The sequence below is a fragment of the Mauremys reevesii genome, linkage group 23, assembly GCF_016161935.1.
Source record: "Mauremys reevesii isolate NIE-2019 linkage group 23, ASM1616193v1, whole genome shotgun sequence".
In the NCBI taxonomy this organism is placed as follows: domain Eukaryota; kingdom Metazoa; phylum Chordata; order Testudines; family Geoemydidae; genus Mauremys; species Mauremys reevesii.
This window is the reverse complement of record NC_052645.1, coordinates 16269916-16330863: the sequence shown is the minus strand read 5'-3', so window position 1 is coordinate 16330863 and position 60948 is coordinate 16269916. Positions and strand designations below refer to the sequence as shown.

Below are 60948 nucleotides of genomic sequence, written 5' to 3'. Positions count from 1 at the left end.
ATGTTAAACAAGCTAGTGGCAGAGCCAGGACTAGAACTAGGCCTGATCCGGTCCTCCGACTACCTCGTGGACCGCTGGACATCGGTGGTGTTTCACTCTCAGGGATGAGCCTCGCCAGAATCTTCACCTTCAATTCCAGTCTCATCACCGCCGCCGGCTTATCATTTAGCCTATTAACATGCTAAGAACCGATTACTTTGCGAACATCTGTCCTGACAGCGTATGACTGACAGCGTAATCATCAATCCGCTTCCCCACCACCCCCAATCTTGTCTTCTGCAGAGACCCTTTTTAAAATAGGCTTGTTGCAAAACCCCCATGAATTCTGATGCTCTAAAGAAAGGTGAGACACAGGCAGTGGAATAACCATTAATCCTCTGCACACAAAACCATGGGTCTAGTGGCAGTTACCGTCTCTGCTCAGTGACACGCCTGCCGTTGCAGCCCATTCGCTCCCGAACCTTGGACAGTTTGTTGTCGGGTTGGGCCCTGCTCCTGCATGCTGCGCCATGTGGGTGGGGACCATTGAGCTCACTGGAGCTCTGTCTGTCGGTGTCCACCTGCACAATGCAGTTTCCAAGGCTGGAGGTTTAGACCGGAAGATCTTGAACGCCGGCAGGGACGTCGGCTGTAGCTTTGCTAGTGCACTCTGAGCACTCCCAGTTGTGCAGTTTAATTAGCTTCAGGCGGTTGGTATGAGAATATGCAGCGCTGGGGAGGGATGCTTGAAAGGAATCACACTAAAAACAAGTGCGCATAGGAATGCTTTCCACTAATGCTTTCGGCTGGCCTATGCCGATGACGCTGTACTTAGACAAGGGCAGTGGTAGGTGGTGCTCACATTAACTGCTGTTCAGACAAATCTGGTGCTTCTAAACAAATCTCCTCCCAACAGGCCTTTTCTCCCCCTCCCCCTCTGACGACTGGTGGAGCGTCTGCTCGATGGAAGACTTTTGCCAAGTGATATTTTTATCCAGGGTTTGAGGCACGAGTCCAAATGACAGCAGGAGATTGTTGCTCAGATAGAGACGGCACCTTGGGTTACACACCACGTCTCCAGCCACTGCCTGGAGAGCCCCAGCGCTTCCCAATGCTTCTCCAGCTCCCAGAATGCTGCTTTAAACCATTTCCCGCCTTCCCTCCGGGTGGCTGATTGGCCCTGGGATTCCCAGCCCTGCCTCCTTATTCTACTAAAACATCTAGGAGGGGCTAAGCGGGGGGTTAACCCCTTCCTGGCTGGCAATCAAATAGAACTTCTGTGGCCTGTCATCCCCTGACACCCGCCCCCCCCCGCCCCCAAGGATTCCAGCAGGGGACAACGAGTAGTACCAGCTGTAGTTTATTACAGACAAACACGCATAGGAATTTCCATGGCTACAGCAGTTCAGTCACAGATAAAACCATCAGAGGACACAGGAGTGAAACCCACACAACAGCCAGGAGGGCCCACTAGCTGCTGGTTCAATGCAAGAAATGCCACTAAGCCATCCAAGTGTGTGATGAGCTAGGAGTCCTGGTGATCATTTCAAGGGGGCTGCTGGCAGGATGGAAAATCCATCCCAGCCCAGGAGATGACAGACGGACACAAGCAAGCAAGCCACAAAAGCAGTGAAATCCAGTTCAGCCAATGATGGTGCACCCTAGGAAGCACTATGGACAAAACTGTACGGTGAAGGTCAGACATGAGTAGGGCAATAAACTCTTTCAATGCCAGCAGGATCCACGCACTACAGTGGGGAGTCCTCATTTCTCTGAGTCTCCTGGGGCCTCCCCCCAGTACAAGCAAGGAATGTACTTGCCCCGTGCTGGCAGTGAATGGGGAGAGGCAAAGCAGGAGCTGCCCAATACACTCGTTCCTGGCCCTCTGCATTTCCTTCTCTCTCTTTTTTGTCTTAAGCGTTGGAAACAAAATTAAAGTGCAAGTCACGCAGCCCTCTGGTGGCCGTGGTGCTGGCATCGCACAGTCTGTGCTTCCCCGTGTCACCTCCAGAACTGGGCACAGGCTCTTTCCCAGAGCTAGAGGCAGCTTAGAACTGGGGTCTGCTTGCCAGGCAGGTCAAAACCCCGTTACTGGGGTTTCTTTTGAGCGTGGCAAGCTCTCGCTACCATAGAGTGCTGCTTTTAAATAATCTCTCTCGCTCACCCACTCCCCGCAAGTAACACTCTCGTACACGTGTGCACACCCACACACAATCAGATACTCACGTGCATCCATGGACAATCTCTTTCTCTGACACACACACAGGTATATATCACACACACACACCATGGACAATCTCTCTTTCTCTGACAAGTATATGATATCACACACACACACACACATGCATCCATGGACAATCTCTTTCTCTGACACACACACAAGTATATATCACACACACACACCATGGACAATCTCTCTTTCTCTGACAAGTATATGATATCACACACACACACACACACACACACATGCATCCATGGACAATCTCTTTCTCTGACACACACACAAGTATATATCACACACACACACACACCATGGACAATCTCTCTTTCTCTGACAAGTATATGATATCACACACACACACACACACACACACACACACACAAACTCACACGCATCCATGGACAATCTCTCTCTTTCAAACACACACGCTCAAGACCACCCATTACAATCACTCTCCCACAGACACGCTTACACAGATGGCTATGTTCAATCACACACTCCCCTGCCCCCACGCCAATATTCCAACAAGTCCCAGACCCAGACAGATACAATTTCATAACTGTTAGCGGACTGTTCTGCTCTTCATTACAACTAGTAGTTCCTGTTGCAATGTCATCTTCTAGACTTGGGGGAAGATCGGACTTGGACTGCTTGCACTTGGCAGAACTTCCAAAGATGTCAGTCAATGCCAATCTACAGGAAGCACCTTGGGGATGTTTACATGGAAGCCCTGCATGTATCCTGACAGGCCAGTTGGAAGGGTCCCTGTCAGACGGTTTTGACCCCAACCGAACCGCCTCCTACTTTTCATAAAACTGAATATTAATAGAAATGGTTTTGTGATGTTTTGTTTCTTTAAAGATTTTTGGTTTGGATTTAAAAACCTTCCCCTGAGGTGTCTGCAACCCCAACATGGCAGCAGAGTGAATCTCAACGTGAAACTGAGCAGAGAAACAAGATTTAAAAAACGTACTAGTGCTCTCATTGTCCAAGCAGGATTCAGCGCAAGGATCAAACCAACAGGATAAGTAGTGAAGCGTATGGTTGATTGTTAATGTTATTTCAGTCGATATATAATAACCCGAGCCCTAATCTCATCCTTGGAAATGGTCAAACCGTTTTAACTGAAAATGTGCAAAAAAAAAGTCAGCCAGAGGCAGCCACCTCATGTGGGCAATTTCAGCCCAAATGAAATGGTCCAAATTTGGTAAAGTTATAAGCAATTTAAAACATTGTCTGATAATGGTATGTGCCAGGCAATCTTAACTATGGGCATTGCTACCTGTGCTACCTAGACCACCATCACAGGGAAGGAGTATTTTTTAAAATGATCTTTAACCTTTTATCGTTCCTCCAATCTGCACCTTCACATAAGAATGCTGTTGAGTGAATTCCATACACTGCTTTCCGAACAGCTCTCTGACTGTTTCCTTTCTGAACTGGCAAAAACAACAAGGAGGCCTTGTGGCACCTTGGAGACTAACACATTTATTTGGGAATAAGCTTTTGTGGGCTAGAACCCACTTCATCAAACTAACACGGCTGCCCCTCTGAAACCTTTCGGAATTGGGGATTTAATTCTTTTCCACTGTGTTAGCAGCATCTTTCTACTTCAGGAGACACCACAGGTTTTAGGAAAGTACCAGGAGAAGGATGATCAATTGCACAGTGGCCTCGGTTTGAATGAAACTTGAATTTTGCTATGGTTAACGAAAGACTCAGGCTCAAATTCTCAGCTGATGTAATTGTCGATTTCAAGAAAATGTCTGTCTCTCCCCCCACCCACCATAGGTTAGGACTGTCTTTCAACTTACACATATTCTCAGCCTGGGTCCAGAGGTCAGGAAGCCACATTTTGAAAAATAGCTTCTGATTTTATGTGGCTCAATTTTCAGATGCCTTTTTTTCCCAGGTGTCACTTATGGATTTAGGTATCTAATAGTAGCACCCAAATTTGAGCCATAACACATTGGACCAAAACACTGACTAATAGGGCTTGAGCTTTTCCTATCTAGAGTTTGACCAATCTTTGTTTTCCCAAACATTAGTGGATAAACTGAAGGTTGGGTGGGTGCAGCAACAGTGGTGGGAAATTGGCTGCATCCCTTAACCTCATTTCCAGTCCGTTTAAAATTTAAAACTGTAAATGTTTTGTAACAATAGTGTATCATTGTTCCTGCACGTAAGCTGGATTCCACTGAAGCACATTGTCAGCCTTGACTTCTTTTTTTTAATATATCAAAACTCTTGGACTGGGAATTTCCCTGTTGTTTTTTTTTAAATGAGCACCAAAAATTTAAATTGGGTTGGAATATAAGATCCACAGAAGGGGAGCCCTGTTCTCACAGATCCTGTCCAATGCAAGGTCCCCTCTCCTGTAGACTTATCTAGTCTGGCTGAGTTTTGATTAAGTTCTCCAAGCTTTGTGGTCAACATCTGGTGCAAAACTTAAGCGCGAGCACCTCTGGGTTTTTATGGGCCCTGGAAACACAGAGGAGGCATAGCAGGATCAGGATGGCTGGTGCTGGGCTTAGGCATGAGGGTTCTGAGGCAGGTGTGGAGATGAGGTGACAGCCAATGTGGCACAAGTCAGCAATGGCTGATGCTGAGATGCAGGAGCAAAGGTAGCAGAGGTAGGTTTAGGCCTTGGTTGACCCTTCCTACCTTTATGGAGGGGACATGGGGGGTGATATGGGGCTGGAGGGTCAGAGACAGTCAATAAAGTGCAACACACACAGGCAAAAGGAAACCTTTCCTTCAACCCACCCAGACAAGGCACCTGCAGCTTCAATACTAATCAACAAAGACGCTCAGCCCCTGCAGACTTGGATATCAATCCATGCATGGTGCCCTGGTCAGGGATGGCTTGGGTAGCTACCCAACCAGCGAGCACCTGCAGTCACCACCAGCAATGCTACTTGCTGTTCTTGGTTTGTTTCTCTTGCGCCATCCGCCTCTGCTTCTGCGCTATGCCGTATGGGACGTGGGCCGCGATGGTGCCACTCTCCTTCGCCCCCTCCACGTGGAACATCTGGTCGTCGAAGAAGATGTGCGGACGGATCTTCTCCAGCAGCGGCCCCTTGGGGGCCCCTGCCAGGAACAGGGCTTCGTCGGTTTCTAGTCCCCAGCTGCGGAGAGTCTTTAGGGCCCGAGCCCCAGAGCTGGCAGCGCTCCGGGCAGTGACCAGGTAGGTGCGAATCGGACACTCCAGTCTCAGACCCTTGGAGTAGAACTTCTTCTGCAGCTTCCCGAGGGATTCCAGAAATCCTTTCAGCGGCCCCTACCCAAGCAAAGAGACACTGTCATTCATAGCTACCTTCATCCCTTCCCCAACCTCCATGCTTTGGGAAAGGCCCTGTCTTGGCCAAGCATATAGGGACCAAGGCCCAGATCCTCAGAGGTCTTTAGGCACCTAACTCCCATTGAATTCCCCTGTCTTTCACAGCCATCTCCTTGGAAACCCAGTATCAGCCTCATCCCGCTCTGCTTGTGCTCAGGGCTAACGGAGTGGGAATTGCTGGAGGAGTCAGCCAATTCTCAGCGCTGCCTGCCCCAGAACTGGTTCCTGGGGCTAGCGTGTCAGGGGGGCGATTGGCCATACCTGGGCCAGTGGCTTGTTCTCGTAAGCCTTTTCGTGTTCAAAGAACATGTCGAGGCCGTGCGCCTTCACAATCTGCTCCGACTCGTCCGAGAAGAGGACGGCGTCCCCATCGAATGCCACCCGCAGCTGGTTCTCCGACACTTTCACGTCTTTGCTGGGGCTGAACATGGTGGCCGCAGCGATTCCTTTGTGTGGGAGGGAACGAGAAAGAAAAGTGACAGGCGGCACGTCTCCTCCCACTGTGCTTCCCAGGTCCTCCTACTGCAGAGCCGAGCAACAGAACTGGACACACGCAGAGCAGAGATACGCCGACACTGGTCCTTACATTGGCCACTTGCGTCTGGACCCTTACATCAGGATTTAGGAAAGCCAGAGGCACTTAGATCCTAGGTGAAGACATGAGCCTCTGGATGAAGGATCTAGTGCTCTCCTTAGGTGCCAGCCTCCCTCCTTGCCCTGCTGCTTCACAGCCCTGGGTATGATCTAGTATTTAGTTGGGATGTGGGGGGAGGGGAGGTGAAGATTGCAGAATTGACATCGGTTTCTATCATTTGTCGCTGCATAGCTTACAGGTGCTTTCAGCTCCTCGGCCGTTCCCACCAGCATGGAAGGAGTCAGTATCCATCCAGCAGCCAGCTGAGGAGAGCAGTCCACCTGCCCTTTGAGAAGCTATAGATCTCAGCAGATGCTGTTGTCTCCATGGGAACGAGAGGTCCCACCTCACCTCAGCAAGGGCAGGGCTGTGATGGAGACAGGGTGTGGGACGCCCCCACTAGCCAGCTGCCGCACAGACCCAGAGGATGGAGATCCCGGGGCTGCAGGTCCTCACGTCGCTCTGGGAGAGCGACGTGATGTGGGCTGTGCCCGCCGCCCGCTACCACCCAGGGTTTGACCGTCAGACTCACCCTCTTCAATGGCCTCACTCACTTTCTCGGCGTCAGAGGAGAGGTACAGGTTGGTGTGATAGGCCTTCAGGTAGCAAGTGGGGCTGTTCCCTCCCGTCATGCAGAACCTCTCGATGAACAGATCTGAGGACGGACGGATGCACCAAATTAGCTGGGATGGGCCAGCAAGCGCCCAGGCTGTTATCCAGCCCTATGGTGTGCGGGGAGCCCAGCAGCTGCCACTGGTGGGGGAGTGAACCAGACTCGGGATTTGCTCCCCCTCTGACACCAGGCCAGAGGAAAGAGATGGGAAGTGAGCCCAGGGCAGCCTGGCCCCCAGAAAGGTGGGGGCCCCATGGCTGCTGGCAACAGTGATGCTCATGCCAGCCCTGTCACAGATGCTGGCACAGCAGTGCTGCTAGGACACAACACCTTCTACCTAGTAGCTGTTGCCACCTGTTTCCCGACACCTGTCAGTAACCCCTTCACCGAGCCCCTGCACCACACTACACTTAGCAGTGTCCTCCTGTGAGCCACCCTCCTCCTAGACACAGGAAAGCCCCAAAGGGGGCACGTGGTATTGATTCAATATTGACCTACATAGAGACAGGGCGTCCTAGTGGCCAGGACACTAGGCTGTGACTCAGGAGGCCTGGGCTCTAATCCCAGCTCTGCCACTAGCCTGCGGAGCGACTTCGGGCAAATCACTTCACCGCCCCTTGCCTCAGTTTCCCCACCTGTAAAATGGGGATAGTGTCACTGACCTGCTTGTAAAGCACTTTGAGATCTACTGATGTAAAGTGCTAGACAAGAGCTAATTATTATTATACTGTTTCTATTCCTTCCCATCATTCCTTCCACTCCCAGGGTTATTCGCTCCAAGAACTCAGATCTAAACTAGGCATATGGCAAAATCAAGGTTGGTTTGAGTTTGGCAGAACCTCATCAGATGGCTTTTGATCCTGGAAAGTACCCAAGTGTGGTTTGATCCAGGTCTCGTTCCATCCAAGTGCCCAGAAACGGCATAAGCTCTGATTTTGGCTTAATCCCCCCAAGAAGAGATGGCCCAAAATTGGGCTGATGTTGCCAAATCCTCATTTACCAAACCAGAGCCAAGGTTGATTCAGAGCTGGATCGCATTTGATTGGTACCCTCGAAGATTGGAGAGGGTTCGTTAACAACCATCTTTAGTCTAAGCCACAGGAGACTGGGGCTTGCTGAGTGGTTTAACAGAATAGCAGGGAGGACAGAAGATAAAGCTTTGCCCTCCAGCTTCTCCACCATCACAGCCACTAACCAAAAACCCAGTGGCCACCAGCTCCCAGGTCATTTCAGTGGTTCTGGCTCAGGGTCGTTCGGTGCTTACTGTGATGATTGATGCTGTTGATCAGGCGGACCCCGACCTGGGCGTGGTTATTGGTCATGAGGACAATATCAAAGAGTTCTTCGCTGTCGGGGTAGAGCTCTCGCAACTGAGTGTTGACAGCTTCAAGGGCCTACAAGACCAAAGAAAGAGGGAAGAGTGATCTAGCCACCAGCTCAGGCACATGCTCCTTAACAAGAGAAGTGGGCGGGAGAGAACTGAAACCTGATGCCCACTGATTTACATGTGGCCTCATCTGCTTATAGTCAAAGTGTTCCCCTCTGCCCTCTACTACTATCTGTGTAGCTATGAACAGAGATACCAAAGGTTGGTTGGAACCCATCTAGGTATGTCCCTCAAGAGAGTTAGCAATTTGTTTCCCTATGATGCAGGTGTCTCCTAAGTTCTCATCTTTTAAAAATAAATTTGACAGCACTAGCTACTCCTTGCCAATATTCTTGCCAATATTCCATCCATTCATCCATTACTCCTTTGCTTTATCTCTGAAATACTGACGCTCTGGCGCTTTCAGAGAAGACCGCCCTGTCAGAAGAGTACCCATATCTCCTTCCTTCATGGCCCTCAAAAGGCAGAGGAAGAGTCTAATCAAATCTTCTACATGACACAAAACAAGGACAGCTCATGACTCCTTGGGCACATCTGAAAAGCCGGAAGTTGGGAATTTTTCAGTTCTAATCCGTGCTGTTCAGTGGAAGTCACTACCCTTAAAGCTTTCTCAGAGTATTTTCCTTTTCTCCCTCGGGTTTCTAGATTCTTTGAGTTGAATTCTGCTCTGTTACACCAGTGGGAATCCAGAGTAGCTCCATTGTAGCCACTACACCTATTCTGGATTGATACCAGAGTGATGAGAGCAGAATTCTCTAAGGTGGGTGTTTACCTTCAGTTTTATCCAGGACACCATGAGCCCAAGTCCTTGTGCCTTGCTCTGGTGGTGAGGGAGTTTGGAAAGGCAAAGGAAAGAGTGACCAGATGTCCCGATTTTATAGGGACTATCCCGATTTTTGGGTCTTTTTCTTATATAGGCTCCTATTACCCCCCACCCTCCGCCCCCGGTCCCAATTATTCACACTTGCTGTCTGGTCACCCTAGCAAAGGATCTCAGGGGGCTGGAGCAATGGTGCTCACCTTGACAAATGGGAAGGCAGCGCCGGGTAGGAAGGGTTCATTCTCATGGTCCAGCTGGTATTTCACATATGCCTCCACCCCTTGCTCTGTGTAAATCTTCTGCTCTTCCTCCATGCGGAACAGAGCCCGCGAGGAGACTGCGATTGTTATTGCATTCTCAGGCTTTGGCTGCATGACAGAGAGAGACAGAAATTGCATCACTAATACATACATTTTCCATCCTTGGTCACAGGATTATGGACCTGGTTCCAGCATGTAGGGGTATCATCAAATGCCAGGCCAGAAAGGGAGCACCAGGTCCACCCCTCTCCAAAGTCTAGGAACATCAGTTCTGGATCGTTCTCTAGATCAGAATGCAGGGACTGGGCATGTGTCTATTAAAAACAAACCCATCCCAATCTTCTCACTCCCGATTAAACTCCATCTAGCACCCTGATTAAACTCCATCTAGCACAGCCCTCTGGGCCCAAGAGTCACTCAGACAGATTGCCTCCATTTCGCTTGACTGTGTGCTGGGAATCGCACACAAATCGATATTGCTTGCTTTAAGGTTATAGGCAGGGAGCCAATGCTTGTCAGCACTTCATCCCAGAGTGCATTCTGAGCTGGGACATTTGCACTCCTTGCATTCTGGGGCTTCTCCGAGCTAAGAGGTTTCTAGGAGAAGCCTCCTCAGTCCCATGGCCCCTCTGAGCCGAGACATTTCCGTTCCCTGCACTCTTCATCAGGGGTCACTTGGCACTCACTCAACCGCTGAAAAACTCTCCATGTTTCCAGCTGAAGGAACTCTGGGGGCCATCTTGCATAGAATGTGATGGGTTTTTGCCTCCTGGTTTTATGCAGCATCTAGCGTCCTTTGACGTTAAAGGCCAGATTCAGACCTGGTGTCCATGAGTGCAATTCAGCTGAAGACCCTGAATGGCACCTGATTATACCAGGCATAATGTGGTCCTTGGGATGTGTCTATACCAAACTATGATGTTATGGCAGGGGCATCAAATGAACAGAATAGCTGCTGAGTCTCCTGTGATGCTGCAAAACTTCGACAGATAGAAGTATCCTCCCCATTCCCCTGTCATTCTGGCATTCCTGGGGCACCTGTCCCCAGCACTGTTGATGCAAGTGTAATTTTAAAACACTAAGCACTGCATTGTGGGAGGGAGTTCGGAAAACCACTTGACCCAGTGCAGTGGCAATGCTTGCAGCTTCCCATCAACACTGGGAAGAAACCATCACAGACTGTGCTGGGTCAGCCAGAACTGAAATACTATAAAGACTTTGTCCCAGGCTTCAAAACCAGCCAGTGCCGGCAATGCTTGGAAAACGCCTGAGGAAGGCTGTTGCGTCTGGATGGAGGGCAGTGAACGGGTGTTGTAAGTCCAGAGTAAGCCAAACCACCATTGATTAGCAATCGTTATTAATCTTTAAGGGCTTGAGCTACACCCCACTGAAGAAATCACGAAGAGTCTTGTCATGGACTTCCATTAGGCGTGGCTTGGGCCCTGACACGTTTATGGTGCTGGAGGTGGGATTGGCACCTTGCTGAGGGGATGAAGACACCATCTCCCCCCAGAGGCGTTTACACTCTCAGCTCTGAGTCGGAGAGAGGATATTAATCTCACGCCAGCCACGGAGGCAAAGTTGTGATGTGCTTGTGGCATCTCAAAAGCACAATGGCTCCTCTGCGGCAACTCGCTGGTTGACAAAACAATTGGAAGCGAAGCCTGAACAGTGACTCTTCTGCAGGCAGCCCAGCGATGTGCTGCCAAGAATCTAACAAAGCTGATCCCTCCTCGGCTGCAGCAAAGCCCGTGACACTGTGCACTCGCAGAGAAAGCACACATTGGCTCCTGAGCAGTATTTTTATGGCCTCTGGGAATAAGTCATCTCTGCCACTCATGATTTAGCTGCGTCCAGGAGGAGGAGGAGGAGAACTCCACCTGAGACAGGGAAAGCAGCCTGGCCTCTTTGTCTTGGTGGGGAAATTTTAAATGAGACACCCCCCAACACCTTCAGAGTTCCCTCCAGCGCAGAGAGGATCTGCAGGGGGAGAGGACCGGAACTGGCAGAGAATCTCTGAATCCTAGGTCAGACAACAGCTGAGCACGCTGTGGACTTCTCTGACCCACTCCTTGGCAACAAACCCAATACAATAAATCAGGTTGGCGCTGGGGAACAATCTAGCCTCTTGTGTTCCTTTGTCCTGAGAAAGACTGAGCCACACCCTGCTCCCAGATGCACCAGCGCAACTCCAGCAGCATCAGTGGAGTTGCAGCGGCATAGCTGAGAGCAGAATTGGGCCCACTGCGTTTCCAAGGCAGCGTCGAAAATCTGAATTTGGCATCTCTTGCACGTACAGAGGCATACGCTAAGGGATTTCGTGCTCCGGGACACAGCAGTTTAGCTGATTGCAAGGTATTACTGATGCATTATGCTGAGTGCATTGGCTTGACTGATCCCACTCTTTGTTAGATTATTTAGGAATTATTAGTTTAAGTCAATATTAGAGAGAGATGACACGGCCGGGCTACAACAATCTATTGCTTATCGTGAGGCACCAGCGAAGGGCCCGGTTCCATTGTTATCAGAGCTGATTTGAAAGGTGAGTGCGTGTGGACAGTGAACTGCGGCAGGCAGTTTCCTGTGATTTCATGTAAAGAGGTTTGGGGGGCTGAACCTGGATGAAAACCTACGGCCAGAGGTTAAGATTTGGGGGCTATCGAAGGGTGCTGGTTATTATACGGAGACAGTGAAAACTAGAAACCAGACAGTACGGAACAGTGTGTTAGATGGGCCCAACCCCAGTAAGGGAAAAATTTTCATAAGTGCCTAAGTGATTTAAGTGCCTCAGTCCCATTTTCAGATGTCATTTGGGCATTTAAGAGCCTAAGTCTCACTGAAAGCCAATGGAGTTTAGGAAGTGATGTGCTTAAGGGCCAGATTTTCAAAGCGATTCAGGTATCTAGCAATTCAGACGGGCAGCTAGCAAGATTTCCAAAGGCACCTCCCATGGGATTTAGGCACTTAGGTGCCTAAAAACCTTTTCCAAAAATGCCTAAGGGTGAGATTTTCAGTGTTACTCTCCGTTTATTTCAGCTCTGATTTCTAGGCTTCCTGTTTACGAGGGTGTCCTGACCAATATTGCTGTTATTTTGCTGTTGGTATAGGCAGGTGAGCTGGTGTCATTCCCAGCCTGCTATACAAACACAGTCCACACGCTCTGCAAAGTCCAAACTCCCCCCCTCCCGCCCCCCTGCATTTGACTTTATTAAAAACAGCAACACGAGAACAAAGATTAGCTCAATCCTTCTCGGCAGGCTCGGCTGCTCTGTAAGGCCTGGGCCTTCTCCAGCCTGCTCAGCCCTGATCCTCTCCCACCCCTAGAGAGTCACTTCCATCTCCCTCACACCCAGCTGGGATGAAGAGTCACCTGCCTCAGAGCATTAACACAACCCACCTACTCCTCTCTCTGCAGGATCAATGCCAGCGAACAGAGCGATTTCGGCAGATGCGGCCAGGCTGGTAATTATACAGCCCAGAAAACCGCCTTGCAGACAATAAACAGTGCAAGTGTCCCTAAGCAGTGTTCGTACACCAGGGCAGTGACCTGAAACCAACAGGACCCTTTCAATATAGCTAAAACAATGGGACAAATTCTCCTCTCCAGCACGCTGAGCTTCACAGATGTACCGGAGAGGATTTGGGATCAATTGTTCTGCAGGGATGTGCCTGGACTGTTGTTCCCTAAAATGACTTCTCCTAGGCTTTGCTGGCATGACTATCCAGGACCTCAGGTATTACAGTCATGGGGGACCATACAAGAACCAAAGGTAGAGGGGAGAATTCATTCTCTCCCACTAGCCCAGGGTTTTGGCCTAGTAGCACAGCACACCAAATACATAATTCACATGTAGCAAATAGTAGCAAATTTGCCATTTTAAGATCAGTTACCCAGGGGGCCTTAGTCAGTTATTAACTAGTCATGGGCCAGCTCTTAACTCTAATTTGCATTAATAACTCCAGTGTCATGGGTCATTTATGAGCTAAGATATTAATTAATAACTATTAGAGGTCCCGGGTCAGGTCGTCACTAGCCTTTGGCAGTTAATCCAGTTCAGGGGCACAGCTGTTATTACCTAAATTAGTTTTCTGGGTAAACCAAGTCGGGCTATAGGACATGTGTGTCCGTTTCCTGGTACATGGCGGACAGCAGGGAAACGCATCCTCCAGTAATAGGAAAAGAATTTCCTGCAAGATGAAACTGGGTCAGTGTTGTGAATGTCACAACGACTTAGTTTGATCAGACAAACCCAGGGGGCCCTGGAAAGCCATTCCACGTGCCAGCTGGGGCTGGCATGGTATGGCACAGAGAAATCTGCCTCTGCTGTCATACATGCATGTATCCCTGTGCTGCGCACACCTTGCCTGTATGTCTATGCGCCACTGACACCCTCGTCTTACGTAGCTGTTTACAAGACGCTCCAGGTTCTCTCCTTGCTATTTAAAGGTACAGGCCCCCCCCAGGGGTAAATTTCAGAGGTAATTAACGCAGCAAGAAATGGATCATTAAGCCAGATACCCGGTTGTATCTCACCGTACATTACTGGCGTATCCCCCTGCTGGTTTGTAGCAGTGGGCAGGCAGAGCTGTCCAGCACCACGCTTCCACCCTGTTGAATCCTGTTGACTCCTGCTAAATAATATTCTGCACCTCTAGAACACTGTCCATAGGAGGACCGTACATGCTGATGAATTGAGCGTCACAATTTATGCTGGTCAGTTAGCAGAATTCCCCTTCTGCAGGAGACGCCGACAGTTACAATAACATTTTGGTCCAGTTCAGAGCAAAGTCAGAAATGTTAAAGTTCCCACAAGACAAATGCTCCCCAAAAATCAAAATTTTGGGGGTAAAAAACTAAATGTTTCAATAAGTCACTTCAATGCAACTTTTATATTGCAATATTAAGTGGCCTATATACACATCACATTAACAGAATATTTAAATTCACATTTTAATACAAGTCCAAATGAAATCAAAGTGGCACTATTGAAATGTTTCAGCTCCCCCCGCCCCCAATCGAGAAGTGTCACAAAACCAGCCCATTCCCCAAGAAACATTTCCGTTTTGATAAAACTGCGGTTTTAATAGAAGATTGTTCCATCGATTATTTTTTTACCTGCTCTATTTACCACCCTCCAGTCCGGGGGAAGTCAGCTCTTCGCTCTACTTTATGGACGGGCAACCAAGGCTTGGCGAGTAAGATATTTGCCCACAGTCATATAGCAATCCTGGGGGAGAGGCAGGAAAAGAACCCAGGAGTCCACACTCCCACTCCTGCGCTTTAACCACTAGACTACGCTGCCTCTCCTCCTAATAAACAGTTGTATTCTTTAGCGACCGCCTAGCCACACTTTATATGCGCTGTCAGACCACACGGGACCCTTTGCAGCATCCCACCCCAGCGTGACCTTCAGTGACCTTCATCCGGTGTGGGGGCCCTTGGGGCCAGGAGACTGGATAGTTCAGAATAAACACTGTTTATCCTCAGAGCCGTGTTCAAGGTTACTCAAGGTCAGTTAATGCCGGTTCATCAAACAGTGTCTGGAAAGCAGCTCGGGGGCTTTGCTGCGCTGGATCAAACTGAATTCTGCATTTTGGAATTTAAAAAAAAAATAGGTCAGATGATCTACCCTCTTCCTTTGCCACTGGAGGATCAGCCCAAAGGCTCCATCAGCGGAGGATTAATAAAGAGCTTAACAGAAATATTATAGGCGGATAGTGAAGGGGAAGATGGTGCTGTGCTCTAGGGCTCTGTTCATGTCTGGACTCAGCATCTTAAGACGAGGACAGAAGGGCAACCAGGTAGGAAGCACTAGCCATCAGCAAACAGTGCAATGCAGAGAGATGCTAAAAGGGGATTTAAACCTTTGGGGACTGCAGCTGTATGTCTAATCCTCCTCCCAAGCCGGCATTGCGCTAGCGGTCTGGAAAGTACCTGCTTCCTTTAAGCCACTATCGCAGCTTCAGTGATTTGGGGTTTGTACAATCACATCTGTACACATTATACCAGCACTTTCTATCTCCTTGGATGCACCGGTTATGTAGTGAGCAAGCCAACAGCTCCCATCGTTCCTTACCAGTCGCCCCTACCCTCCCGCGCAGTTTTTATTTTCTTAGAAAAGCTTTAGCCATAAACAGAGAGTTACGTTAAAATAAAAACACTTCAAACACAGAAAGAAAAATAGAGAAATGATGGGTGGGGGGAATGATTAAAACTAATAATATTGTATATTTCTATAGTGCCTCTCATCCCACAGTACTTCAGATTATGTATACTCAGCCCCGCTGAAATGCAGCCAACTCTGGGTGGAGAATGATGGCCAACTGGCACTCAGTGCAGGAATTCTGGCCAGGATCCCGGAGAGGGGGCAGGGGGCACATATTCTTAAAGACAGCGTTAACGTCCTCCAAGAACAGGCAGAACGAAGGTCTCATCTGAAAGACCCAGCACTGCTTTATCCTCCTCAAAAGGATGACGGGCTGAGACAATTCTGCCAGGATTTCCAGGGAGTCTATGTATTTCAACCTTCATATTTATAAATGCAAGCGATCCCTTCCGGCAAAGCCAGCTTCAAACCTTGCACCAGATGGCACTCCTCTAATCCGGTCACCTAATCCTGTTACATGAGTGCTGCTGTGGTTACAAGTCCTAAATACCCTTCCAAGAGTTGATGGCCAAGTCCCGGAAATCCTGGATGCCACCAAAAACCCAGACCGGAGATATGACTTCCAGTTAGCAAAGCTACAGGACTTTGGGATATATATAGTGCAGGCTCCCATGCTGGTACCAAGGAACGTGCAGAGATCCCTGAACTTCACAGGAACTGAGGGGAAATCCCAGCTCGAGGGAGACACGTCCCACACAGCCAGACAGCGAACACCTTAAACATACACAAGGAGCAGGCGAGACTGAAGTTGATGAATCGAGAAGCAGGCAGATGGCATCCTGGGAAAATGGAGCATTGCAGAACAAAGCGCTGCCCTGACTGGTATCTGCAGCTATGGCTCATCTCGTGTTTGCCACTCAGTGGGCAGCTGCCATGGCCTTGGGCAGCTCCTGAGAGCCTCCAGGTGTCCAGCCTGGCATCTCGAGGACAGCTCAGGAGTGGGCAGCCTGATCTGAATGGGCACTGACAGGACAAAACCCATAAGGTCCTTCCAGCCAGGGTGTGTCTGTTCCCTAGTGCCTAATGCCCCATTGCTTGGAACAGCTAAAACAGGACTGGGCAAGACACTAGTCATTCTTCCCCTCTTCTGGGACCCGATTCCACCATCTCACTCTCAGGAAGTTTCGCTGGGCATTCACCCTACATTTTCCCTTTCCTAATTTCCCCCCATTTCTCCTGGTTCTACCCCTCATGCCAGCCTAAGTCATCCCTCGTCCTCCTCTCAAATAGTTGCAAACTTCTCTCCCCATTCGGGCCATCACCATAATAGGCGTTTCATGCTTTCCTCGCAAGTGCCTTAACCCCTTGGATCGTTTCTCTAACTCTTCTCTGAAGTCCCTCCAGTTTGTCAATAACTTTCTGATCACAAGGGGCGCAGAACTGAGCACCGGATTCCCCATGGGAATGAAAACGTGCTCTCTTTTAAACCTGTGTTAAGGTAACACAGTCATTGATTGTTACTACTGAATGAATGTGGTTTTTATTTCTACACTATGGGCCAGAGCCTCAGCTGGTGCGACTCAACACCGACGAGCGTGCGTTCCAGGGCCCAGGCTGTGTCTGAGCCACAGGCGGTCATAGCGCCCCTTAGAAGGCTTTAGCTCAAGCCGGAGCAGCTCACGCTTTTAGTTCTGGAGATTGCCGGTTCAGTCACTGGCGTGTCGGCCAAGACTGGGCTGTCACAATATCCAGGTTGCCCCACCTGAGAATCTGGACCTATATTGATGAACACAAACATGATGGAACATTAATATGACCTGAGCTTGGAGCCATGTTGGTGCCACGCTGAGGATTGCACATGCACCCTCAGGAAAACCCTCTCTCTGGGAGGTCAGTTGCAGGAGCTTAGGGGACAGCCGTCCCTGAGCCCAGCCCCAGACTGTAACAGGGACACTCCTGACCTTTGGAGCTTGTTTCTTTCCCATCTCCAGATACTTTGCACCCATCAGCCCCTGCAGAGCAGTTCTCAAAGGCTTCTGGGTAGCGATGGGCCTGACCAAACACAACTGAGACGTTGATCTGGATTCAGACCCTCCCCTCCCTCCAAGTTCAGAGATGCCTGGATCTGCTTTGGCCCATTAGAGAGCTAGGGATCTGGTGTGAAATCTGCATCCAGCTCCAGCTCTGGATTCCAGCTCCTTCTCCAACACTTCAGGAGGATTTAGTTCCAGGGTCCCATCTTGGGACCAGTTGTATGTCAGGGGGACGGGGGAGGGCAGGCAGCATCAGCACCAGGTGGCAGCAAAGACAAATGGGTTCAGATCCTTTGGCGACATGGATAAGGGATCAGCCCTCTGAGGAGGGGGAGGAGGATTTATTCTGCAGGGAAAGGCTGGAGCAGCCTGACGTGGGGCAAGGGGACAGTTATGCTCTGGGACTCTGCTAAGGAGAGAGGGGAGGGGAGCAGCACTTGAAGGGAAAACGAGTTTTCCCAGGGGCTGCCTTGGTCCTGTACGTTATTTACAGATGGATCATTTTCATCCCTTGGTTCTCATACATGGTGTCACTGGAGAGGGTTCTGAGGCCATTAAAAGGCATTTTAAGCATTATGGAATGATGGGTCTAATTCCTGAGCCAGCCCTAGTGGTTGGAGGGAGACCCAAGGCAGCAGTGAGAACCAACACTGCTTGGGGGGGGGGAGCTGACAGGGGCCCCCTGGGAAGGCCACCGAAAAGGAGTGGAATTGGGAGGAAGAGACTAGATAGGGGCCTGGAAGAAAGGGGGTTGGGGGGGCTGGATGGAATGATGCTTTATGGGACACCTCAAAGCCTAGGTGCCTCTGGGCCCAATTTAATGCACCCGTGACCCCCATTAGCTGTTTACAGCCCCACGCCGTCACCCTCTTCCTGCCTACTCCACATTCACTGCTGCGGCTATGGAAATCAAGGGCTCACTACTAGCATCAGCAGCCCCCTCCCCGCCCGCTCTCGGGACTGGAAGATGCCGCCGAGTCTCTTCACCCGTCTCTCTCGGCCGGTCTTATATCCAACAAGCAGCAGGGCTGTGGGATCAGCTGGCGTCATTCCAGGATCCCAGCTCTGCCACGGAGACCACTCCCAGCAAAGAGCAGAGAGGACGGGCATTTCCCCTGGGCTGCGAAGGCAGCAGGCGGGCAGAGGGACAGAACAGATGACAGACAGACTACTGATACCTAGAAATATCCCTTAAACAGACCACAGATCCCTGCCCCCCCCCCCCCAGCGCTCGGGGGTCAGATTAAAGTTCACTGCGATGGCTGGGATGCTTATGGGTTTTCAGAACACTATATAAATAATACAGGGAAATGCCTTGCACCCGTTCATCATGGGCTGTGACAGCTGCCTCGCAGGGTGTGCCCAGCTGCGTCTGAGCACAACAGAGCTGCAATGGAAGCTCTCTGCATGGCTGTTGGCACCTGCACCTCCCAGCCTGCCTGAAACCAGCCTGCAGGGCAGGAGTATGAGCTGGGCATGGAGTCATGGCAGATCCCACAGAGAAGATTCCTGGCAACGTGGTCAGAGAGGGAGTGTTTTCCAGAGCTGAGGACTACGAATCAGGACTCCTGGCTTTTGGTCCCAGCTCTGCCACTGACTGGGGGTGACTGTGGGCAACTCACTTAACTGCTCCATGCCTCAGTTTCCCCTCTATCAAATGGAGATAATAATACTAATTCCCTACTTCTGAGGATGTTGAGAGGTCGCATTAATGGCTGAAGCTGTCTGAGGGCCTTGCCTGAAAGGGGCAGAGGATCATTGTTATAACCCAGGCTGGATTATCCCCTCTCAGTTCCCACTACAGCTGTGAAGGCTGAAGCCAGTGACCATCCTCCATCTGCAGGATTCAAGGAACCCAACAAGATTTCCACGTAAGGAGCGTGTCTGACAGAGACAATGCCCAGAGCTGGCAGGTCTCCTCAGACTCCAGCCTATGAAGTCTCTCTCTGTCCGAGTTCACACCTGAGGTTACAGGTGTGAGACAGAAGTGTTAGCTGGGACCCCCTATAACATGCACTCAGGGCTTATCAGGGGACAGGCCTGCAGGACCATAAACACAGAAATTTCCAGACTGGACCAGACAAGGGGTCTATTGGCTCCAGGACCTTGTCTCTCTCAGTCAGTGGCCAGTACCTAATGCTCCAGAGGCAGGTGCAAGAACCGTAGAAAGGGCATTTAACAAGCAAGCAGTTTGCAGGGAAGTTTATTCCTGACCACAGGTAACTGGAGCAGGCGGGTTTCTACACCTTGTTTTCCAGCCCAAGGTTCCTGTGGAGGTTCTGCTGGTTGTGGGAGTTTCTATTATTAAACCTGTGCCAGCTCAGTGCCTGTTAGATAACACAGGGCTCAGACAAATGAGATTGAACAGAAGCAGCCACATTCAAATGACATTAACCGGAGCTGCCAGGAGATTCAGCGTTAGGGCTGTCACCCATCCTCAACCCACCCCCTTTAGGTGGGCACGGGGGTCCCCCACCCTCCAGCAACGGTACCCAGCGGGGACGATAAGGGGGGTTACAGATCAAGCTTGGGCCTGGGCTACGGTGGAATATCCGGTGTGTTCTGCCTGTGCCATGCACCCAGCGGATCTTGCATTGCGTTCAGCAGCTGCCCTGCAGCCGGGGAGCTCTGTGCCGCCGGAGACCGCTGGGCTCCATGCCCGCCCTCAGCAAGGCAGGAGCAACCATCCTCCCAGGTGGGGCACCAGCCTGCAAGGGCATCGCAGCAGCAGCAGAACGATGCAACAGGTGGTGTTAGTGGGGGGGTGTCAGGTGGCTCAAATCCTGGGGGTTGCCCCCGCTCCCGGCACGGGGAGGGTTTGCTCCCCCCCCCAGCTCCCACCCCCAGCAAAGGAAAGGCTCTTACTGGTTTGGGTTTCTTTTTAGGGGTCAGGCTGTCATAGAAAGTCCTGGCTTCCTCCCAGCGCTGCGGCGTCCCGGCCTCCTGCGCCCCGCCGGCCGCTTGGCCACCCGCGGACGAGCCTTTCCCCGCGGCTGCCGGCTCCATCTCCCCGGCTCGGAGCAGGCGGCCGGAGCGCGAGGAGCTGCGCGGCTGGGTCTCCCCGGGACGCGGCGGAGCGGCGCGCGCGCCTCAGCCCCGCTGCTCTGCTGGGGGTGGAGGTGGGGGCGCTTTATAGGGCCGCCCGCCCTGCGCCTAGCCCGGAGGGGCCAGCTGGCTTAACCCGTGCGGCGCCGGAGCCTGCCGGGCTCTTCCCAGCCAGCGCAGCGCTGCCCTGCCGCCCGGCCGGGGGCTGGGAACCAGCGCTGGGGTGGGGGGTCGGTGCTGCAGGGCAGGGCAGCGCGAGCTAATGGGGAGGGCACCTGGCTGGGGCGCAGGATGCCTGGGTTCCCCTTCTGGTGCCGCCACGGCGTGACCTTGGGCCAGTCACGTGCTGCCCGTGCCTCTGTTTCCCCTCTTGTCCACTTCTAGCGGTGAGACTCAGACTAATCTGGAGGCAAGCGGGGCTTGAATGTGTCTCCTGCGGCTCTTTCCTCTGCGCTGGTCAGGCCTCAGCTGGAGTATCCTGTCCAGCTCTGGGCACCGCATTTCAAGAAAGACCTGGAGAAATTGGAGAGGGTCCAGAGAAGAGCAACAAGAATGATTAAAGGTCTTGAGAACATGACCTGCGAAGGAGGCTGGAAGAACTGGGTTTGTTTAGTCCGGGAAAGAGAAGCCTGCGAGGGGACATGAGAGCAGTTTTCAGGTATCTAAAAGGGTGTCATCAGGAGAAGGGAGAAAACGTTCACCTCAGCCTCTAAGGACAGAACCAGAAGCAATGGGCTTAAACTGCCGCAGGGGAGGTTTAGGTTGGACATTAGGAAAAAGTTCCTAACTGCCAGGGTGGTTAAACACTGGAATAAATTGCCCAGGGAGGTTGTGGAATCTCCCTCTCTGGAGATAGTTAAGAGCAGGTTAGATAAATGTCGATCCAGGATGGGCTAGACAGTATCTGGTCCTGCCATGAGGGCAGGGGACTGGACTCAATGACCTCTCGAGGTCCCTTCCAGCCCTAGAATCTATGATAGCCCCTCACAGGGCCTTTGACTATCTGGTACTAGAGTAAACGAAGCAATGACTTGGGGCTCTTGGGGGTAACGGTGAGCACTGATTTGGCTCCTGAACCCCTGAGGGCTGAGTGGCTGCTTTAGACTGTAAGCCCCTGGACTCTTATTATGTGCATGCACCACACCAAGCCCAGCGGGGCCTTGATCCCTGTCGGAACCCCTGGGGGCTACAGCTGCTGTTCTCAGGAGAGGGGTACAAGGGTATTCGGGGGTGCTAAGAAAAGAAAGACCGAGATCTGCAAAGCTATTCAGGCTTCTAACCTCTGCTGAAGTCAATGGGAGTTAGGAGCCTAAATACCTTGGAAGATCTAAGCCAAGGCCCCTGCCCAAGGAGCTAACTCAGATGGAAACAATCAATGGGACCACGGTCATGGGATGCCCAGGGACTGAGAAGCAAGGTAGGAGGCTTGGCAAAGGGACAAAGAGTCTGATGGCACCTTACAGACTAACAGACGTATTGGAGCATGAGCTTTCTGGGGGGTGAATACCCGTTTTAGCAGATCCATGCGTCTGACAAAGTGGGCATTCACCCATGAAAGCTCATGCTCCAATACGTCTGTTAGTCTGTAAGGTGCCACAGGACTCTGTTGCTGTTTACAGATCCAGACTAACCCGGCTACCCCTCTGATACTTGGGAAATGGAGTGTGTTTTAAGGAAAGATCCCACGTGAGAGAGGAAGGGTGCTTGGAGCCTGGAGACAGGAGGGTGCTCCCAAAATATAGGATGTCAGGAAAGATGGTTCAAAGCTGAGAGTGGGGGAAGGAGGCAAAGGGAACAGGTAGAAGAGAGGGTACAAAGGAGCAGGAGGGTTGAAATGGTAACAATAATACCTAACTCTGTGTAGCGCTTGGCGGCAGTCGATCCCCAAATGCTTCACAATCTAAATGTATTTATCTTCACACAACCCTTGTGAGCAGGAGGGTTATCCCTGCTGTGCAGACGGGGACCTGAGACCCAGAGAGGCTAAGTGACTTGCCCAAGGTCACACAGGACATCTGTGGCAGAGCTGAGAATCGCACCTGGGTCTGCCAAGTCCTGGGCTAGGGCCCTACCTACTTAGGGTGGAGTTATGCAAAGCCCTGGAAGAGAGGAGGCACTTCAATTTGGTGCTGCAGAAGAGAGGGTGCTGTGGTTGAAGCACTCAGAGAGGAAGATGAGCTAAGCAGTGACATGTGGGGGAGGTGAGATGTGGGCAGGTTGTGCTAGTCAAGGCATGAGAAGGCTGAGAGATGGGCCAGGCTTTTCACAACAGGGGTGCAGAGGAAAGGTTGGAATCTACAGGGTGGATGAGGCAGGAAACTAGAATTTGGTGAGGGTCTGTCTGGGGGCACCAGAGAGGAACCCCACATTGTGAAGCTGGGAGCCAGGGAGGTGATGAGTTCTTGGCCGTGACAGAGACCTGCTCACCTTTTGATAAACTGATGAATGACAGGTTAGTCCTGCTGGCGGAGCGCAAAGGACTGTAAATCACCCAGAGTAGTTGGTGCAAAGCCAGTGCTGGGTAAATGTCAGGGAGACTTGAAACCCCTGGTGGGAACGGCGTGAGTCCATCATCCTCCAGCAGGCTCCTCGGGGACAAACAGACCCATGGTTCGGTGGTCTGAGATGGAGACACTGCAGTGCACACATCAGGATTCACCCGCTCTTCCTCTGAGTCCCTGCAGGGGGGACTGTGCTGTGCATTAGTGAACGGAATTATTAATCTTATTCATTAGCTAATAAATCATCTCCCAAGTGGATTCATTTATATGACCCAGCCCATCAGAGTGAAGTCTGAGGCCCAACTTTAACTGCTAAAAAAACCCCACCATTTGAGACAAACTGTAAGAGGAACCCTTTTCCCCTACAGTTGTGCAAAGAAACGCACAACCAGGAACTCACTGAATCCAGGCTGCAGAGCAGGAGGAGGCCGATTCCCCCACTTGCTGAACACATGATAAAAGAAAACAGCTTCTGCTGCAATGTTATCTGAAACAGCAAACGCCTCTTTTCAGCGAAACCTAGAACCGATCCACACCCTAACTCATCCCTAGACAAGGTCACTTCGAAGTCTCTGCTGCACTGAGCTTTCAGACTGGAGCAGGTCAAAACAATTGAGACTGAAGTTTTCCCCATCAGAAAATGCTGTTTCACGGAAATCAAAATGTTTCCCAGGCACCTGTTGACTTTGGTGAAACGTTAGAAAAGTTTCAAAATCAAAGTGGATCAACTTTCTCATTTAAACTATTTATTATCGGATCATCATTATTATTTATAGAATATATAACATTCTATATTATGCTGTAACATTACATTTCAACACAGTCATTTCAAGGTTTCCAAAGCAAAATGCTTCAGAATCTTTTCTTCTGTGACTATTTCAACCTTTCCATCTAGATTTGGCACAAAACAAAATTTCAAAATGTCAGAATTTTCCACGGGACAGAAATCCCATTTTCTGCCCAGCTCCACTTCAGACCAAGGGAACCAAACAACCTCCCCCTAAATTAAATGATCCTCAAGGCACTAGATCAAGACCTGTGGAAGAACAGTATATGAGTCACTGGGAAGGACAGATCAAAACCAACAGACCAGGCTGTTAGGGACGCCTGCATGGCCCAGCAGCCTCATCACAGTGAAATGTGTAGAACTCAGACCAAAGAGAATCAGGCCCATCCACTAGAGATGGAAACTGAGCGACACAAAGCACAACCCTGGCAGGAAGGCACGAGGAGGAGAGACAACACCCCCCCCATACAGCAACCTGCTACTGGATCAGGCAAAATGGGCTACATACACAGCACGTACACCCGTGCAGGAGTGGGAGGGTGGCCACTGAGAGAGGCAGCTACTTCACCATCCCTCCTGGCACAGATCCAGCGATTCCAGTCCAAGGCTTAAGTTACTGCCCTTTCTAATAGCATCGCTGGCTCGTTACCAGGATCGAGGGCTGGGGCCTGCACACAGAATAACAGTTATGGGATTTGTACCGTTTCTCCTTCCCCAGACAGACACTTGCAGAGCTGCACACGCATGGGAAAGTCCGAGGCGACCCCATCTAACCAACCTCAGCCCCCGCTATGCTCAGGAGACTATTTTGTTGGGGCAAAGCTTTCACGTCCCCGTCTCCAAAGCTTATAGAACTGCAGCCCACCCATGACCCAGCCAGCTGGCCAGGCAAAGGGACCCACCGTGACCTGCACGCCACCTGCTTCGAGCAGCATGAGCCCAGAAAGCAGAGCACAGTCACCATGGGTGTCTCCGCAGCCAGTCTTTGCCACCTCTCTTTGGGGCTCCTAAGCCTGGGGAGTGAAGTACCAAGCTCCCCGAGCAGAAGGCAAGCTCCCCCCACCCTGGCTTTGGGGAGCACCCTGGGGCTCTCCCCTCAGGAACAGAAACTGCAGCATAGCCAAGATATCCAGTCGTAGAGCCGTCTCCCTCCGTTGCCCTAGCTGTGGTGCAGCTCCACCAGGGGGAGCACTTGTGTAACGAGGGCACAGGTGTTTTTACCAGTCCATCGTCTAACTCAGTGGTTCTCATTTGTGGACCCCTAAAAAGTTTCAGAGGGAGGTGTGCAGACCCCTTTGGAAATCTTCGGCATAGTGTGCAGACCCCCGGGGTTCATGGAGCACAGCTTGAAAACAACTGATTTAACTCCTGTCTTCTAGGAGACAGTGGGAAAGGCGCCTGAGCCCCATCTACACTAGGGCTGCCAGCCGTCCTACTGCCAGTGCAATAACTGGAGAGTTCCTGAAAAATGCCACCGTAGCCCCGGTTCGTCTGTCTCTCTCTTTAGATGGTAAACACGTTGGGGCAGCGACTCTTTGGGCCTGAACCCCGCCAAGCGCTGACTGCTTCCACCACCTACGGCAGCTGCAGCTCCTCAGCCCCTCTCAGGATCAGGCCCTTCGTCGCACAGCGCCGCCCATGCTGTTGGAACGGAGCACAAAAGGCAGTGCCAGCCGGGGAGAGAGCAGGGTTTGTCAAGTCATCCTGCCTCCGCGCTTCCAAGTGAGGCTGAGCACCCACACTGCGGGGAATCCTGGGGGCACTTTGCTGCTGAAGACGTGCCAGGACCCTTTTTATTATTAAAAAAATTAAAAGTCTTTTAGGATGCTAATACGACAAGAGTTCCCTAGCAACCGGGGCTCGGTCGTTATCTTAACAAGCTTGCGATGGAGGTGTGTGGGGAAGAAGAGATCAAAATATAAGGAAGAATGAGGCAGCCAAGAGGAGGAGACTGAAAAGGAGGAGGAAAAAACAGGGAACCGCAGAAGTAGGAGATGGCTCACCAATGAGCAATGGAGCCTCCCCCTGTTATCATAGCTATTTATGTTGTAGTCGTGCCTAGGAGCCCCAGGTATAGTCCAGGCCCCGTTGCGCTAGGAGCTGTACATACAAGAGCACTGTTCTCATCCAGCCCAGGTTAGCAATGACTGGATGTTGGTACCGTGCAGTGACAGTCTGGTAGCCCCCATGGGAGATGAGTTTGCTGGGGCTCCAGCCAGTTCCCAGGGGCCAAATGACAACCAGCGCCTTCCTAGCAAGCTCAGCAGCGTCTGAGCAGAACGCTCGTGCTGCAGGCCCTTCCTGACTGCGGGTGGGGGGGACTGGCACCACCTCTGGGCCCAGAACTGTCTGACAACTCCCATGAGCCCTCAATTCATTGCAAGCTAAAAACCGGAGGCGGAGGAGAGCGAAAGGGAATGACAAAGCGAGAAAGCGGCCCAGCCTGAGAGGAGTGGGCTGCAGGACACCTGGCAGCATGACTCAGAAAACTCCCTCTGTTTCTGGATGTTCCACTGCCCTCTAGTGGAACGAGAGCCCCACAAGCAGGTCTAGTTACTGAGCGGCATACGACAGAGAGGTTCCTTCCACGGGGGGTGGTTAAAACATGCTGGTCCCATCAGGAGGCTCGGTGCATTTACCCCCCGGCGCCCTGGGGCCTTGCTCCAGGTTTGCGTTTCCTTTCAGGAAGAAAGCACAGTTAAGTGGTTAGAGCAGGGAGTCAGGGCTGCTGGGGGTCGCATCCCAACTCTGCCACTGCCTCCCTGCTTCACCTCAGGCAAGGCCGTTAATCTCCCTGGGCCTCAGTTTTGCCATGTGTGAAATGGGGCTGATACTCACCTACCTCCCAGAGGCATGTGAGGCTTCCACCACTCCCACCTGCCCAGTCATCCCCTTCGTTAGATATTTTGAGCCAGGTCCTGCCAGCCGCACACTAGCGGCAACCTGCTGGGGCTCCTTTGACCGGGCCCTTCAGCGGTTTCTTGGGCTGCAGTCAGCACTGTCTCCGATCACATCAGTCATCAATTCCTTGCGAAGAGAAACGCAGGAGCACACGTCAGCCTGCCCTTCCTTTGACCTTGCCTGATGCGGTCGCAACTCCCAATTTATACTAGACAACTGCCGTCTCCCATGAGAATTGCATTCCCTCTATCCTCTAGAGTAACTCATGCCCAGTTTTGGGGGTGGGCAGCAGGGAGCCTTTGCCCCGGCCCTTCTTTTACAGAGAAAGTCAGTGAAGGGAGCAAGGCCAGGGCTGGAAAAACTGAGCTGGGTTCTCCTGCGTGGGACACTGTTGCGGTTTCTTATCCCTGCCAGCTCCCTCGCACAGTCTGCGTGACAGGAGCACTGCTGCGGCAGGGTGAAGGAGCAGGAGTTAAAGCTGTAGCGGGCTTGGCCGCATGGGGAAACTGACCAGAATAGCCACCGTGGAACAGACTACTTGCAGTAGTTCCTTGTGTGGATGCTCGATCCCAGAATAAAGGGGATTTTATTCCACAATGGATTACTCTGCTTTAGAGTAACACTAATTATTCCAGACTCAAGTGACACGTTCCAGAGTAGTGTCCACACAGGGAGCTATTCTGGAATAGCTGTTTCAGGGATTGTCTACATGGAGAAATTGACTGGGAGAGGAGGGATTGGGCATGGGAAGTCACGCTACAGCCCTGGGATCAGACTGTAAAATCTTGCGGGCAGGGACTCTCGCAGCCTGTAAGAGGTACTCTACAAACACCATGGGACTCCATTCTCAGGTGGGCCCTAGGCACTACTGCAATAATCATCATGGGAACCAAGGTGATGGCTGCTCTCGGGCTCTGCTGTTGTGCCAGGTGGTATACGCGAGTGGAGGAACTACATCTACCTCATTCTTTTCTATTCAAGAACCCTGGCATCTGAAACAGAATATGGAGGTGGTAGTAGTACCCTGGCCTCTTGGAATAGCTGATCATAAGAGGTCATCAAAACAGCTTCCTGCTGGAGGATGCTGCGCCATCCCCTCACAGCAAGGGATTTGGGGACACATCTGGTCCCATCCCTGCACTGCTCGTGAGAGGAACAAATATAAAACGCAAGAATTTTCCCACGTTGCACTGGTTTGTTATTGCTTCTTGCATCTCCTCATTTTCTAGGATCTTCAGCTTAGGAAGGGGATTCCTTGTTGATAAATAGAAAAGCAAGAGCCAGGGGCAGGTAGAGGCGAAGGGCTGCTTGCATCGCTCGCCCAGGCTAACCCAGAGCTCACGTCGCATTCCAGCCCGACACAGCTTCCTTTCTGGGTGACGGAGCGGTGCAAAGCAGAGCCCAGGCACTGACGTTAATCACAAACTAGCTTTGTGATCACTTGGTACAAGCTGTACCCATTGTGAACATGGCATATGGGCATGGGGGTGTGGCACTTGGGGGAGGCCGCAAGCTGCCAGGACAGCTCCTAGTGCTGCAGAGTTTGGGAGCCTCTGAGGCCAAGGCAGAATCCAGCATTAGGAAGATAGATACATAATCAAGCTGCAGCTCTGGGACAGTTCTGCCCGCGGTGCTCACACACATGGAGCAGAGGGGACACCGCGAGGAAATGCCGATCGACTGCTGGGATCTAGGCCCAGCTCTGCCGCCGCTTCACGCTCTGGTTTTAGGCAACGCCCACGGGCCCTGTGCTTCAGTTTGTACAATTAAAATGTGACGAGCAGACTGACTGTCGGGCAATGGTGCTACAGCAGGGCCCAGGACGACTTCCATTCCAAAGCTCATTGAGACCTTATTTTAACACCCCCCACCCCGTGTCTCTGGTGTGCTGCTCATTTTTCCTTTAAGGAATTTAATAGTTGACCGAATGGCCTTTGGGCCATCACCATCCCTCTCCCAAACACTCCTGCCGAGCTCACTGGAGCAGAAAGCAGGGTAATGGGCCCGCTCGGCCTCGTTCTGCACATGCTCCGGGCTGTGAAACCAGCCCCACGCAACTGCCCAAGAAACTGGCCTGCACCAGCACTAAGCCAGCTGTGTGGGGGGGGGGGGTGAGGAAAAGAGGGGAAAGAGACTGGTTCTTTGGGCCTTGCAGCCCTAACTCAAGGTTCTCCACCTCCCCCCCCCCTTTGTAAGGGGTGAGTGAATGGGCTTTGTGCAGGGGAATACAATTCCTCCCCCCCCCCCACACACACACACCCCACTTCAAGCCCCCCCGAGCATCTGCCGAGAGATGCACAGCAACCCATGGCTACAGTGATGTTAACAGCCCCTGTGCCCACCTCACCCCCCTGCCCAGAGGGCTGGAGCAGTGGATCTATGAATTTCGGATTCTGCAGCAACAGCCCAGCCCTTAATTGTTAATCATGTTAATTACAGTAGGGCCTGAGGGGCCCTTTGGGCTAGGTGCTGTCCAAGCCCTGCACTCCCCCTGCTCGGGGGGTGGGGGATCAGCCCCCCTGGAGCACGCCCTGAAGCAGCTGGCTCCCCAGAAGTCCCTTTAGGTCCAGCTACACTGCAGCAAAGGACCCCTGGGACAGCACAGCAAAGGCTGGAGGTCACAGGGCTTGGGGCTAAACATTGCAGTGCAGACACTAGGCTCCAGCCCAAGCCTCTGGCACCCCACAAGGGGGATGGGCCTCAGCCCAAGCTCAGCTGTCTACACTGCAACATTTAGCCCCAAAGCCTGAGCCCGGGTCAATGGCCCTGAGCGCTGACCCTCAGGGAAGGGGGTTTTTACAGACATCCCCTTTGGGGACGGGGCTCTACGCCCACCAAGCAAGGGGCAGGATCTGGCCCTACATTCGGCTTCTGGCAGGCACGAGGCAGGGCTCTGCCAGAGAGTGGAAACCAGGTTCATCAACAGCCAGGCAAAGCCAGGGTGATGCTTTGGCTGGGACGGAGATAAAGCCAGGACGGGGGCAGGGTTGTGAATGTTTGCTCAGTTTTCAGGGGCATTTCAACCCCTCCATTCAGGGTATCCACATGCTGACTCCCAAAGCAAACAAACTGGGTGAAGTTGCCTGAGGGAAGAGACTGTCCCCTTTCACTCAGCTGCCACTAACCTTACTCACAGGGCAGGGGTGAGCCCAGCAGCTTTATCTAAGGTAGCTTCCCAGGCCAGGATGTGCAGGTCCCCGGGATATCTGAAGAGCCTGGTGACCCAAGCTAATCACTCAGGACATTGGACGAGTTCTTTGGGGGGTGTCTAGCAAGAAATCTCTTGCTGCCCACATCAACCCACCTCTCCTCTCAGATGGAGTTAAGGATTCTCACCTCTGTTAACTCCTCACCTCAGGCCTGTAGCTGGGGTAACTCCTGGGGCTGGAAGAACCCAACCATGATTCTAGGAGGAGTCACGTAACATCCTGGGGTCTGGCCCTTTCCACAAATCCTTCATCAGTCTCGCTCCAGGTGGAACGGCCCATCCCAGCATGCACAGCAGCGGCAGGAATGGACAACAGGCTGGAGCCCAGTGCAGTTGTCAGAATTTTGTCAACTATTGAGAAGCAAAAGCCGCGGGAGAAACCAAGCTGATGCTGGTTATTACTGCAGCAGGCGAATGGGTGACCTAGAGGCGGTTACGCTGCCCCGGCATCACCAATAACTGCTCCGTGGAAACCCTTGTGGGACACATTTTATTTTTCAGTTAAAAAAATATATAGACAACTCCACGGCTTCCTAACAGTTATTACAATAATCAAAACCACAATGAGCAGACTAGATACACATCTGTGAACAAACAACTGTCCTGGGGTTGGAGAAGGGCAGAGGCGGCAGGCTGGGGAGGGGAGATGCAGTTAAAAAATGTCTCTCATGAAATCACTCCCAGGCCCTCAAACCTACTCTGTGAAGCAACCCCCCTGGCTGGATAGGTCCTCGTGGAGACCACAACCACCACCTGATCCCAGCTGTTCTGCTGCTCCCCATGTCACTCCCACAATCCGCGCGTGCGTACCCTCCACCACCATCCCTGACCCAGACTCTCATCACATTTCACCCCATCACTGCTGTGCTGTTGTCCCCCAGCTCCAGAAAGCCCCCTCTATCTTTCCCCTCAACCCACCCCTCACCTTATACCCTCTCCAGATGGGTTGCTGCTGCAGAGAGTCAACACTGCTACCCAGGTGCAAAGGTCACGCGAGTGCTGAGCAATGCATGGCACTCTGTCCTGCGCTGCGGGTTGTCCCTCCGCCCTGCTGCGCTTGGGAACAGATGCGACACCCAGGACTCAAAACAGAAATCAAGTCAGTCTCTTCCAGCTAAGTTAGACTGGCCTAGACTCTTCCTGCCACAAGGAGATTAAGCCAGAAAATACCCACCTCTAGCAATGCCACCAACAGGCAGAATCTCTGTACTCCACCCACAGCAGAGGACTAAAGCCTGTACTTACTATTAACGACAAACCCACCGCACCCAAATCACAAGGAACTCGCTTCCATGAACCTGCACTAAGTGTCGTAGTGGGTGTTCATGTTAACAGCGAGACGTCTCCTCAGCTCTGGCCTCCCTCGGACCCAGGCAGACAAGAGCCATTTGAACACAGGACCAGCCCCAACACGCCAGGGCAACAGGAAAAGGGACTCTGGAGATTAGCTGTGCAATGGCTCGACTCCCGGGCTGCCTCTGACGGGAGCCTACAGCACCAATAGCTCCTTCCTTAGCCCACTGAACGCCTGCATTCGAGGGTTGCTTTGATTTCTGGTTGGCCTGGGGAGCAGAGGGGGCAGTTTAAATATAGATTAATTTCAAGATGAAAAGAGGGGTGCATGAAAACGCATCTGAACCCCAAAGCTGCTGGCTCCGCAATGCTCCTCGTTAGCCAGACAGAACGCGGCACTCTGGGGTTTTACAGCTGCACCATATGGTAGGAGGCAGCAGAATCCGTTCTTTCTAAACGTCACACAACGCTGCAAGTGCCTCAGCTATGGGAGCCCTACAACCACCGCTGGCTGCTGACAGCAGTGAAGGGAGAGGCTGAGACGGCAGGACAGCAACTCTCTTGTGAGGCTAAGGACTGGGGCCCAGGGTATGGAGGACTGGGGTACATCATGTGGGGGAGGGAAGAGACGGTCAGGACTGGCAGCAAGGAGTACGGCAACAGGCTAGTTTGGGGCATCACCAGGAATCAGGTTTAAATGGGGGCGGGGGATTCCAGTTCCTACAACCCCAGCTGGGCTGTTTGAAACCAGTGAACTAGGGATGAGAAAGCAGCATTTTGGGGGAGCCAGAAGGCTTGATGTCAGTTATGGGGTGAACACTGCCTTGGACAGGCCACTTCAGGGGTCTGGGGTGGGGGGATTTAAGTACTGAGGAGGCTTAAGCTGGTATTGGAGGCTAGGGGGGGAAAAGAAGAGCAGATGCGCTCCTGGCAGCACGATCCCAGGATGGATCCATAAGGGATGGGCTGTGGGGTTAGAGGGGGTGGGTGGGAGTTGTTCAGAGGGTTCTAACATGGCACGTGGCTCAGGCAGTCCCTTCGGGGGCACTCGGAGTGGGATGTAGAGGTTAGGAAGTGGAAGGCTGCAAGCAGAACGAACTCTGCCCCAGGCAGCTGAGTGCACAGCTCTGGGAAGCAGGGGCTGGGTGCAAGGTGGCAGGGAGGGCGGGAACCGGTATGCTGGGGCACGCGGCCTTGGGCAGTCCAGCTGGAGTCTGCGGGGAAACCTCTATTTCTGCATGTCACACTGCAGGAGGAGGACAATAGAGGGGTCGCTCTTGGCAGCTTCCTTGAACTCCTCCAGGGTGATCTGGTCATCCTTGTCCTTGTCCATCTTGGTGAAGATCTTGTCAACCCGCTGCTGGGGCGTCAGCCCGTCCTGGTTCATTCTCATCATGATGACCGTCCCCACCATCTTGTAAATGGCCTGAAGCATGAAGGACAGAGGGAAGAGAGGTGAAGTACCCAGGAGGGCCCCTTCTGCACCGCGGTAACACCACGCTAGCCAGGGCAGGGCTGAGCGGATCCACACAGCAAGTGAAGGGGTGGCTGTAGAACAGACAGGTGTACCCATGTTAGCTTTAATCCAGCTAGCACGAGTAACAATAGCACGGCACAGGGAGCTAGCCCAGGCCGCCATAGCCACATGGCTACTATTAGCCATGCTACCTGGATTAAAGGGTAGGCCTACCTGTGCTACAAGTCACCCTGTCACCTGAAGCCCTGCCTGCCCACCTACCAGAACGGCCCCCACCCCTGCTGCTGCTGTTCCTTGAGCGAGCTTCCATGTAGCTCAGGTGGGTCGACACACGCTGCAGTCACACCTCACTGACTGCAGCATAGAGACACCCCCTGGCTAGATCCATGCGGCCACGGGTAACTTCCAGCTCGAGTAGCTACACCGGCACTAGCTTGGACTGAGCCAGTGCGCTTACAAAGTAAAGTACATGCCAGGGGACCGGGGTGACTGTATCCGGTGGCTACCCTGGACCACCCCTTGTGTAGCCATGGCTACACAGCTATTTTGCAGTGTGCTGGTGCAGGTAGCTCCACCTGTGCCAAAAGTTATGCCCTAGGCTGCGGAGTAGACATACCCACCTGCCGGTCTCTCTTTCCCTGCTGCAGTGCCTGTGGGCCAGGCCATCTGCTGACGTAACCCGGTACCATTCCAATCAGCATAGAGCTGCATCAATTAGCACCAGCAGATCCGGCCCTGCATGGCTTCAGGGCCCAGTCTGCACCCGAGGCAGGGCCTTCATTGCCAGAGGTGATTCTGTGATCGAGCATGGGGACTTAGCTCTTGGGAGGGACATAGGAAGGGCCAATGCTCTGGGGGAGATGGATTTACCACTAGGGGCCAAGGGTCTTTATTACCTATGGTTTGGGGCTTGGTTTACACTGGAGTCATTTTTGAGTTTGGACACTTGTGAGCTGCAATTTTTTTGAAGGGGCTTCTAGTCTAGTCGCTTGGTCCCGCTCTCCAGCCTCCCATCAGTGCTGGGGCTGATGATCAGAACCAGCCCACTGCAGCATCTTTGACCCCACTGTCTTCACCGTGGCAGAGAGGCCAGGGCATTCCAATACCTCAATTATTTCTAGCATCTCCAAGCGGGTTATCTTCCCGTCTCCGTCTAGGTCGTACATCTCAAAGGCCCAGTTCAGCTTCTGCTCAAAGCTTCCCCTGGAGGTGACGGACAGGGCACAGATGAACTCCCGGAAGTCGATCGTCCCATCCCCGTTCTTATCAAACGTGCGGAAGGCGTGCTGGGCAAACTTGGAAGCATCTCCATATGGGAAAAACTGCAGGGCGAGAAGAGGCTAGCAAGAGATCTAGAGAGACAGAGGACCTGTGGTGCAAGGGAGCATACGGGATTCATTGCTGCTTAGAGACGGATACACACAGAATCAGTATTTCTAATAGAGAGCGAGAGAGGGCATCAACTTAGACATAACAGCCAGGGGAGAAAAGGAGTAAGATTTGGACCTGTTTGATTCTAGGCACAAATCTGTGAAGGCCTGGCTGGAGGCAAGAACTTTAGAGGATTTCTTTACCTCCCCTCACCACCCCCCACTATAGTAAGAGGCTTATCTAAAGTTTAAGGGAATCTGAAGTCTAAATATGGCCACTTTATCACTGCAGAGAAAGGGGTGTGGGAAAACACCAGGGCAATCACATACTTGAGGAGACACATTCAGGGCATGTCTCAGCGTGCAGATAGAGGTTTTTGGGGGTGTTACAGTCTTGCTCCGATTGGACTCGGAAGGAACAATCGGACATTCGGTAGCTTAGAGCACGGTCGGGGTTCTGTGGCTCCAGCCCAGGATCCTGCTAGCAGAGGGAGATCTACAAGAGCTTTGCAAGAACAATCCATCCCTCAGGCTGTGCTGAGCCAGCCACGGCCAGCAGCGAGTCCCAGTTTCACCCGAACCATAAAGCTCTGCTGAGACGTCAGAGTCCAGACAGCACCAACAGTGAACGGGGCAGTTCAGTGGTGCTCTTGGACCTCTGGCTGTTGTATCACTCCCTTCACCCAGGGGCGTTCGTTGTCTCAGCTAGTTACCAAATGCAGCCCTTTAAACAGCTATAGCCCCACTTTTCCCAGCAGCTCACTCAGCGCCTGCCCCCATCCACCCAGCACTGACCATATTCCTCCCTCCCCTGTACCTTGATGTAGAGCTGCTGGAATTCATCCAGGTTGAGGATGCCGGTGGGACAGTCTTTCAGGAAGCCCTTGTACCACTGCTTTAGCTCTTGCTCACTGAACTCTGTGCTTCTCACCAGGTCGTCCAGCATCTCGGGGGCCAGCTTACTGTTGTGTTTCCCCATCACAGACTCTGGAAAGAACAGCACAGTTCCTAGACGTGGAAGTACTGGCAGTGTTAGGGAGAGGGCTGAGAGACAGGAATTCCTGGGCTCCCTTCCCAACTGTGCCACTGACGCGTCACTTCATCTCCATGCCTCAGTTTCCCCCACTCCCTCTCTGCAAAATGAGGGTAATCCTGCTGACCAGCCTCATGGGCGTGTAAGGGAGGGTTCGCTAGTTAAGCTTTGTACAGAACACTGACATTGTCAAAGGTCTTGGAAGCATCAAGTATCAACATTACCAACATTTCAGAGGAGATAGAAACGCTACTGGAAAAAGCCTGTGACTGACGAATGTGTAGCCACCTCTCACACAAAGCCCCGAGAAGATCTGCCTGCCCTCCCCACCATTCAGTGGGGTTGTTTGCGGCATGGATGTTTCCATACTAGCCATGTCTCTTTGGGACTTAACCGACAACACTTGCAGTAGCATTTGTGACTAGGGCCAACCAGGCTCCTACAGAGGAGAGACTCAGCTGATCCCAGGAGCACCATCTGACATCGCTCACTTTCAAGTCTTGTCTGGACACCATGAGACAGACCTTGGCCAACACCCCACCTACCAGTCATCGGCGCCTGCCCTCATGGCCAGTAAAACCTCAGGACCCAGTGACTCTGTCTCACGGCACCTACCACAGTGTAAAATAGGCTTCAGGAGCAGCTGAGAAGACTCTCTCCTGGGTTTATTGGGAGACTCCTGATATTTGAGGTTGAAGATGAAGCCCTGGTGCCTGCAGTCCCGTGAGTATAGAAGAATCTCTGGTTTTTTAGAAAGTACATTTCTAGCCCTCATGGAGACAGAGGAAGAGCTTGAAAAGTGTCATTTGAGTGTAGCCCAAGAAGCTCGGAACCAAGCAGGCAAAGAAACAGAAGCCTAAGTTTAGAGAAAAATCTTGTAATTTTTTAAGCCAAAAGTTTGTGATTTTTGAATGTTTGGGTTTGGCAATCCTGAGGGTCTTCCCCCCCCCATTACTTTGCTCAGACAAACCAATCCACCTTTTAGCCCAATAGGCGTGCACCTGGCCACATCTAAGAATTCCAGATAGTGGAGTGTTGCCAGCACTGATATAGGGAGGAATTTGAGACATCGCCCCACCCAGAACACACACCCCTTCTCCACACAAGGCTGGCTGCTTTTTCCTCCTGATGCAAGTGTCAATAGACTAGATCCAGAGGGAAGGGTTCGGGGAACAAAGAGGCTGCAGGAAAATATTTGAGTAGCTACAGATAATAATCTGGTGCTGTTGCTGTGGTCAGAGCAGGGAGGCATGATTTCTGACTGCTATTCGTGAGACTGCATTGCTCTGCAAGCTCAGGCAATTCACAGCTCAGCCTTTGTGCCTCAGTTTCCCCCCATCTATAGAACAGCTGTTATACCTCTCCAAGTGGAGCACTGTTAGTCTTAATGAGTGCCTGGAAAATGCTTTGAGATTCTTATGACAGGTGCAATATAACAGCAAAAGTATTTACGGTGATGAATTCCTGAGCGGGGAACCAGTGTCTAATGAATTCCAGCGATGGATGCCAAATTCCCACTGTGGGAGGTTAGCTAGGAAGCAGAGGAGAGGGTACAGGTGCTCCAAAGAGGTCACAACCACCCCAGACATAGGTCCCAAGACAGAGCTCAAGACTTTCAATTCTAAAGCAGATACCTCTACCAATTGAGCGAAAAGGGAGTAAATCCATGAACAAGTAGTAGTAGGCTCTCATCCTTTGTGCTCTAACCAGCAGAGGGCGACATTTAGCAAGCGTGTTGCATTGGGCTGCAGTACGGTGGAGGTCATGATTTCAAAGTTGCTGCTGGGGCAGCTCTGACATTTGCCTGTCTGCATCAGTCAGCTCTTTATAAAATAGCACTTGCTTTCACGCAGCTCCTTTCATGCCCAGGCTCTCCCACGGCAATGCACAGAGAAGCACAATCCTGGCAAGTCAGGGACTGCCTAGGCAAAGAAACAATCTGCCTAGTTTTCAGCAATCGCTCCCACGCAGCCTGGGTCGTTATTTGCTGTTTAATCAAATGGCAGATGGTTGGCCAGAGGACACTGGTGTTACCTTGTACGCTCAAAAAAAAAAAAATAAAGAAAATTGGATGTTTAAGTTCACCAGGAGACAGACCAGAACAACAGACAAGCCCAGATCTCAGTTTGATGCATCTTCCAAAATATGGCACTTTAAGTGCCAGTGATTTACAGACATCTGCTTTGGCACTCCTCTGTCTCCCCCTCCATGCCAGCCACTTCCTGTACTGTCCTGGGAAACCTAGGACATCTTGTTCCTTGCCCCAAGAGAAGACAGAGACTGTCACTGACGACAGTCTCAAAATGCTCACAAATAAATGATGCTCCTTCCTAGCACAGACCTCAGCAGCACAGCGCCTTCCTGAGTCTCTATTAGTTTCAAGCCCAAGTCACAGGGTGGGACTTGAACCTGCAACCGTCTGTCTACAGAAGCGACTGAGCTGATAAGTGCCTCAGGGCCATCAATAGAAGTTTTGCTATTGATTTCAGTGAAGATCAGAGGCTGAGCCAACCTCGTTTGGGATCACAGGCCAGTTGTCTAGTCTCTTGGTACGGCTGTTAATGTCTCTGTCCTGGATACCGTGCAATCAGGCATGCAGGAAGAGAACTCGCCCTGTAAGCAGAGCTGGCTGGCAGAGGGACCGTCCCACTCTGCACAAGAGAAGGTGTGTCAGGCATCTAGTCCCCTGCTGCGGTGTTCTCCTCCAGTGATTTTTGGTGTTGAGCAATCGGAGACAATAAATGTAGGCGTCTAGATCTGCAAGTTTAACCTTCAGCGAGGTCAGGGCCTGGGAGAGGAGATGTCCCTGGGTCCTTTGATTTCAGATGCCCCCCCAAGTATGACACAGGGATTGCCCCATTGCTGAACAAGAGAAGTTCCCAATTACACTAAGCCAAGTTCACCCCTCAACTCACAACAGCTGCCTAGCTCAACCCACCCACTCTCTGCTTATCACTCTCTCCCGATGAAGCCGGTGGAGAACTGCTGGAGGGGGAGAAGCAGGCTCCTGGAAGAGCGTAAGCTCTGCCCAGCCTGTGTCTTTAAGTCACCCCTTGAACCTCAGCAGGTTTCTCAGCCGAGGTGGATTTTGCTCCAACACACGTGGGCCAGAGGTTGAGATGGTGGGGGGGATGGGGAAATGAAGACATGGGGATTTTATTACGGGACGCTGCGGCACCATCTGGGAACAGAAGGCAGAACACCAGCCACTGCATGCTTGGCACTAACATTTCATCTCCAAGCTCAGAGCTGATCCCAGAGAGTTACTGGTTGAATGAGACCTGCTGCTAGTGACAGGGACCCACTCAGGACACCGGATGATGCAGATTCCCTTATCTCCTCTGGGGGGAGCTCTCCCTCAGGGCCTAAATGCACCAAGCCACTCAGTTACTGCTCTCCCCACTCTGCGGGTGGAGTTTGGGGTTCGTATCCTGCCTGGCACCCAACTCCCCACCGTTACTGCATGAACGGGTTAGAACAATGCCACAGCCTTGGGGCTCCTGCTCTGCCACAGACATTTTGCTTAGACAGAGCAGAAGGATCTTTAAGCGGAGTTCGGACGTTTCAAGAACCCCCATTTGGGAATTCCCAGCTTTGCTTTCCTGGAGCTCCCCCACTCCCCGATGGCCCCCGCCTGCCACACTCCAGAACAGTTGCAGCCAGTCTCACTCACAAACTGCACCCATCCCAATCCTTCTCGGCATCCCCGAGCCGAGGGTCTCAACTGCCACAGACCTCAACGGGAGCTGAGGGCACTTAGCATCATGAAGAACCTGGCCTTGCCCTAGCTTGGGTCTCTTTCCTGTCTATTTCCCCTCCTGATTTTTGGGGGACTTCCCCCCCCTCAGTGACTTCCCACCCCTGCAACTTCACCCAGTGCAGAAGCAACACATTTGCTCCTTCCCTGACACATGCAATGGAGAAGCATGTCAATGCAGCTTTGCCTCCCCCAAAACCCACCACCTCTACACTCTCCCCCCGCAAATAGACTGTCTCCAGGCCTAAGTGGAGCAGACACTGCCCAAATTCCTGGTCCGTCTCAGGCATAGGGAGGCGCAGCTGCAAGGGGACAGAGGCCGAGCCACCCCCTTCACTCCCCTTCCCCCAGGTCTGTTTGTGCTCACGCTGAAGGGGGGCAGGGACAATCTCCTCATTACTCTGGTACATATAGGAGCTGGTGCTGAGGAGGTTGCCATGGCGACAGCTCCACTGTGGAGAGATGGTTGCCAACAGTAGCAGCATCCCCGAAGCTACCAGCCAACTCTTCCCCCTGTGCCTTTTACTTCCACAGACCTTTGTGCTTCAGGGAGGGAAAAAACACCCACAAGATTAAATCATCCTCTTCTAGGGAAGAGGGGGGGGGGGGAAGAAATCATGGCTAGTGGTCCCACCTGGGAGGTCAAAGCAAAAAAAAAATCAGGTTCCCTCTACATCTCCCACCAGTGCTCATCCCCTGAGACTTGGCTTTTGAGATCTTTGGGTCCCTCACATAAAGCTGTCTGCACCTTTCACTTCAGGGCTGCCTGCCCCATATGTTAAAGGGATGGATCTTTTGGTCCTGATGAATGAGATTAAGTGCTGCAATGCTCGATTTCACCCACTCCATGGCCAGCACCAGCAGTGTCAGAGAGAAAAAAAGAGTCCATGCCAAGGGGAAGCTCCCTGTGTCCCCATCCCCACTCCACTCTTACTCCAAGACTCAGCCGGAGAAGTTCAGAGCAGGAAAATGTGAGAGGCCCTGCTGCATGCTCACAGACCTGTCTTCCTAAAAACTTGCATGACCACCTCACAGTCCAGCTCCATTTCACAACAAGGGGTCACAGCCACTGCCACAGGGAGTGCATCTCTTCTCCAGAAAGCCTAACGAGCCTGCAGACCTGGGTCTGGGATCTAACAGGGTCCCATGTGCTAAACTGGACTGGCCTGGGCCAGTACCACTTGGATGGGAGATCTCTCAGGAACACCAGAGTGCAGGACGTGCTGATGAGGATTCTTCTGAGCCAACACTGGCGCCGTACCGCAGCCAGGGCCAGCTCCAGGCACCAGCTTAGCAAGCAGGTGCTTGGGACGGCACGTCCAGGTATTCGGCAGCAATTTGGCAGAGGGTCACTCGCTCCCGCTCGGAGCAAAGGACCTTCCGCTGAATTGCCGCAGATCGCGATTGCAGCTTTTTTTGCTGCTTGGGGCGGCAAAACCCCTGGAGCCAGCCCTGATCCCAGCTTGGTGCTGCTGCTGCTAGAGATGCCACTTTTCACATGCTGTTTGCAAAACAAGGTCCCAATTCCTTGTTGCTATTAAAGATTGTACAGCCTCTTTGGGGGGTGGGAGGAGATGGAGGGGGGTGCGAGAGAGAGAGAGCGCGAGAGAGTTCATGCCTTGGCTGAAACCGGACTTCAGTCAATTCCTTTCTTCCCACTTCTAATTCTCCCTGCAGCTCTAATTGAGAGCAGTGGCCAGAGCACAAATCTGGGAGCCAGGAACACTGCAGTGCTAGTTCCAGCCATGCTGCCTTGAGCAAGTCACATCACCTCTCCATGCCCCCAATTCCCCCAGCTACAAAATGGGAAGATGCTTCCCTGCCTCAGTTTTCCTTCTAAACTGTGGTGCAATTATGCTGTTTCACAGTAGCTATGCTCCACCCCAGAAGTGGCTGCATTTCAGCAGCCAAGTGACAGGATCCCAAGCTACAGCCAGTAAATCAGTTTAAACCTGCAGAGTGCTGTGGGCTGAAAGATGTGGTGCAAGTGTATTCGCTAGACGCAGGAAGCCAGAGCGCAGGAGTTATTCTCTTGGACTCTCATGGTGCATGGAAATTCTCCATTCTCTGTGTTTTCCATCTTGCTGCAGAGATTTATGATTCTGAACGTCAGAGAAAGGCCTTGGATACAGCTGTTCTGCTCCTCCAGCCCCTCTGATTGTGGGGCTCAGACAGCCTCCTGGAGTCCCCCCTTCCTTCCGTTTAGTGGGACTGTGTCCCTCTGCAGATCACCACAAGTTCCTGATTAAGTCTAGGCACAGGCAGCTCTGCTACAGAGAGAGAATTAACTCTTCTGCTCCTAAAGCAGTCAGGATTTTCCTGGTGCAAGAGCCATTGCTGTGAACAAAGGCAGAAGAATTGCAGGGCAGGTGGGTTCAAGGGAAGGGAGACGGCTGGGCTTGAGGGATCCCCTCCAGTGTGAGAGACAGGAAGGACAATCCTTCCCAGTAGATGCTCAGGGAGGTTCCCATGTTGGCTGGAGCAGGCACACTTTGCATAACAGAACAGTGAGACCTATTGTGAGGAATGCCGCAGGGTACGGGCGGTATTTGCATGGCCCCTATTCAGCAGGAGCTGAGCCAGCACTTTGGGAGCAGCAGAAAGCAGTGACAGGCGTTAGCAGAGTGTGCTCAGTCCTATGGGTTTGGGCAGGCAGGAAAACATTTCATGTGTAGGTCTGTAAGGAGTGCAACACCACCTGGGTATGTAATATAGCTAGCCAGGTTACATACACATAAGGAACATGCATATTCAGGTTGTGCACTCATATCCATTGTGTGCGCAGAAGGGAGTGTACAAGTGGTGTGTGTGTGTGTGTGTGTGTACGCATACACACACAAGACGGGAATGCATAGAGAAGGGACACTAAAGCCACATTTCTGAGGCTGCCATTTGATGCAATCTAGTTCACACTTCAGGAGTCATTTTAAGAGCCAGATAATAAAAAGGCTTCCTGGGCTGGGACAATTCCATTTTGTACAGGGAAGGGGAGCGAACCCCAGAGGCAGGAAGTTACATCTTGAGCAGTGGAACAAGGGATTAAGTGGAGACGTTCATGGTTGCTTGTGGGACTGTGCGGGATGAAAGGAGCTGTAGAATTATTGATCGTGGCCCCACCCAAGCTGCTGCACAAACAGTTAAAGAACCATAGCAACAGCTTGATGCAAGACCCAGAATTGTAAGAGACTGTGTGTCGTGTATGTTCCATTGTGTGGCCAGTCTGCCTGGTGCGTGTGCACCAATCAGCACTGTGCGTGCCTAGACACACACATTACACCGTGTGCAATCCACAGATGCGGGCACATGGTGGAGTTTGGGAAGGGCTCCTTCATTCCGGGGGCTAGAGCGTGTGTTGCGTTGTTCGTTATCGGTCGTGCAATGGCACTTTCTGAAGGTTCTCCAAGATAAGGAGAACCCACCCCACATGCCTCCAGAGTTCTGATTGGTCAAAAGATAACAGAATCTCAATGAAACAAGTCTCCCTGTGACCTGCTGCCTGTGTGCAGCTCGCGGTACCTGCTGCAGGCAGTGGGGAACAGGGGAAGGAAAAAAAAACCCCACTGTGGCCAGCACCCTGGTGGGTTGAAGCCCTGGGGAACTGGCTTGTTGTTGTGACCGAACATGGGACGCTGGATTGCAGACTGTTTTTTTGGAGACACTGGCCTCCAGAATAGCAATGTCACCACTTACAATACCTCTTACCCAAATCATTACTCAGGGGACTCACTGAGATCCCCTCCCAAACCAGGGCCTTCCAGCCAGCAATGACAAGATGGCTGCTTTTATGATTGGGGAGAGAATCTAAAGCTTTGGTACATATAAGAATTATACTAGCATGTGCACATGTGCTAGTTATGTGCAGGAATGATCCCCTTACTGCCCCCCAATACAATGAAGCTTAAATTAAAACAACCCTTACAGTCCCTCCCCCCAGCCCACCTCCCCCACACACACTCGTAAAATCACGCTGCTGGGATCTGCAGCACGACACGGTCCTTGCTGCGCTGCACTGCACAAACCTGGTAGCTGGAGGCAAACAAAGGGATGGGGTAGAGACGGGTGTCTGTGCATGTGTCTCCCCAAAGACCTTAAGGGTCTTTGACTGAGGTTGGGTTTGGAGGCTCCCCTGGGCTTAATGCAGCTCCTGAGAGCCAGCCCATCTGTCATTTCCCAAAGGCAGGGCTCCCCATGCCTGCCAGCCACACTGGGATTTTAGATCAGGCACCGCACTCACCAAACCCACTGCCAGAGCTGTGGGAAACTTTGCAGAAGGAGCAGCAAGAGTTCTGGGTTGATGCCAGCACAGGGCAAGCTCTGAGATGAAGCCTATAGGGCACGTTAGCCAAGGAACCAGAGTCCCAGCCTCTCTGCTCCCTCAGGAGAAGCAACTAACTTACACACCCACCTTGCAATAGATGCCACTAGTACAACACCTGGCTGGGACCAGCTCCTGGGGTGCCCCAGACACAGCTCACTCAGCAAGGGGCTCTGGGTCAGAAGAGGGGGTGAGCAGAGCAGGCCACATGACAGGGCCAGCTGGCTGAGCAGACCCACTGCCCCCCCCCCTTAATCACAACACATTGTGTGATCATCAGCTATTGCTAAACCTCCATTTTATTTCTACCAAACCCCTTTTGTCCCCTAAAGCCACTGGGGCTGCAGGAGTCCCTGGAGCATTTTTCACTCTCCCAGGTGCCTCTTACCTTGGAGGTGGCCTGGGATGCAGGTGAAGCTGCCGTCGTCTCTCTGGCCCAGCGAGGTGCCAGCCCCAGGTGCGATGTCTCAGGAGAAGGAGGAAGCTCCCTGCCCATGCACTCCAGAGAGCCCCGCTTTCCCCCACCTGATCTGCCTGGGAGCTGCTTCTCCTTCTGGCTTGTATCAGTATGTGCCCCGCACCGCCCCGCTCCGAAGGGAGGAGCCGGATTGGTTCTGCTGCCAGGCTGATTGGGAGAGGGGAGTGTCAGTCAGCAGAGCCTGCTACAGGTGGGGCTAGGAACGTGATCCCAGGCTGCCTGCCTGCGGGGCTGACTCCTGCCCGCTGTGCTCGGGGGCGTGGGGCGCTTGGCCTCGCGGGGCGCTGAGCAGGGGGGCGATTGCTCCCAGGCTGACATGGGGTCTCCTGTGCTCTGTCTTCTCCCGGATAAGGGCATGGTGGGATTGGGATGGGGAAGAGATGCAGGTCCCAGGATGTTATAGGGATGAAAGGTGGGGGAGGAAATACCTTTCGTTGGACCAACTTGGGCGGGGGGGGAGACGAGCTTTCGAGCCCACACCGAGCTCTTCTGCAGCTGATTCCTGCCAGCTGCACCACACCTGGTTGTTGCGCCCGCCCCACTGCAGCATCCCGTGCCACCCAGCCCCAAAGCGCTGCTGAGTGGCCGTGGGGAGCGGACATCTCCCTTAGCTCTGCCAAAAGCAGCCCCAGGGGGGTCCCTGACATTCTGTCTGCTCGCCTTGTGCCTCTCCTGGCCTGGGGGAGGCTCCACGCTTTCACTCCTCCCAGCCCCCCCATGCCTGAACATCCTCCCGACCCCGCATGCCAGGCCGCCTCCCTATCGCCACCTGAGCCAGCAGCACTGCCCTCACCTTGGCCTGCATTCCAGGTACAAGGCATTAAATAATCCAAGGAGGGGCTAACATGGAGCCCACCTGTGGCCCGACTTACAGGCAGCTCCTTATACCAAGTCACTGAGCCTTGCTAGCAAGATAGATGACTGAACTTCATTGATCATTCCTGTGCATGTGCCCAACGTCCTGTCCCCTCATGCACTGGGTGCAGCATAAAGTCTCGGATGGAGTCTCAGGGGTGTTGCCCCAGAGTCCTGGCCAGGGGTCTAGTGAGGAATGAATAACAATCCACCCTTCCTCTTGTGCAGAGCCGGCACTAGACATAAGAGGACTAAGGCTATGTCTACACTAGCACTTTTGTCGGTAAAACTTTTGTCGGTCAGGAGTGTGAAAAAACCACACACATACCCACACCCCCGACCGACACAAGTTTCACCGACAGAAGCGCTGGTGTGCGGACAGCACTATGTCAAGTACATAAAAGGTTGTTACAAGGAGGAGGGAGAAGAATTGTTCTCTTTAACCTCTGAGGATAGGACAAGAAGCAATGAGCTTAAATTGCAGCAAGGGCAGTTTAGGTTGGACATTCGGAAAAACTTCCTCACTGTCAGGGTGGTGAAGCACTGTAATAAATTGCCTGGGGAGGTGGTGGAATCTCCATCATTGGGGATTTTTAAGAGCAGGTAGGACAAACACCTGTCAGGGATGGTCCAGATAATACTGAGTCGTGCCATGAGTGCAGGGGACCGGACTAGATGACTCTACAGCTGCGCAGCTGTAGTGGTTCAGCTGTAAGGTCTGTAGTGCGAGCATTGCCTAAGCAACTGCCTAGGCCCCTGAGCAGCTCAAAGGCCCCCCCCCTTCACTTTTTAATATTTGCCTGTTTTAATACTGGGAGGGAATATTCCTGCTTAGGGCCCCAGTGGGCTAACACCGGCTCTGCCCTACTGCTGTCCTTCAGTGAGTTAGGGGGAATTTAGCGTGTGATCCTGACATGCACCAAGCACCCTGGAGGTCAGAGAGAGTTGTGGGTGCTCAGCACCCATGAATCATGTTCTTGGAGCCTGTTCAATGCTGGGGCCTGTCATATTCCACTGATCTGTAAAGCGTCCTGCTCACCCACAAAGCTGGGCTGATACTAATAAATGCAGCATCCTTTGGCTACAGAGAGATGGATCCTGAGCCACCTTGACGACTCACAGAACAAAGAGGGGCCATGCAGGGAAATCCGCACTGTCCCAGGGGAGTGAGGTTTGGATAAGATCATTGGCACTTGTGCCGGGCTGTGCCAGGGACCCCCTCAGCCTGGGGTGTGATGGAGACAGCACCGCCAGCAGCAGGAAAGTCTGGGTGCACGAACGTATTTGGTCTAAGTCACGTTTCAGTCTCCTCTTCCAGGCCTGCCCCTTAAAGCCCTACTGGTAGGATGCTGGGATTCCAGGTTTGAAGGAGACAGCTCCGTACCAGGACGTATTCTAACCGTGGCACCTTGCTGCAGCCATACCAGCCCAGCCCCCTATTCAGGAATTTCCGCCTGGTGGGGGCTGGTCTTTAACATGTGAAGGTGGATTGGCCAAGATCTTGGTTTGAGCCGAGAGTCCAGGCAGGGCTCGGTCCTGCCCAGGAGGCGCCATGCTGGGTCTAGGGACACAAGATCCAACGGGATGAGCAGGACGGGGAGTGAGGGGGAACCAACCCCGAACTGAAATGCTGCCGGCAGGAGGGGAGGCTAGGAGGGCAGCGGGTAGCTCAGCATTTCCTTGGCAGGGAGAGGATCGTGCCCAGGTCAGGGTGGACACAACATGCCCTGGGGAGAGAGGAGCTTTTGTGGGGAAGAGCAGGTCTGCAGATAAAAAAAAAAAACCAAGAGAGAGACCAACTGATTTCAGAAACAGAGGCGAATGGTTTCCATGGCGACTGCCAGCAACAGGAGGATGCGTCTCCTGGCGTCCTTACTTCTCAGATGCTGCTGTGTGTTCCCAGGGCTGCCGAGCCCATCTCTAATAGGGCCCTGCTGCAGTGGTCAAGGGAGAGCAGCTCCACCTGGCAGGGGAGAGGAAAGGCTCCAGCCAGCTGGGCTCGGTGGCCCCACCCCGTGGAGATCATTCCTGTCACGTGCAAATGTGGCCTCCACAACTAGGGTACAAAACAACGGAGCAGCTGACAGCGTGCATTGAGAACCCCTTGCAGATCTCCCGGCGCGGCTACCGCACAAAAGGGACGAGCCTGGGAAAACCTGAACCTGCCCACAAGACTCGCCGCGGAGAGAGGAGAACGCTACAGGCCTCTGGCTGGAGACGGCAGCGGGGAGGATCCATTGTGGGGGGAGGCTTCTTCCCCCAGAAATGAGGCAGATGGTGTCTCGTGCGAGGGACTGGAGATGGACCGAGGGGCTGAAAGAAAACCGAGGAGCCGGCTGGCATCGTTCGGGGCTCCTGAGAGATAAGGGAGCCCTCATTGCTCAGGCTAGGTCTGTGTCAAAGAAAGCTCACTACTGTCTGGAGAAATAGGGGATATGCCCACTGCTCTGGGGTCCTGGGACTCTGGAGGGCTGAGTCCCATAGTCCCAGAGGTCTCTGCACTATGAGGAGTTGAGGGTGTGGCCCAGGCCTTGAGCAGTTTCCTGGGCGTGTACAGAGCTGAGTTGACGAGGGCCATGGTCTCGGAGGATGGGGTGGGGGAGAGGGAGCTCTTCATGAGAAGCCAAGTTCATAGCAAGCATGGCCAGCATGGCTGAGCTTTGGCCAGCGTATGTGACGCAACACAACTTTGTTTTGTGCATTTTTCCTACTGTGCCCCACAATGCTTTGCGGCATGAGCTCACACAAGACACCAGATGGGTACCGCTTTCTCCTGGGACATTGCTTGGTCTCCCACACTGGTCACCAACCCTGCTCTGGAGGGGCCTTCCCTTCAGAAAAGGGTTTAAAGTACTTGTGTCTTTAATGTGTTCATCCTCCCAGCACCCTTGTGAGGCAGAACAGTGCTGTTATCCCCATGTACAGAGGGGAAACTGACGCATGGAGCAACTAAGTAACTTGCCCAAGGCTCCAGGTTTGGGGGGGGGGGCTGGTTCTACCCAAAGCCCCTCCCCCTGCTCTAAACAGTTGCACCCTTTTTCCTGGCAGAGGGGAGAAAGGTCAAAAACCATGCTCAGGCCTGGGTCTCCCCCTGCCATTTTCTCCCAGCACAGCTCAGCCCTCCCACTGCGACCTCTCCCCAAAGCAGAGGGAATCCCCCACCCCACCCCAGCAGCGGTTCCTCTGCCCCTTGGCTATTCACAGCCCACTTGAAAAGAGAAGAGAGTGAATTAAAAAGACAGCCAGCTTTTTTTCTCTCTCTCTACGGATTCTTCAAGGGCCTGAAAAATTAATGAGAGATTAATTGAAACCATGTAACGGCTGAGCCCTGGGGAGAATGGGACCCCCCCACACCCCACCAACAGCAAGGCCAGGCTCCTCCTCCGACAGCTCTGGCAATTAGCAGCACAGCCTGGGCCAGCTCTGGGGACTTCACGCGTCTGGGGGTGGCAGCCACTTGGGCATCAGAACCACCTCCCACGAGAGGGGAATGGGAGCGTTCCGAAGAAAAACAGGCCGTCGTGCAGAACCCGCTTCCTTCCTTCCTTCCACCCCGCACACGAAGAGCAGAGATTCATCGATTCTAAGGCCAGAAGGGACCATCGGGATCATCTAGTCTGAGCTCCTTTACGGCTCCGGTCAGAGAACTTCCCCAAAACAATTCCCAGAGCAGAGCCTTTACAGAAACACCCGTAACGGAGACTCCACCACGACCCTGGGGAAGTTGTCCCAACAGTGAATTACCCTCACAGGTAAAAATGGACGCCTTCTTTCCAGTCCAAATGTATCTAGCTTGAACCTCCAGCCATTGGAGCCTGTTAGACCTTTCTCCGCTAGATCAGAGCCCATTGTCAAATATTTGCTCCCCATGTAGATAATTACAGACTGTGATCAAATGGCCCCTTAACCTTCTCTTTGTTAAGGCTAACTGGATTGAGCTCCTTGAGTCTATCCCTGCAAGGCACATTTTCTTATCCTTTAGTCATTCTCAAGGCTCTTCTCTGAACCCTCTGCAGTTTATCAACATCCTTCTTGAATTGTATTCCAGCAATGGTTGTATCAGCACCAAATCCAGGGGTAAAATAACCTCTCTCCTCCTGCTCGAGATTCCCCTGGTTACACGCCCAAAGAGCATAAACTGGGCAGAGCGAGACCTCAGCCTGGTTACTGAGGGTTGTAGACAACTATCTAGCTTAGGTACTCGTGTGGGCCCCGTATCTGAGCACCTCACAATCGTTCATGTTTTTAGCCTCACAGAGAGGCAGGGCTAGGCTATTACCCGAGCTGGGAAACTGAGGCACAGAGTGGCTAAGGCCCAGATCCTCAATGGAAGTTAGGAGCCTAAGCACTTTTATGGATCTAAGCCTAAGTGACTTGACCAAGGTGTGTCAGGCTGCTGTGGCAGAGCTGGCAATTGAACCTATGCCACCCAAGTTGCAGGCGAGCATCCTAACCCCTGGGCCAGCCTGCTGCTCTTAAATGAGTGCTGGCAATTCTTGTGCCTGGCCAGTAATGCTATTGGCAGGAATGTGTCCTGCTGGGTGCTGAGCATATTAGAAGCATCTGGGCCATCTTTTGGGGACTAAGTAGCAGCTGAACACTTGGGCAGAGGGGTCTGGACTTCAGGACTGGGCTAGTTCCTTGCTGAGCTGGAAGTGGGTGGATTTCGGGATAGGAGCTCTAGCCCTGCCCTGCTCCATATTTACTTACATGCCGCACACTTCCGAAGAGGCAGCAAAGCAGATCCTCGTGCCTGGAGCCAGCCTGCCACCCTCAGCAGCCTAGAAAGCAACTCAGCCCCCAGCCAGGCTGCTCAGGGACTTGCCTCAGGACACTGGGCCAGCTTTGAAATCAACGGGAGTCAGGTGCCTACCCGATCAGGCGCTTTTGACCATCCCACCCGGTGCCGACATACCTTTCGAAATCTGTCCCTGTGTATTTAGATTAAGGATCGGGGCTTAAATCCTAGGGTGCAGGATACTAATGTGCTGGACAGTCACTCAGAATCACCCAGCCAGATGGCCTCGGTGTTAATCAGAACCAGCTCTGGGCTGCTGTGGATACATCTGGATATGCCTTGTTAGACCAATGGGAGATGAATTATACTGTCTCCAAACACCCCAGTGCTTCCTGAACAGCTCTAGGGCAGTTAGTTATCTGTCAGGATCTTAATTAAAGCTTAATCTGTAAGCCCTTCTCCGGTCCAAATTAGAGGATTCCTCATTGGATCATCTTCCCTAATCACTCAAGCTCTTCTCCTTAAATCTTTCCTTCCTCTTTCACTTCTCCGTTTTCACTTCCTTTCCCACTTTCTCCCCATTTCCCCCCTTCTACACAGATATTTCTCCTTTGCATCCTAGCAGCAGCATGTGCCATTGACATTCCCCCAGTCAGTGCAGCCTCAGATCTATGGAGAAGGTGAGCCTACAGCTCGGTAGTGCCCCGAGGCTGTCACCTCCAGGGAGCGACACCAGCTGCGCTGGGCGACTGTACTGGGATAACTAGGCTTTAATGATATTCCTAAAATTTCCCTCCCCCCCACCTTCCCAATCAGTGCAGGAGGGAAATTAATTCTCAGAAGAACCCAAGCGCTGCCCAAAAATCCAACATACACAGGATGGAAATATCTTTGGTATTGCATCCTTCAGAGAGAACAAAAGCCCATGTGTTAAAGGGGTGACTTCCAGCTCCCAAGGGTGCTAGATGAGCAGCAAATGATGAATTTAATTGGACGACAATTTGCTTGTTACCCTGCAATCCTGCGAGTGAGATCCAAAGGAGGTAGCATGACTAGTGGTTAGCGCACAGGTGTGGGCATCGGTATCTCTAGAATCTCTCTCCAGCTCTGCTACCTGTGACATAGAACAAATCATCGAACCACTCCGTGCCTCAGTTTCCCCACCTGTAAAACAAGCCAGGGGCATTGTGAGGGTTAATGCATTGGTATTTGAAAAATGCTGTGAGCTCCTCAGCTGGAGAGCACTATAGACAAGTGAGGTCTGGTTATGTTTAGTGCGCTGAGACCTCACCCCTTCCACTATACCCCCTCTCCCATTCTCTTGGCTTCTCCTCCTCTACCCAAGCGGAGCCTCCTTCCTCCAAACTTAACCCCGAATCCCTCGGTCCTTTACCTGCCTCTCTAAAGAGACCTGTTCAATCCTTCCCCAGCAGGCTTGGTCAGGGATCCAAGAGCAGAGAAAAGACAGCAGGGCCTTCCCCCCACTACCCAAAAGGAGTGCTTTGGCCACAGCTTTTGCATCCCTGCAAGTGCTGCGGCTTCTGAGCGCTCAGATCCTACCAGGGCTGTGACCTCTTTCACTGCCTGTGCACTAGCCCCTGGGAAGAGGGTGATTACACTGATATGGAGCCCACCCGCTCTAGCCAAGGTGTGGCTCAAATAAAGGTCATTCCCACCTGCTGGCTGTTTGGCAGCTTATGTGAGAAGCATTCGTGAGCTCCATCCAGTGTCTGCATAGCAAAACCCATTGCAGCTGGCACCGACCGCCTCCGTGGAGAAGCCAAGGGCTGAATGGGCCATGGAGATGGAACTCCCCACATGCTCTGAGACGGGGAAGTCACCACAGGACGCCTGCCCAGAGTGTGACGTGCCTGTTGTGCAGCTAGTGCAAACAGACATCCGGATCCTCTGCGCCTCAGTTTCCTCATCTGTGTGTCATGCGGCGTGGAACCTGCTGAACAAAACATGTGTTCAACCCAAAGTGAGATATTTTATTTTGCTTTGGTGGGTTGGTTGGGTTTTTTTAAACTTTAAAAAAAAGAACAAAACTGAGTGAAAATTTAAAGCAAAGTCATTTTGAGACCAAACGTTTCATTTGGAAAAACTGTCAAAACAAATCATTTGGATTGGGTGGGACTTTTTTGTTTTGTTTTTGACAGAAAACAAATTGGGGAAATCCAGCACTCGTTTGTGAACCGTTTTGCACAACCCGATACTGCTAGTGTCAACACAGGTTATACCAAGAAAAAAGTGCTTTTGTGGTTATAGTTTATACCGGGTTCAGTGAGCAAACTAAGCTAGAGCAGCGAGAGCACTTTCATGTCCGTATAAGTGCGTCTATACTAGGGATTTTGCCAGTATAGATATATTGTAAGCAGACCACACCCCTAACCAACATTGTTACACCAGCAGAAGTTTGTAGCGTAGTTCTGGTCTTAGTAATGCTGACAAATTGATTATATTAATAAACAGACCTAGAAATCTCCTTCAGTTTGAATTTTTCTAAAAAATCTTGGAAATATTTCTAGTTACCTGAGGGTTGCTTATTAACAAGTTGGTAAATCTGTGTTTTGAGCCAGAATTCAACTGCCTCCACCTCTGTAGTGCCTTATGTAGTAACAGAGCCCAGAGGGGACTAAGGCCTGGTCTCCACTAAAAAGTTAAGCCGACCCAGCTATGTAATGCAGGGATGTGAAAGAGACGCACCCCTTGAGTTGTGATGTAGTTAAGCCAACCTAACCCCCGGAGTGGACAGCGCTAGGTTGATGGAAGATTTTTTCTGTTGACCTAGCTGCTGCCTCTCGGGGAGGTGGATTACCCACGCCAGAAGCATTGGCGGTGGCTGTATGCGGTAACGTTTCAAGGGTAAATGAGCCCAAAGATTTTGAGGTGACTAGGATCTGATGGTGTGATGGTAGCAAGCATGTCTTAGCTAACCCGTTCTAAATGTCTAGTCTAGACACGGTACACTGCCTTTACCACGTTCAACTGGTCAAATCACAGCCCAGAGGGGAGTCGGGGCTTTAACCTGACCAGTTTAGTGACTGTGAAAGGCAAACCTCCTTGTCTAGATTAGACATTTATAATATGTTAGTTAGCACATGCCAACGACACACCCTAAATCCCAGTCTAGACACTGCCAAAGGGTCTTGACATGACAAGGTTGCACTTTCTCTATTTGGCTTTGTCTGGACTATGATTTAAAGGTGTGATGTTAGATTGGGTTAACTAGCTCAAGCTAATTAGCATCTCCTAAAACGCTTCGCTGCAAAAAGTCGTAGCTAAATAATAGCCCAGGGCAGAAGCCAACTTGATGTAAAGCCCTAGTGGAGATGAGGCATTGTAGTTTTTACCTCCATGTAGCTGACTGAGGTCAACCCCAGGTGAGGGGGTTGAGTGTAGACTTGGACTAGCTACATCAAGGTAAAAAACCACCTGTGGCTTGTCTCCACTGGGATTGTCCATTGCGCTAGCAGTCACCATGCAGAACCCTTCCTTGTTTGCAGTGAAGACATAGCCAAAAACTCTAATCAGGCCAAAGCAATTGTACTTCAGCGCCTGCTGCTAAACTGGTCAAATGAAAGCCTAGAGCAGGGTGTTCTCAAACTGGGGGTCGGGACCTCTCAGGAGGTCACGAGGTTATTACATGGGGGGTCACGAGCTGTCAACCTCCACCCCAAACCCCACCCCAAACCCCGCTTTGCCTCCAGCATTTATAATGGTGTTAGATATATTAAAAAGGGTGTTTAGTCTATTGGGGCGGTCGCACTCAGAGGCTTGCTGTGTAAAAAAGTTCGAGACCCACTGGCCTAGAGGGGAGCCCTAGGCATTGTCTTGACCAGAATTTTAGAAAGCATTGACTAGCTTGAACTAGCTAATTAGATCTCACCTCACATCTTTAAATCCTAGTCTAGACAAAGCCCCAGTGAATGTAGTACTTGAAAAAGATGCTGGCTAGGAACAGGGGGCCTGATTTTTCAAAGATGCTGAGTGTAGATACAAAGACCCCAGGGTTTGCTTGTCTGTTTTCCTTTCCCCACCTTTTCCCAGAGCTGTTCTGTCGGGTCTTTATTCGATCCCACCGCTGACACCATGGAGTGATTAGAGAACCAGGATACTATGGTTTGGGGTGAATGTAAGACACTGTTTACACAGACCCTCACCTCCTTGCTATATGCCCCCTAGTGGCCACCCTGAATAGTGGCTGTAAATGTTCACAACTAACACCACTGTGAGCAGTCACACCTCCCATGGGGCAGGAGCTACAGATGCTCAGCACGAACAGCATGAAGAATGAAGGGCCTGATCCCTACATTACTCCAGTTTTATACCCACTGCAACTCTATTGATTTGTGGGGCACTGAACTGCTTTAAAGCTGGAGTAACACAGCGGTGAATCCAGCTCAAATGTTTTTTAAAATGTCAGTTTTAATAATCTCTGATGTTATTTGCAACACAAAGGAATTATATGTATATGCATGTGTGTCCAGGTCCTTCACTGGTGCTCCAGGGGCATCGATGGAGTTTAGTTCATTTCCAGCAGGTGAGGATTGGGCCCATGATTTCTAATCCCTGTACGTGTCTGCAGTTGTGGAAACATCCTGTGAATTCCTCTTCCCACCCCACCCCCCCCGCCTCCACTGCAGACTGATGTCGAACTTGTCTGTTTATGACAGTCAAGCCATCTCCATAACAACCGATTCCTCAGACAGGAAAGGCTGAATAACTTCTAACCAGGACTGGATCCCTGACGAGGTGAATGTAGAGATTTGTTTAAAAAGGGGGGGTTGGAAACAGGTGGGTCTCCTGAGTTTGTTTTCAAACGTTAACCTAGGTAGTACGTTGCACGGTGACGCGAGGTATGGCGTAGCTAGGGATGTAATGCACAGTACATTGCCAGCAGGGGGCACAGTAGGGCAAACATATTTCATATTTAAATGCTCAGAGGCAGATACTGCAGAAGGGCCCATTGCATTTTTAATATGAATTCACCGCTAGTGAAAGGTGCTAGACGGACAGCCCTGGATAATGAAGTCCTCTGTGTAGCCACAGAACAAGCCCAGCAGTGCAAGGTTCTCCCTTCATACTGGCCTTGTGCCTCTGTCCCCTGCCCTGCCGGGACCACCCACACCTCTCTAGGTCTGAGAGCTGCCATCAGAGTCCAGGGCCTGGGCTATTTGCTGACGAAGGGACCAACTGTGGTTAGAGATGTAGGCCCTGATTTTCAGCTGTGCTGAGCTCCCATAGCTCAGCCAGAAGTCAATGGGTGCCCACCCCCTCTGACGTCCAGGCTTCCGGTCACTGGGTCAGCAGCAGCTGTGGAGCCAAGAGGTTGCAAAGAACAAGGAGCACAGAAGTTTTCAGGCTGGTTGGAGGATATTAAGGCCCCAGCATCCGTGCAGCACAGGAAGCAGGACTGTCCAAGTGCTTCAGGGCTGCGGTGTTTGTACCACGCCAGGAGGGGGTCATCTATCATCTGGGGGGCGCTGGCCCTCCCGTGTCAGACAGCTGTGTGACAGCAGCGCTGGAGAAGCAGGCGCTGTGCCTCAGGGCAGCAGGGGCCGTGCAGCAGCCCCACAGAGTCTGTAGCAGCGGAGCCCACATCAGGCTAAAGTGGCATAGTCCGAAAAGCCTCAGGACGGCAGCAACAGCAGGGCCTAAGGAGCTCGCGACCACATGCAGGCTCCAGGCAGCACCAGTGCAGCCACAGCGCCGCCTTGCAGCAGTGGGGAAGGCTAAGCAGCAGGATCGGGCGGTGTCTCGGAGCAGCTTCTGTGCAGAATGAGAGCAGACCCAGAGGCCAGCCGGGAGCAGTCAGGGAAGCTGCGGAAGAGGCCGGGGAGAGACACAGTAGCCACCCAGCACTATCAGAACCTCTGGGCCTGAATTATGCAGAATCCCTTCCAACCACATCCGGGGTTTGTCCCTAGGGCATCTTGGAGCAGGAGTCAGCTGGGGGGTCCGTTTCTCCAGCAGTCCAGGCGCTGCTGTAGCTGGGACCTTAGTGTCTCTGAACGGGTTGTCTCCTGGAAGGATTCCCACATTAGCAGTCCATCCTTGTTCCCTTCTAGCAATTGTTTCCAAGGCAGATGAGACCTGAGGCCTCGCTGTATTTATAGCTTGTTTGGCCAAACTCTCAAATGCAAAGGCTGCAGCTGCCCCTTGTGGCTACCTGCAGGGTTGCAGAGATCTCGGTCGGGCTGTTGCAGCAGAAGGGGACGGAGACGGCAGTGAAGGGTGTCACAGGCCACAGACAGATCAAGACTGAGGGGCCTTGCAGTAACTCAGAAGATCCTGCCCATCACTACGACAAATTAGATCTCCATGCAGGGCTGCAAGACCCGTGAGCAGAATGGAACCTCGCCCCTCGATGCTGCTGGACACAGGGACGTTGTTGTACAGGAAGCCCTGAGCCGGAAAGAAGCCAGTGAGAGGATCAGATTTACTGCAGGGCCCAGCGTTCTTGGCATCAGAGAGGCCTCTGCTATCCTTGAGAGACTCAAACACGGGGAAACTGAGGGAATGGAGAAAGGGCAGCAGAGAAGAGGCCATGGAGAGAGTGAGAGTCAGAGTATAGAGACCAGAAGGCAAAGGGCTCAGGGACAGACCGATGAAGCAGGGGAGCCGTGTGATTTCGAACAGCATATATATGCTCATGTTCATATCTATACATAGGTTGTGTGGGTACATGTGTGAACTCACATCTGGTATGTGCCATATGGATCTGGTGTGTGGGAACGAACAGATCCTGGTGGTACAGATCCACACAGGGTGTGTAAGCAGCTCCTAGGGAGAACACCCTTTAGCCCAGTCCCGAGGTCGGGACGCGGGACAAACAAGCAAATATCGGGACGTCTGGTCACCCTACCTGGGCCCTGGTGCACAATGCATCCTCAGGGCTTAACCCCTTCCTGCCTGCGCTGTAGCCGGAGGCCAGCTGTGGCCAGCAGCCGCCTGGAGGTGTTAGCTGTCTTTCGACACTGTGTGGGCAGAAAGGGACAAGCTGCTTCCAGCCACACTGGGGGGGGGGTAGGTGGGGGGAAGAGATGAGCTCTGCAAAGACATGGGCCAGGTCATCCTTCCCCCACACACACACACTCCCCTGTGGCTGGAAGCAGCTCTCGTCCCTTCCCTCCCACACTGTGCCGAAAGGCTGCTGCTGGCCACACTCTGGTGTGACCCCTGGTAGAAAAGTGACCCTGCGAGCCCTTCCCTCCCCAAGTGCTGCCTCAGGAACACGTGGTGCCAGGTACCAGGAGAGCCGGGTCCGTCCCAGGGGGCCCAGCCAGGCATGGAGGGTGGAGAGCGCCGGGCAGGAAGGGTCGGGTTGGTTGACGTACGTGTGTCACCTCTCTCTGTGTGAACCCTAAAGCCTTAAAGATAAGAAGGTAAATAAAAAGAATCCAGCTACGCAGGGGCTCAGTCAACTTGATGTTAATTTGAACATTTGTACTGCGCAGCTCTGGCTGACTGCCGTCGAACTCACTTGAAGATGAGGAATTTTACCAGGAGTCCCGTATTCAGCCTAGGGAAATACGGTCACCCTGCAGCAGCCAGTCTCAGAGCCCTGGTCCACTGACTCGGTGTATTAGTCTAGGCTCAGGCTGAAGGCTGGGCTCTGGAACCTGGCCAGGAGCTGGGTCTCAGAGCCGGAGCTCCAGCCCCAGTGTCTACACAGGTTGTGTTTAGTCCCGTAGTGCAAGCCCCATGAGCCCGAGCCCGTCGTTCCAGGCTCTGAGACTCACTGGCGCTGGTTTGGTTTTGCTGTGTAGACGTACCCCGAGAGCTTAAGGCCAGAAGGGATGATGAGATGATCTAGTCTGACCTCCTTGGCAGCACAGGCCGTTCAACTTTGCGTTTGGCTAACGTGCCCCTTCCAGCCAGGCCAGAGGCTGAAGACATCAAGAGATGGAGAAGCCCCCCGCTCCCCTTGATGGTTTGTTCCAATGGTGAACCAACCTCACTGGTCCAAAATTGGGCCTTATTTCTAGTCTGAATGTGACTGTTGTTCTGCCCTTCTCCATTCGCTTCAGGAGCCCTTGAGGACCTGGTTGTCCCTTGCCATGGAGGGGCCCATACCCTGGCATCCAGTCACCTTGCCATGTTCTTTCTGGTAACCTAAACAGCTCAGAGCTCCTTCAATCTCTCCTGTCCAGCATTTTCTCCAACCCGCCAACAATTTTTGTGATTCTTTTATGCGCCCTACTTCAGCTTTTCAAAATCCTTCCTGAAGTGGGCCCCAGGAGCGGACCCTGTTTTCCAGGAAAGGGCTCGCAAGAATCTTTCGGGTCCTGGAGCCTCAGACTCTGCTGGAGCCATTTGTTCTCTGCAGCTTCTCTTTGCCGCGGCTTCCTCTTTTCTAAGGCCCAGGGGCCTTGCCTCAAACCCAGTTGGTCAGCTGGGAATCAATCACAGGGGCACTGAATCTCTGGGCCCTCTTAAAGGGGCCAGCCATCCCCTGACACCCATGTCCTCGTCATCATTTACCCCCCCAAGTTTTGTGTCACCCGCAAATTGTATCGGCAGTGATTTCTTAGTTACTTCAAGACCAAATGATGAAATGTGGGCACTGGCCCTACTTACTAGTCACAATCCCGGCAGGGCCCCATTCGAAACGCCCTCGTTCAAAGTTGATTCCTCATTTCAATTACTTGTGGAGATCTGTCAGTTAGCCGGTTCTGAACCCATTCAGGGGGTGCTCTCGTGATACTGTGCACTGCTAATTTTAACAGCGGAATGTCGTGAGGTACTAAGGCAAACACCCACGTAGCTACGGAGTCACCTCTATCCACCTAACTTGAATCTCATCAAGTCACGGGACTGGCCCGTCACTAGTACTGAGAGATTAGGGGCCTGAGCCAACCCTCTGGGCTCCAACACCCCACCTCCAAACTGTTCAGACCCAGCTCTGGATGCTGGGGATCAAGCCCTTTTATTCTTACACAACGTCCTTCCCCCTGGTATCAGGGCACACACTTTGCCACAGGATGTCCCCTTCATTCCACGCATTGCTCACTTCTATGGGGCAGATACGCGGCTCTTTTTTTAAGAGCCACTCTTAAGGTTCAGCGGCTTGGCCAGGACCCAAGACCTGGCCACTCAGTGCTGGGCATTCAGCTCCCAGAGGAGCCCGAATCAACCTCAAGATCACAGCATCCTCCTTTGGGTTTGGGTCTGGTGCCTCAGGAAGCCAGAAATAGAAAGCCTGGTCTTTCCACTCACCGGGGAAAGATTTCGCATTAATTGGATTCTATAAATAGCTCCCCGAGGCACTCAAAAAAACCCCCATGAAATATTTAGACTCCAATTCTGACAAACACAAGTCATCACGCCGTACGCACCCCTACTGACAATTTCCTCCCTCTCATTACATCACCCTACCATCAGGTAGCATCTTGCATCCCGAAGGCTCTCGTAGCGTGTTTGGAGGAATCACTTTCATCCACCAGGGAAAGCAGCCACTTCTGAGGTGGAACAGGGTGCTCTTTAACAGCACGCAGCAACAGCACATGGCGGTTCAGGACAACTTAAGTAAGAAGTGGGTGAAAATGCGAGTGAATTTAGCGCTGGTGAAAACAAGGGGCTAATAGCATTGGCTGGTGCCAAACACAAATCAGGCAGGAATTGTGTAAGCTTTTGCCCCTCAATCCTGACCTGCCACCCCTCTGCTGCTCCAGTCCTTGGCCTCTGCCAAGCAAAGACTGGGTCCGGTCCTGTGACTAGCACGGTTCCCCTGGAGGCGCATCTGTGACGGGTTAGATCACAGAACTCCCCTTGGGAGCTGCCACCTGATGTGCCAAGACTACCTCTGCTCCTGCTTTCCCTGCCAGGCTCGGGACTCCAGCACCCTGTCTTGCTGAACCAGACACGCCCATCTGCTCCAACACAGACCCAGGGTCTGAACCACGTGCCCCAAACCTGCAGACTTAACTGAAAGCAGCTTACAGAAGTGTTCTTGTCTTTAACACTCAGATGCCTAACTCCCAATGGGGTCTAAACCCCAAATAAATCCGTTGTACCCCGTGTAAAGCTTATACGGGGTAAACTCATAAATTGTTCACCCTCTAGAACACTGATGGAGAGATCTGCACAGCTGTTTGCCCCTTGCCCCAGGTATTAATACATACTCTGGGTTAATTAATAAGTAAAAAGTGATTTTATTAAATACAGAAAGTAGGATTTAAGTGGTTCCAAGTAGTAACAGACAGAACAAAGTGAATTACCAAGCAAAATAAAATAAACACGCAAATCTAAGCCTAATCCAGTAATACAATTGAGTACAGATAAAAGCTCACCCTCAGAGATGTTTCAATAAGTTTCTTTCACAGACTGGATGCCTTCCTAGTCTGGGCACAACCCTTTCCCCTGGTACAGCTCAGGTGGTAGCTAGGGGATTTCTCATGATGGCTGCCTCGCTTTGTTCTGTTCCACCCATTTATATATCTTTTGCATAAGGTGGGAATCCTTTGTCCCTCTCTGGGTTCCCACCCCTCCTTCTCAATGGAAAAGCACCAGATTAAAGATGGATTCCAGTTCAGGTGACATGATCACGTCACTGCAAGACTTCATTGCTCACTTGCCAGCACACACGTATACAGGAAGACTTACAGGTAAAACAGAGCCATCTGCAGTCAATTGTCCTAGTTAATGGGAGTCATCAAGATTCCAAACCACTATTAATGGCCCACACTTTGCATAATTACAATAGGCCCTCAGAGTTATAGTTCATAGTTTCAGATACAAGAGTGGTACATTTATACAAACAGGATGACCACACTCAGTAGATTATAAGCTTTGTAATGATACCTTATAAGAGACCTTTTGCATGAAGCACATTCCAGGTATATTAGCATATTTTCATAAAATCATGTAGAGTGCAATGTCACCGCATCCTTGAGCTAAACACCTGTCCTGGGGGTTGGGGGGGGGGTCAGGGAAACCCCATCTCTTGACATAGGCTCAGCAAGGTGCAGCGTAACCTAACCTGATTCCAAGGATTCCCGGCCTCCTCGCAACGCTTCCTCTGAGCCGCTCTTTAGATCCCGTTGGTGCAGTACCTTGGCCCCAGGGAAATGTGCTGTTTCAGCAGCTTCACGGCCGCCTGGGCCTCCCCCGACCAGGGCGCTTGGAGGGGAGATGGGGAGGCTCCAGCCTGCCTTTCAGAAAGGATTGGGAGGACCTTGTCCGGCACCTGAGCGAGAGGATCTCTGCTCGGCCCTGTCCCATCTCAGCCAAGGGATGGGCTGGGGGTGAGGGACTGGAGCACTTTCCTATGTGCAGGTTGGCAACATGACTATTCCCACATCACACACAACGTGTCGTCTCAGGCTACTGGACCAATGAGCATTACTCCTGCATCACTGCCTGCACCAGCTGCTGCTTCGTTCTCTGGCTCTGTTGGTACCTCCACCTTCCCCGCAGGCCTGCAGCCCCTCCCTCGACCCCCTTCCTTTCCTCTCGCCCTCTGTTACAAGCCCCTCGGCCCTCTCCCTTCTTCCCTGCTTCCTCTGGCCCTTTGCAGCCCCTTCTCTCTCAGCCGGTTACTCCTCTGCAGCTTCTGTGTGATGCAGCTCGGGATGGTTATTGTCACAGAAGGCAGAGAGCATCGCCCTCATGGGAAATTACCTGGGACCGTCCCAGGTGAGGTGGGGTAGTGAATCAATAAAGAACGAATGCCCAGATGGAGGAACCCATTCCCTGCTAGGCAGCGGCGCTTTGGCACCAGCACCCACATACCTCCCCTGCACACAAACACCCGAGCACACTCCATGCCGTGCAGACGCAAACACACACACA

General features: G+C 52.2%; 2 protein-coding genes across 2 annotated transcripts; both read right to left on the bottom strand.

Moving 5' to 3' along the window:
• Positions 1-1323: 1323 nt before the first annotated feature.
• NT5C1A (5'-nucleotidase, cytosolic IA) lies at positions 1324-20414 on the bottom strand. Its single transcript, XM_039511458.1, has 6 exons — positions 20260-20414; positions 9195-9362; positions 8052-8181; positions 6707-6829; positions 5802-5986; positions 1324-5480 (listed from the first exon to the last, which is right to left on the bottom strand). The coding sequence occupies exons 1-6, from the start codon at positions 20398-20400 to the stop codon at positions 5115-5117; spliced, it is 1113 nt and encodes a 370-aa protein (XP_039367392.1). The 5' UTR covers positions 20401-20414; the 3' UTR covers positions 1324-5114.
• An 11418-nt stretch (positions 20415-31832) lies between these two features.
• Positions 31833-43645, bottom strand: HPCAL4 (hippocalcin like 4). The gene is made up of 4 exons (XM_039511459.1): positions 43470-43645; positions 34794-34963; positions 33713-33928; positions 31833-32555 (listed from the first exon to the last, which is right to left on the bottom strand). The coding sequence occupies exons 2-4, from the start codon at positions 34953-34955 to the stop codon at positions 32358-32360; spliced, it is 576 nt and encodes a 191-aa protein (XP_039367393.1). The 5' UTR covers positions 34956-34963; positions 43470-43645; the 3' UTR covers positions 31833-32357.
• Positions 43646-60948: the final 17303 nt, after the last annotated feature.

Bases quoted from the DNA above. Each gene is read 5' to 3' on its own strand.
- NT5C1A (XM_039511458.1), bottom strand. From the start codon at position 20,400: ATGGAGCCGGCAGCCGCGGGGAAAGGCTCGTCCGCGGGTGGCCAAGCG. The intron at 8,182-9,194 runs GTGAGCACCATT...TTGGTCTTGTAG, and splicing joins CTGCCTTCCCATTTGTCAAG to GCCCTTGAAGCTGTCAACAC. The intron at 5,481-5,801 runs GTATGGCCAATC...TTGCTTGGGTAG, and splicing joins AGAACAAGCCACTGGCCCAG to GGGCCGCTGAAAGGATTTCT.
- HPCAL4 (XM_039511459.1), bottom strand. From the start codon at position 34,955: ATGGGGAAACACAACAGTAAGCTGGCCCCCGAGATGCTGGACGACCTG. The intron at 33,929-34,793 runs GTACAGGGGAGG...CTCGCCCTGCAG, and splicing joins TCCAGCAGCTCTACATCAAG to TTTTTCCCATATGGAGATGC. The intron at 32,556-33,712 runs GTATTGGAATGC...TTCATGCTTCAG, and splicing joins AGATGCTAGAAATAATTGAG to GCCATTTACAAGATGGTGGG.